At 36.3% G+C, this 72,089-nt stretch overlaps 1 protein-coding gene and 1 pseudogene across 1 annotated transcript; both read right to left on the minus strand.

The window, feature by feature from the left end:
• Positions 1–1,068: 1,068 nt before the first annotated feature.
• On the minus strand, positions 1,069–30,566 carry LOC114102095 (UDP-glucuronosyltransferase 2B31-like; annotated as a pseudogene).
• Positions 30,567–42,784: 12,218 nt separating this feature from the next.
• LOC139706499 (UDP-glucuronosyltransferase 2B31-like) lies at positions 42,785–60,359 on the minus strand. Its single transcript, XM_071614792.1, has 5 exons — positions 59,636–60,359; positions 58,791–58,939; positions 52,180–52,311; positions 51,011–51,098; positions 42,785–42,804 (listed from the first exon to the last, which is right to left on the minus strand). Exons 1-5 carry the CDS (start codon positions 60,357–60,359, stop codon positions 42,785–42,787), a joined length of 1,113 nt encoding a protein of 370 aa, XP_071470893.1.
• Between the last annotated feature and the right edge of the window lie 11,730 nt (positions 60,360–72,089).

Consider the following 72,089-nt stretch of genomic DNA (forward strand, 5'->3'; position numbering starts at 1 on the left):
AGCCTCTCAATCCTGTTGGTCCAGAGCTGTTTCACTTCTACAGCACCTCCTCCCCTTCCTCCTGCCAGCCAGCCAGGTCCTGTTCACCGGAGGCGGTTCTCCAAGGATTTGGTTACACTTTCAGCCCCTCTGAGTGCTCTATTTCCCTAACGACTGAGCACTCTCTCTGTCATTCATCTAAGCCCCAGTGCTGTGGAGCTGTGTTCTGGGAGTCAATAGTTTAATTTTTCCGGACCCCTTTGGTGGGCACACCTTCGGAATCTGGCGGCTAAGACCATTGGTGTCGCCACTGGTGGTAATGGGAGGTGGGGGTCGAGGATCCCCTCTGCTTCCCTCAGCCCCTACAATCACGACCACTCTGCTGGCAGTAGGAGGAGTTGGGGGTCTGGAGTGTCCTCTGTTTCCCTCCGCCCCTACCGTCACGCCCTCTCAGTTGGCGGTTGGGGGAGTTGGGGGTGGGGAGTCTTCTCTGCTTCCCTCCGCCCCTACAGTCACGCCCACGTCACTGGCAGTATTGGGAGTTGGGGGTTGAGAGTCCTTTGGCCCTTATGGTCACACCCAAGGAGAGATTTTGAAGTTTCCCGGTTGTTTGTATCTGATGCGGGTGGGAGTCACACACCTGCTAAAGTAGATTCCGCTGGGAAGGAATCTCTTTGGTCGAACTTTGGTGACTTCCCCTCTCTGCTATGGCGGGCCCCTGCCTCCTTGCTGGAGTGTCCGAAGGGAGGGGTGGAACTGGCTTGTCTCTGGTCTGACACAATCTCTGGTTTTAGTTCCCAGTTCGCTATTTCATAAAGGCTTGGTTAGATTCCCTTCACGTCGTCTCAGGGAGGGAGCCATTTGCCGGGTGGGCGGGGCCGTTCTCAGTGGGGGCGGGGTCGTTAGCAGAGCCGGGAGGGCACGGGCCGTCTGCCGGGCCAGGCAGGGACCCTTCTCGCTGCGCGGGCCGCCGGGAGCCGCCTGCAGAGCCGGGCCTGCGCTGGCCGGGGGCGGGGCCGCCAGCAGAGCCGGGAGGGTGGGGGGCCGTTTGCCGGGTGGGCGGGGCCGTTCTCAGTGGGGGCGGTGTCGTTAGCAGAGCCGGGAGGGCACAGGCCATCTGCTGGGCCAGGCGGGGACCCTTCTCGCTGCGCAGGCCGCCGGGGGCCGCCTGCAGAGCCGGGCCTGCGTTGGCTGGGGGCGGGGCCGCCAGCAGAGCCGGGAAGGCGGGGGGGCCATTTGCCAGGTGGGTGGGGCCGTTAGCAGAGCCAGGAGGGTGCAGGCCATTTGCCAGGCCAGGCAGGGACCCTTCTCGCCGCACTGGCCGCCGGGGGCCGCCTGTAGAACCGGGTAGGCAGCGGCCTCTTGGCTAAGAGCTGGGCGGGCGGGGTGGCCGATCACAGAGCGTGCGGGGCCGCCAGGAGAGCCGGGATGGCGGAGGCCGTCTGCCGGGCCAGGCGGGGACCCTTCTCGCTGCCCCGGGCCGCTGGGGGCCGCTTGCAGAGCCTGTCGGGAGGTGGCTGCGGGATTGGACCTCTGCGCCCACGTGGCCGGCCAAGATTCACTTGTCTAGGGCAAACTGTCACCTCTAATAAACTTACTAATTCCTGGCAGGTCTCCTTTCAGCGGAATTTTGCTAGAAATTCCTCAGTAGGTAGAATGTAGCTGTTTTAATGGGTGTTTCTGATCTGGTTAATGTGGAGATACTGAAAGTGCTGCTTCCTTGCCGGCCGCCATGTTGGAAGACCTCTATTTGTTGATTGATTGTACATCATCTTATGAGAAGTGTCTCTTAAGGTCCTTTGCCCATTTATTGATTATTTGTGATTTGTTTTAATATTTAGCTTTTTGAATTCTTTATATACCCTAGAGATTAGTGCTCTATCTGATGTTTGAGGGGTAAATATTTGTTCCCAAGATGTAGGCTCTCTATTTGTCTCACAGATTGTTTCTTTTGCTGAGAAGAAACTTTAGTTTAAGTCCATCCCATTTATTGATTCTTGATTTTTAATTCTTGCACCAGAGGTGTCTTATTAAGAAAGTTGGTGCCTAATCCCAGATGATGGAGATGATGCCTACTTTTTCTTTTATTAGACACAGGGTCTCTGGTTGTATTCCTAAGTCCTTGATCCATTTTGAGTTAAGTTTTGTGCATGGTGAGAGATAGGGTTTTAATTTTATTATGTTGCATATGGATTTCCAGTTTTCCCAGCACCATTTGTTGAAGAGGCTATCTTTTCTCCAATGCATGTTCTTGAAAACTTTGTCTAATATAAGATAATTGTAGTTTAGTGGGTTAGTCTCTGTGCCCTCTATTCTGTACCATTGGTCTGCCAGTCTGTTTTTGTGCCAATACCATGCTGTTTTTGTTACTATTACTTCATAGTATAGTTTAAGATCTGGTATAGTAATGCCACTTGCTTCACTCTTCCTACTAAAGATTGCTTTAGCTATTCTGGGTCTCTTATTTTCCAGATAAATTTCATGATGACTTTTTTTATTTCCATGAGGAATGTCATTGGAATTTTGATCAGAATTGCATTAAATCTGTATAGTGCTTTTGGAAGTATAGTCATTTTGATAATATTAATTCTGCTTATCCAAGAGCAAGGTAAATCTTTTCATCTTCTAAAGTCTTCTTTGATTTCTTTCTTTAGGGTTCTGTAATTTTCATTATATAGATCTTTCACCTCTTTTGTTGATTCCCAACCATTTTATTTATTTATTTATTTATTTATTTATTTATTTAAGCTATTGAGAATGGGGTAGTTTTCCTCGTTTCCCTTTCTGAGGATGTGTTACTGATATACAGAAATGCCTTTGGTTTATGGGTGTTGATTTTATATTTTGCTACTTTGCTGAATTCATTTACTAGTTCTAGAAATTTTCTTGTGGAACTTTTAGGGTCTTACAGATATTGAATCATATCATTAGCAAATAGTGCCAATTTGAGTTCTTCTTTTCCTATGTGTATCCCTTTAATTTTTTTCATCTGTCTAATTGCTGTGGCCAATGTTTCAAGAACTGTGTTAAATAGAAGTGGTGAAAGAGGGCATCCCTGTCATGTTCCAGTTTTTAGAGGGAATGTGTTCAGTTTTCCCATTTCTTTATTTTCTCTTGCTGTTGATTTTTAGTTTCATTCCATTAAAGTCTGGTGAGATGAGGAAAAAGTTTCAAATTTTTGGACAAGAAAAGGCATTCTTTATGACCTACATTCATTCAGTTTGGGGAAAAGTTTCATTAACTGGTACAAAGAGTGTGTCTTCTACAGCTAATGGATGTAATAATTTATAGCTATCTATAAAGTCCATTTGATCTTTAGTGTGAATTAATTCTAAAGATTTTTATTTTGGGGGGAGTGATTGATCTCATGAAAGTAGGGCTGTGAATCCACCACTACCATTTTAAGGGGCCTCTTTCTCCCTTTATGTCCAGCAGTGTTTGTTTAAAAAAAAATTGTGTGCAACCACATCAGTGTGTCTTGTATGTGTTTCTCTCTCTCTCTCTCTCTCTCTCTCTCTCTCTGTTTGTGTGTATGCCATTGTTAAATGCTTTTGATAAATTGTTCTCTTTATTCAAATGTAGTGACTTCTACCTCTTCTGACTGATTTTGGCTTCAAGTGTCCTTTGTCTCAAATGATTAATCACTAATGCTTACTTTTGGATTCCATTTGATTGGGATAAAATTCCAGATAATTTCACTTTGTGTGTTTCTTTGCCTGTGAGGTTAGTTTCTCCAAGGCACCAAACTGTTGGTTCTTACCTTTTAATCCAGTCAGCTGTTGTATATCTTCTAATTTGAAAAACAGAAACTTTTATGTGAATGGTATTTTTTCAAATATATATACTAACACTTATAATTTTTTTGTTTTTTCTTCTGATTGCTTCAAATAATATCTCTGTTCATTTCTTTCTCTCTTATTCATTTTAGAGAAATGATGTTTACAGAATTAGGAATGATTTATTTATTTATTCTTTCTTTTGTGGTGCTGGTGACTGAACCCAGAGTTTTGTGCATGTGAGGCAAGCCCTTTACCAACTGAGATATATCCAGCCCACTAGTGATTTTTATTTGATTTTATTATTTTTTCTCAAGAATTGTTTTGTTTATTTTTCCACATTCTCTCTTTATTAAATTGCTGTTACATCTGCATTTTTAATTTATTTTTCTTTTTATTGATGCATTATATTTTCACATAACAGTGGGATCTATTATAATATATCCATGTGCACACATAATAAAACAATATAGTTTTAACAATTTCATTCCCAGTATCACTGGTTTCCCTCCCTGCCCCTCCCCCAATCCCCTACTTTTATTCTACTGGTCTCCCTTCTATTTTTTTTTTTTAATTTGTTCTAATTGGTTACACATGACAGTAGAATGCATTTTGATACACTTTACACAAATAGAGCACAGCTTTTCATTCCTCTGGCTGTAGGTGGTGCAGATTACACCACTAGCATAGTAATACATATATATATATATATACATATATATATATATATATATATATATATATATTAATAATGTCTGTCTCATTCTACCATTCTTCCCATCCTAACTGTCCTACTCCTCCCCTCAGTCTTCTCTGCAAAATCCAAAGTTCCTTCATTCCTACCCCAATCCCCATAGATAAGCATTGCTTATCAGAGAAAACATTTGGCCTTTGGTTTTGGGGGATTGGCTTATTTCACTTAGCACGATGTTTGCTAGTTTCATCCATTTACCTGCAAATGCCATAATTTCATTTTTCTGTAAGGCTGAGTAATATTCCATTGTGTGTGTGTGTGTGTGTGTGTGTGTGTATGTGTGTGTATATATATATATATATATATATATATATATATATATATATATCACATTTTTTATTTATTAATCTGTTGAAGGGTATCTAATTTAGTTCCATAGTTTAGCTATTATGAGTTGAACTACTATAAACATTGATGTGGCTGCATCACTGTAGTATGCTGACTTTAATTCCTTTGGCATAAACCAAGGAGTGGATAGGTGGGTCAAATGGTGGTTCCATTCCAAGAAAGCAATGTATTCTGTTTATCTTTAATCCCTCTGCCTGAGTCATTTTCTGTGTATTTCTGTCTCTTTATCTATTATTTATTCTTCTATTCCCTTTGGAACACTAAAGAAGAAGTGAGCTTCCATAATAAATAATCACTTGTTGGAGAGATAAAAATATGCAAAGAAGTTCCAGTTCTTCTAGCACATCAGCAGTTTGATTCTTGATACCAATTCTCAGGTATGTTGAATGAATGACCTTCAAATGATTATAGCTCTTGCCAACATAAGAGCTGAGACTGAATAATAACTGCATTTGAGAATAATTTATTATGCTGCAATAGACAATTGCAATCATATTTTGACATATCTTTGATTATACACACACACAATACTTTTTCTATTAACATGTAGGTATAAAGATGGAAGACTATACATGTTACATTTTGAAAATAACTGTTAATAAGAAAGGGGAATCAGCATAAAATGGTGGTAAATACCCAGATAACATTAATACTACTTCCTACAAAGCAGTATGAGAAGTAGAGTAGTATGAGGTTGGCGGGGTTACTTTTTTTTTTAATTTTTATTTTTAAATTTTTTATTGTTGGTTGTTCAAAACATTACAAATTTCTTGACATATCATATTCCACACTTTGATTCAAGTGGGTTATGAACTCCCACCTTCACCCCATACACAGATTGCAGAATCACATCAGTTACACATCCATGATTTACATATTGCCATACTAGTGTCTGTTGTGCTCTGCTGCCTTTCCCATCCTCCACCATCCCCACTCCCCACCTCTCCCCTCCCCTCCCCTCCTCTCTCTCTACCCCCTCCACTGTATAACCCTGAGGGCCTCCTTCCATTTCCATGCAATTTCCCTTCTCTCTCCCTTTCCCTCCCACCTCTCATCCCTGTTAAATGTTAATCTTCTTCTCCTGCTCTTCGTCCCTACTCTGATCTTAGTTACTCTCCTTATATCAAAGAAGACATTTGGCATTTGTTTTTTAGGGATTGGCTAGCTTCACTTAGCATAATCTGCTCTAATGCCATCCATTTCCCTGCAAATTCTATGATTTTGTCAATTTTTAATGCAGAGTAATACTCCATTGTGTATAAATGCCACATTTTTTTTATCCATTCGTCTATTGAAGGGCATCTAGGTTGGTTCCACAGTCTTGCTATTGTGAATTGTGCTGCTATGAACATCGATGTAGCAGTGTCCCTGTAGCATGCTCTTTTTAGGTCTTTAGGGAATAGACCGAGAAGGGGAATAGCTGGGTCAAATGGTGGCTCCATTCCCAGCTTTCCAAGAAATCTCCATACTGCTTTCCAAATTGGCTGCACCAATCTGCAGTCCCACCAGCAATGTACAAGTGTACCCTTTTCCCCACATCCTCGCCAGCACTTGTTGTTGTTTGACTTCCTAATGGCTGCCAATCTTACTGGAGTGAGATGGTATCTTAGGGTGGTTTTGATTTGCATTTCTCTGACAGCTAGAGATGGTGAGCATTTTTTCATGTACTTGTTGATTGACTGTATGTCCTCCTCTGAGAAGTGTCTGTTCAGGTCCTTGGCCCATTTGTTGATTGGGTTGTTTGTTTTCTTATTGTCTAATTTTTTGAGTTCTTTGTATACTCTGGATATTAGGGCTCTATCTGAAGTGTGAGGAGTAAAGATTTGTTCCCAGGGTGTAGGCTCCCTATTTACCTCTCTTATTGTTTCTTTTGCTGAGAAAAAACTTTTTAGTTTGAGTAAGTCCCATTTGTTGATTCTAGTTATTAACTTTTGTGCTATGGGTGTCCTATTGAGGAATTTGGAGCCCGACCCCACAGTATGTAGATCGTAGCCAACTTTTTCTTCTATCAGATGCCGTGTCTCTGATTTGATATCAAGCTCCTTGATCCAATTTGAATTAACTTTTGTGCATGGCGAGAGAAAGGGATTCAGTTTCATTTTGTTGCATATGGATTTCAGTTTTCCCAGCACCATTTGTTGAAGATGCTATCCATCCTCCATTGCATGCTGTTAGACCCTTTATCAAATATAAGATAGTTGTAGTTTTGTGGATTGGTTTCTGTGTCCTCTATTCTGTACCATTGGTCCACCCGCCTGTTTTGGTACCAGTACCATGCTGTTTTTGTTACTATTGCTCTGTAGTATAGTTTGAAGTCTGGTATCGCTATACCGCCTGATTCACACTTCCTGCTTAGCATTGTTTTTGCTATTCTGGGTCTTTTATTTTTCCATATGAATTTCATGATTGCTTTCTCTATTTCTACAAGAAATGCTGTTGCGATTTTGATTGGCATTGCATTAAACCTATAGAGAACTTTTGGTAATATCGCCATTTTGATGATGTTAGTTCTGCCTATCCATGAACAGGGTATATTTTTCCATATTCTAAGATCTTCTTCTATTTCTCTCTTTAGGGTTCTGTAGTTTTCATTGTATAAGTCTTTCACCTCTTTTGTTAGGTTGATTCCCAAGTATTTTATTTTTTTTGAAGATATTGTGAATGGAGTGGTTGTCCTCATTTCCATTTCAGAGGATTTGTCGCTGATATACAGGAATGCCTTTGATTTATGTGTGTTGATTTTATATCCTGCCACTTTGCTGAATTCATTTATTAGCTCTAATAGTTACTTTGTAGAGCCTTTTGGGTGTGCTAGGTATAGAATCATATCATCTGCAAATAGTGATAATTTAAGTTCTTCTTTTCCTATTTTTATGACTTTAATTTATTTCATCTGTCTAATTGCTCTGGCCAGTGTTTTGAGAACTATGTTGAACAGAAGTGGAGAGAGAGGGCATCCCTGTCTTGTTCCAAATTTTAGAGGGAATGCCTTCAGTTTTTCTCCATTCAGAATGATGCTAGCCTGAGGCTTAGCATAGATTGCTTTTACAACATTGAGGTATGTTCCTGTTATCCCTAGTTTTTGTAGAGTTTTGAACATAAAGGGACGCTGTACTTTGTCGAATGTTTTTTCTGCATCTATTGAGATGATCATATGGTTCTTATTTTTAAGTCTATTGATGTGGTGAATAACATTTATTGATTTCCGTATATTGAACCAGCCTTTCATCCCAGGGATGAATCCTACTTGATCATGGTGCACAATTTTTTTGATATGTTTTTGTATCCGATTCGCCAGAATTTTATTGAGGATTTTTGCATCTAGGTTCATTAGAGATATTGGTCTGTAGTTTTCTTTCTTTGAAGTGTCTTTGTCTGGTTTAGGTATCCGGGTGAGGTTGGCCTCATAGAATGAATTTGGAAGTTCTCCCTCCTTTTCTATTTCCTGAAGTAGCTTGAAAAGTATTGGTATTAGTTCTTCTTTAAAGGTTTTGTAAAATTTGCTGTATACCCATCCGGTCCTGGGCTTTTCTTAGTTGGTAGTCTTTTGATGGTTTCTTCTATTTCCTCAATTGATATTGGTCTGTTTAGGTTTTCTATATCCTCCTGACTCAATCTGGGCAGATCATATGACTTAAGAAATTTATCTATGCCTTCACTATCTGCTAATTTACTGGAGTATAAGGATTCAAAATAGTTTTTGATTATCTTCTGTATTTCTGAAGTGTCTGTTGTGATATTGCCTTTTTCATCCCGTATGCTAGTAATTTGAGTTCTCTCTCTTCTTCTCTTCGCTAGCGTTGCTAAGGGTCTGTCGATTTTGTTTATTTTTTCAAAGAACCAACTTTTAGTTTTGTCAATTTTTTCAATTGTTTCTTTTGTTTTGATTTCATTAATTTCAGCTCTGATTTTAATTATTTCTTGCCTTCTACTTCTTTTGCTGTTGTTTTGCTCTTCTTTTTCAAGGATTTTGAGATGAAGTATGAGATCATTTATTTGTTGGTTTTTTCTTTTTTTAAGGAATGAACTCCAAGCAATGAATTTTCCTCTTAGAACTGCTTTCAATGTGTCCCATAGATTCCGATATGTTGTGTCTGTGTTTTCATTTATCTCTAAGAATTTTTTAATTTCCTCCTTGATGTCTTCTATAACCCATTGATCATTCAGTAACCTATTGTTCATTCTCCAAGTGATGTATGCTTTTTCCTTCCTTCTTTTATCGTTGATTTTCAGTTTTATTCCATTATGATCAGATAAGATGCATGGTATTATCTCTACTCCTTTATATTTTCTAAGAGTTGCCCTGTGACATAATATATGATCTATTTTTGAGAAGGATCCATGTGCTGCTGAGAAAAAAGTGTAACTGCTTGATGTTGGGTGGTATACTCTATATATGTCAATTAGGTCTAGGTTATTAATTGTGTTATTGAGTTCTATAGTTTCCTTATTCAACTTTTGTTTGGAAGATCTGTCCAGTGGCGAGAGAGGTGTTTTGAAGTCTCCCATGATTATGGTATGGTGGTCTATTAGACTCTTGAACTTGAGAAGAGTTTGTTTGACGAACATAGCTGCACCATTGTTTGGGGCATAAATATTTATGATTGTTATGTCTTGTTGGTGTATGGTTCCCTTAAGCAGTATGTAGTGTCCCTCTTTATCCCTTTTGATTAACTTGGGCTTGAAATCTATTTTATTTGATATGAGTATGGACACTCCTGCTTGTTTCCGAAGTCCATATGAGTGATATGATTTTTCCCAACCTTTCACCTTCAGCCTATGTATGTCTTTTCCTATCAAATGCGTCTCCTGTAGGCAGCATATTGTTGGGTCTTGTTTTGTGATCCATTCTACTAGCCTGTGTCTCTTAATTGGTGAGTTTAAGCCATTAACATTTAGGGTTATTATTGAGATATGGGTTGTTCTTCCAGCCATATTTGTTTATTTCTGTTACTAAACATGGTTTGTTTTCCTCTTTGATTATTTCCCCCCCTTTACTGTCCTACCTCCCACTGTTGGTTTTCATTGTTATTTTCCATTTCCTCTTCCTGTAATGTTTTGGTGAGGATGTTTTGAAGAGATGGTTTTCTAGCTGCAAATTCTTTAAACTTTTGTTTATCGTGGAAGGTTTTAGTTTCATCTTCCATCCTGAAGCTTAATTTTGCTGGATACACAATTCTTGGTTGGAACCCATTTTCTTTCAGTGTTTGAAATATGTTATTCCAGGATCTTCTAGCTTTCGAGTCTGTGTTGAAAGATCAGCTGTTATCCTGATTGGCTTACCCCTAAATGTAATCTGCTTCCTTTCTCTTGTAGCTTTTAAAATTCTCTCCTTATTCTGTATGTTGGGCATCTTCTTTATAATGTGTCTAGGTGTGGATCTCTTATGATTTTGCACATTCGGCGTCCTGTAGGCTTCTAGGATTTGGGATTCTGTTTCATTCTTCAAGTCTGGGAAGTTTTCTCGTATTATTTCATTGAATAGACTGCTCATTCCTTTGGTTGGTGCTCTGTACCTTCCTGTATCCCAATGACTCTTAAGTTTGGTCTCTTTATGTTATCCCATATTTCTTGGATGTTCTGCTCGTGGTTTCTTAACAGTCTTGCTGAGCTGTCTATGTTCTTTTCCAGTTGAAATACTTTGTCTTCATTGTCTGATGTTCTATCTTCTAAGTGTTCTACTCTGCTGGTAGTATTCTCCATTGAGTTTTTAAGTTGGTTTATTGCTTCCTGCATTTCTAGGATTTCTGTTTGTTTGTTTTTTATAACCTCTATCTATCTGTATAATTGATCCTTTGCTTCCTGGATTTGTTTGCGTAATTCATTGTCGAAGTGATCTTTCATTGTCTGATTTTGCTGTCTAATGTCTTCCTTGATACTCCAGATCATCTGAAGCATGTATATCCTGAATTCTTTATCTGACATTCCATCTGCTGCAGCTGTTACCTCTTCTAAAGTTGCGTTGACCTGCATTGCTTGTGGTCCTTTCTTTCCTTGTCTTTTCATACTGCTTGCGTATCTTTCCTGCAGGTTCGGGCGGCGGCTCTGCTCTCTCCTTATTCCAATTGGGTTGTCGTGACTACCACACTGGCAGGTCGCTGGGCCTGTTCTGGGCGCTGGCGGTGGCTCTGTTCTGCCCCTACTCCAATTGGGGTGACGAGTGTACCACGCCGGCAGGCCACCGGGCCTGATCCGCCGGTCGGTTGCTGGTTTGCCTACCCTGCAGGCACGGGCGGCGGCTCTACTCTGCCCCTACTCCAAATGGGGTGACGTGTCTGTCATACTGGCAGGCCACTGGGCCTGTCCTGTTGGTCGGTCGCAGATCTGCCCACCTTTCGGGCACTGGTGGTGGCTCTGCTCTGCCCCTACTCCAATTGGGGTGTTGTGACTACCCCGCCTGCAGGTCGCTGGGCCTGTTCCTGGCACGGGCGGCGACTCTGCTCTGCCCCTACTCCTATTAGGGTGGTGTGTGTACCACGCCGGCAGGCTCCTGGGCCTGATCCGCCGGTCTGTCGCAGGTCTGCCTACCTTGGAGGCGCGGGCGGCAGATCTGCCCTGCCCCTCCTACCACGCCTGCGGACCCCTGGGCCTGATCTGCAGGTTGGTCACAGGTCTGCTCACCCTGCGGGCACTGGTGGTGGTTCAGCTCCGCCCCCACTCCAATTGGGTTCACGTGACCACCACACCGGCAGGGCCTGATCCGGGCGTGGGCGAAGGATCTGCTCTGCCCCTACTGCAGTTGGGGTGATGTGTGTACCCCACTCGCAGGCCACTGGGCCTGACCCACCAGTCTGTCACAGGTCTGTTTACCTTGCAAGCGCGGGCGGTGGCTCTGCCCTGCCCCTCCTACCACGCCCGTGTACCACTGGGTCGCGGGTCTGCCCACCTTGCGGGCGCGGGTGACGGCTCCGCTCCACCCCCTCTCCAATTGGGGTCAAACGGACACCACGCTGGCGAGCCGCTGGGCCTCCTCCGGGCGCTGGCGGCGGCCCGGCTCCTCCCCTCTGGCTCGACGACAAATCGAGGAGACTCGGGTGTCTGTGCCTCACCCCCCCTACCAGGAGACCAACTATTTCTGTCGCCACTGGTATTGATGAAGTTCTTTCCTCCGCCGCTTTCTGATGACATCAGATCTCTGCCATGTTGGTATCCTATGCAAATGGCAGCATTTCGTTGCCCTTGCCGGGCAACCAAAGCAACGGGTGAGTCCTGACCGGCCCTCAGCAGGACCCGGACCAAGAAGCAGTTTCCGCGGGCTCCTAGCCCTGGGCCAGGGCAGTTCCGGGAGCCGGAACTCGGCCGCTCTGTGCTCGGTGTATGCTCCGATAAGAGTAGGCTCCAAGAAGCAGCCCCCGCGGGTTCAGTTCCGGGAGCCGGAACTCGGCTGCTTAGTGCTTGGTGTATGCTCTGATAGGAGCAGGGTCCAAGAAGCAGCCTCCGCAGGCTCCCCAGCCCTGGGCCAGGGCGGTTCCAGGAGCCGGAACTCGGCCGCTCCGCCCTCGGTGTTCGCTCCGATAAGAGCAGGTTCTAAGAAGCACCCAGGCACTGAGCCCGAGCAATCTGTCTGCAAGCCGCAGGTGAATGGCAGCCTGAAATTACCTGTTCTTTGGCTGAATGAACTGCGGTCAGTCGAAAACAGGGATGGTGACGTCAGCTTTCCAACATGGTGTCTGCTGGCCTCCTCTGTGGTCTGACCGGTGTGGAGAACCGAGATGGACCGCTTCCTTCCCCCATCTCGAACCCAGAGTTCAGCCCTGAGTACGGTGCTTGCACGGCTGGCAGAAACTGCAGCGCTGTATTCCTGCGTCGCTATCTCCTCGTTTCGCAGCGTGCGCTGCAGACTCTAGCCGCGGGGCAATTTGCTGAAAAAGCAGTGTTACCCTCCGTGCGACAAACCTCTCGCGTTTGAGTCCCCGTAGCCGATCCTCGTGAGATGGAAATCCTTCCTCCAGGTTCCGGAGCACCCCACTATTGCTGGAAATTCCTAACAAGATAGCCTTTAGCCGTCCTGACTTGTCATACTCCCACACAGTGAAGCAGCACACGGGGGCAATGCACTCCCCTCGCTGCCATCTTCCTAATCCCCTGGCGGGGTTACTTAACCTACCTGCTTCACTTTTGATAAATTCACTTTTGATAATTATTACTTATGATAAAATGAAAATGAAATTAAATGCCTTAACTAAGTCATAACTTCATTTAAAAGAAATGAATTTATTAACATGGTAAACCTTTAAAAATTAGTTATTTTAATATTAAAATTCAACTGGCTCTATGATAATTATTAAGTGGCTAGAAAAAAATCAATTGGAAATTATTTAATAAGTAAACCTGTTGAGACACATATGACCCACCATTCTTCAAAAACATTCAAATCCTATGAAGTCAACTATAAGCAATGAGACTGAAGTAGCTACAATGTCTCCCCCAAAAAAAAAGAAACCCAGAAATGTACTGATTTGTTGTTAACTTCTTCAGATTTGAAAAAAAAATCATCCTTTATAAAAGAGAAGGAATCCTTCCAAATTCATTCGGTAAATTCAGTATTTCCCTGCTACAAAAAATGTTAGTTTTTTTTCAATACAACCATGCTGAACAGACTGAGAAATAATTCAGAGAAATCATATTCACATGAGTGTCAAAATAAACTAAATTTAGGAAATAACCAAAGAGTTGAAGTCCCTCTGAAGTGGAAATTGTAAAACACTGATGAGAGAAACTGAAGGAGATGTCAGAAGTTAGAAAGACTGCTCACGTTCATTAACTTAGAGAACTAATATTGCTAAAATGGCCATAGAACCATAAGACACCCAAAGATTCAATGAAATCTCCATCAACATACCAATGGTATTCTTCACAGAACTAGAAAAGGCATATGAAAGTCTCTGAGTGGTCAAAGAAATCCTGAGACAAAAGAGCAATGCTGGAAGTATTGCAAAATGTGCTACAGAATCATATTAACAAATATAGCATGGTATTAGCATAAAACCAGATTGTAGACAATGGAATAGAATAGAAAATGCAAAAATAAACCTGCAGGTCTATAGTCAACTGATTCTTGGCAAAGTTTCCAAAAAGGTACATTGGAACAAAGATTAAAAAATGGGAAAACAGGACATATACATGTCAATATTAAATCTAGATTTCCTTGTCTCACCCTGTACAAAGTGATCTCAAAGTGGATCAAAGAATTTAATGTTGGATATAAAAGTTTGGAGCTTACAGGAAAAAATTGGGGAGACATTTTATGATGTAAGAAGAGGCAACAGTTTTCTGAATAGGACTACAAAGCTTGGGAAGTAAATGGAAGAAGTGGCATATTGGATTAGATCAAATTTAAAAGCTTCTAGACAGCAAATGAAGCAACTGGGAGAAAAAGAGGAACCTTCAAATAGGACAAAATTTTTCATATGTATTCATTTGACAGTGAATTAATATTCAGAATATATAAAGAAGTAAAAAAAAAATGTTCGACCAAAGAACAAGCCATAGAAACAACAAATGGGAAAAGGATCTGAATAGACTCTTCTAAAAAGAAGTTCAAATCACCAATGTAGGAAGAAAAGTGCTGAACATCTTTAGCCATAAGGAATATACAAATCAATGTACCTCACCCTGTCAGAGTGGTTGCTATCACAACAACAATAACAACAACAAAATAACATATGCTGGCAAGGATCTGAAGAAGAAAGAACCCTTATGTGGTGTTGGTAGAATGCAACTTCCAACAGCAACTATGGAAAACAGTAGGAGGTTCAAAAAAAAAAAAAACACTAAAATTACAACTATTTTATGACCCACTCCTAGACATACATTCAAAAGAATTGAAGTCAGTATATAAAACAGATTCCTGAATGACTATCTTTATTACAATACTATGCACAATAGCCAAGCTATGGAAACAGTATAGGTTTCTATTCACAGATGAAGAACTAAGGATAAGATAATATATCTATATCTATATGCCTATAGGTATAGATATATATTATATATCATCATATGGTTTTATATATATATATATATATATATATATATATATATATATATATATATATATATATATATATATATGTAGTGATACACACATATATCACACATATATCATATATGTAAGTTGTTATACACACATATAATTAGAATTTTATTTAGCTGTGAAGAAGAATAAAGTCATGTTCTTTGTAGAAAAAATGAATGGAACTAGAGATCATCTTTTTATGGGAAATAAGCCAGAGAGAAGACAAATGTCACATATCTTTTCTCATTATGGGAATTAAAATAAAAACCCTGAACATCAAAGAGGTATTGTTAAGACAGAGGAAAGTGGTTAGAGGAGAGAAGGAGGGGAAATTGTAGGCTGGGAGGATATGATTAAAACATAATACATGTACTCACGGAAATGTCACAAAGAATTTCCTTAATTTATAGAAATAATGATTGAATATTTACATAAAATATATTAAGTGAAAGTAATTCTGTTCATATTCCATATTATCTATATCTGTTTACCTGTTGATAGACACTTGGTTAGATTATAGTCTTGGCTATTGTGAAACATGTTAAAAGCAAAATGGCAGTGTAGATATTTCTTTCACAAGCAGGTTTCTTTCCATTTGTATATATGCCCAGAAAGAAACTGGTTACATCTCGTAGTATTTCTATTTCATTCTTTTTGTAATACTTTAGTACTCTTTTCTGTAATGTATACCCTAACTTACATTCCTACAAACAATGTAAAAGCCTACTCTTTTCTCTATATCTTTGCCAATACTACTTATTTTTTGTCTTTCAATAGTGTTCACTATAACTGGAGTAAGATGATATATCACTGTAGGTTTATTTGTGTTTTTCTAATAATTATTGATGGTGAGCTTTTTTGTTATATATTTGTGGACCACTTTTTATATCTCCTTTTTGAGAAATTTATTTCTATTCCATTGTTTTTTCCTCTTTTTAATTGTTGTTGCTGGTGAGGTAATTGGGACCTTGATATATTGAGGATATCATTCTCTTGTTGGATGAATGGTTTGCAAGTGTTTTATCCAATTCCATATGTTTTCATTTAATTCTTTTGATTGTTTCCTTTGATGTTCTATTTTTCAATTTTTACTTATGTTGCTTGTGCTTTTGGGTTAGAGTCAATAACCCTTTGCTGAGGGTTATGGTCTGAAATGTTTCTTCTGGTAGTTTTACAATTTGCATACTTACATTTATATCTTTAATATGTTTTGAGTTGATTATTTATTTGATAAATAGTAGAAGTACAGTTTTATTCTTCTATATGTGGAAATTAAGTTTTTCTTTCACCACTTGTTGGTCCCTATGTTGAAAGTCAAGTTACTATAAATTGGTGGACTGATCTTTTGGTTCTATATTCTGCTACAATGGTCCACTTATCAGATTTTATGCTAATTCTTTGCTGCTTCACTTTCTATAACTTAATATATTTTGTAATATATTTTGAGGCAAAATATTATAATATTTCTCACTGTTTTTTTCAGAAGTATTAGCTCTCCAAGTGTCTTTCATGGATCCAGATAGTTTTTACTATATTTATATTATATTGGTTATTTCTGTGAAGGAGTTCCTCAGTATTTTGTTAAGTTTTGCTTTCTGACCTTAGATTGCTTTATATTTTGTGGACATTATACCAAATTGAATTCTTCTTATGAAGGTGAACTATCTTTACATTTTTGCATGTGACTCATTCAATTTATTTTATCAGTGTTTCAGAATTAACATTTTATTTTTTTTTACCTTTCATGGTAAATTTATTGCTAGCTAATTATTTTTCCGTAACTATTATAAGTTGAATTTATTTCTTGATTTTTCAGGTAGCTTCTTATTGGTGTTGATCATGAATCCAGTAACATTATCAAGAATGGTTTATCTATTATTTTTCATCCAAAAGGTTTCTGGTGGGTTGAGAAGGGTTTTTTTTTCTATGTAAGATTGTTTGGACTCAAAACAGTAATAATTTGACTTCTTTCTTTCCTATTTGGATGAAATTTCTTTCTTTCTTTGGTTAATTGTTCTGAGTCGGATTTACAATATCATATTGAGTAAGAGTGGTGAAAGTGAACATTCTTCTCTGGCTCCCAAATTTAAAGAAAAAATTTCAACTTTTCCTAATTCAATATCATGTTATTTGTGCATCAGGAATATGTGTCTTTAGTTGTGTTGAGGTATGTCCTTCTACTTGTGACTTGCTGACAGGATTTATTAAAATTTATTGAATACATTCTATTTCCTTTTATAATTAGTCTCATCTTTTACAAGTTATTAGCCACTTTTAATTCTGTGAATTGCTTATCCATCTGCTTCACTTATTTGTATACAAAACTGTTTAAATTTCTGATGATTGTAATATTTTTTCACTATTTGATGAATATTACTCTTTTGTTCATATATAAGTTGCATGAAAACTAAGTCAGTCTTCATGATTTAACAGTATTTTTAACAACTTACTGTATTAGTTCTATTTGTATTTATATATATATATATATATATATATATATATATATATATATATAAATTATTAGATAAGATGTAAAAATAATTCATCCAAACCTTTCCTATAATTTCTCTAATTTTTAAACAAAAGTTTTCTAAGGAGGTGAAAGACCTCTACAATGAAATGTGGACAACATTGATGAAAGAAATTAAAGATCTCAAAAGATGGAAAGACTTCCCCTGTTCATTGATAGGCTGAATTAATATTATTAAAATGCCCTATAATAAAAAGCAATATACAAATACAGTTAATTCACCATGAGAACAACAATGACATTGTCCACAGAACTAGAAAAAAGCAGTGCTCTAATTAATTTAGAAGAATAAATAACCCAGAAAAGCCAGGGCAATTCTAAACCCAGAAAGTAATGTTGGAGGCATCAAAATATTTGACTTCAAATTATACTACAGAGCTATAGTAACAAAAATTGCATGGTACTGTTTTAAAACAGACACACAGGCCAGTGGTACAAAATAGAAGACACAGAGACAAACCCACAAATCTACAGATGTCTGATTCTTGACAAAATTGCCAAAAATACACTGGAGAATAAATTGATTATTTAGGAAATGATGTTGGGATCTGGTTATCCATGTGTAGAAGAATGAAACTAGCCCCCTAACTGTGACCCTACACAAAAATAAACCCCAAATGGATCAAAGACCTAGGAATTAGAAATTATGCAACTCCTAGAAGAAAACAAACGGTCAACACTCCAGTATATAGGCACAGGAAATGACTTTCTCAATAGAACGATAAAGTTCAGAAAATCATGCTAAGAGTTAATAAATGGGAAGGCATCAAATTAAAAAGCTTCTTCACAGCAAAACAATTATAATTTTGAAGAGAAAACATACAGAATGGAAGAAAGTCTTTGCTAGTTACATTTGACTAAGGATTAATATTTAGAATATATAAAGAATTTAAAAAACTTTACACCAAAAAAAACAAACCAAATCAACAAATGGGCAAATGAATAAAAAAGATACTTCTCAAAAGAAGAAATATAAATAACCAAAAAAAATGTGAAAAATATCTTTGATACATTTAATCTTCATGGAAATGCAAAGCAAAAGTATACTTGGATTTTATCTTATACCAGTCAGAAAGGCAGTCATCAATAAAAAAATAAAATGCTGGAAAGAATGTGAAGAAAACACTTTTACAATATTGGAGACATTGTAAACTAGTACTACCACTATGGAAATCAGTATAGAGGTTCCTCAAAAATGAGGCATGGAGCCATTATAAGACCCAGCTATACCACTTCTCAGTATTTATCATGAAGAATTAAAGTCATTTCATTACCCTGATACATGCATATCCATGTTTATATTTTTAGAAGCACAATTTACAATAGCCCAACTATGAAACTAGCTTAGGTGTCTGCCAGTGGATGAATGGATTTTATAAAAATTGTGGTTTTTATACATAATGGAATTTTATTCAGTCATAAAGAAAAATAAAATTATGTTATATGCATGAAAATGGATGGAACTAGAGATCATTATGTTAAACAAAATAAATAAGTCAAACTCAGAAGTCAAGGTTTTTATGTTTTCTCTCAGATGTGGAAGCTAGAGGCAAAAAAGGAAAGATGGAGGTAGATCTCATGAAAATCAGTAGAAGAGCAGAAGCAGAAAGCCTCCAAAGGGTGGAATGTGAGGTAAGAGGGGAAAAGTGTTGGGAAGTGATATTGGCCAAATTATATTGTTATATTGTGTCTTTATTTGTATGTACAAATATGTCACAACAAATCCTATCAGTCTATAAAATTACAATGCACCAATAAAAAGTGGAAAAAGATGCAAAAATGCTTTAATATTTATTTTGAATTAAACTTAAGATGGAGAATATTTCTTGTGAGGCTTGGCTGGTGGTCTTTATAACAAAAAAAATAACTAACTATTATGGTTTGGACTTGAGGTGTCCCCCAAAAGCTCACGGTAGACACAATGGGGGATAGTTCAGAGGGGAAATGATTGGGTTATGAGAGTCTTAAGCCAAACAGTGAATTAATCACCTGATGGGATTAATTGAGTGGTTACTGAAGGAAGGTGGGGTGTGGCTGCAGGAGGCAGGTCATTGGGGTCATGGCTTTGGGGTATATATTTTATATCTGGCAAGTGGAATCTCTCTCTACCTCCTTGCTGGGAGCCATTAGCCAAGTAGGTATGACAATTTCCTTGCCAGCGCACCCCATGTTGCTTAGTGGAAGGACTCGTGGAAATAGGACATTTTGCAGTGACATTGCAGTTAGGTGACCTTGCTCAAGGACCAGGGCAGATCCGGGATTAGGGTGTTCCCGGTTTAGGATAATCGGGTTTAGGGCGTTCCAGGTTTAAGATTATTCCTGCTGGGAATAGGGCGTATCCTGCTGCCTGAGTTCCCCTTGAGTTCTCATGGGATTCAGACAGTATTTTTTGGGAGATAGAAGCCCAGTGGATGTGGATTTGGGCAGAGAACGTGGATTTCCCCAGAACGTGATTGTAGACGGCTGGTGTGAGTTCGGGAATAAAGAGTTGCTGTTTGAATCTACAAGCTGTGTGGTGGCTCGTGATTGTGTGCCCAGCCAGACTGTGGCATTTGTGCCCAGCCAGACTGCGGCATTTGGCGGCTCAAAAGGGGAACGTCTGAAGCTTGGAGGTAAGTGAAATTGCTCGCCCCTGAGGAAGAGCGAAAGAATGGGTGACCAATTCAAAAAACAATGTGTTATTGTTTTGATTTATCTTGTTTTTGTTTCAAGCTGCCTATCCCTAGAAATTTCTCAGGCAAACTGGAAAAAATGGTTGACTAAAGTTTTGAAGTTTGTCGGCCCTGAGGAAGAGAAAATTGATACAACGATTTTTTATTCCGTTTTTGTTTCATTCAGTTTCGGTTTTGTTTTGTGTTATCTTATTGGGTTGCGTTATCTTTATAGTAGATTAGAAATTAGTAAAAAAACAAACCGAAAAGATGTTAAGTAAATTGTTAGAGGTTCAGACCATGGAGAAAGACATTTTAGATCAAGCAAAAGAGAAGGTCTCTCGAGCTAGTCAGACAGAGGAAGAAAATTTAAAGGAAAAGGGGTTGTTAGGAAAAAGGCCACAACAGGAGGCTGTTACTAACTCCGTTTTATCACAAGAGGGCATAATTCAACCAACAGCCCCACCGATGGAGACAGCTGAGTGGCCCTCAAACCCCGTAGTTGATAAATGGGATCCTGAGACAGGACCTCAAAGATTAGCATGCCCTGTACTTGAACAGGCAGGAGGACAGCGAATTCACCATGCTTTAGATTTTAAAACAGTGAAGCAGTTAAAGGAGGCTGTAACAACCTATGGTCCCCAAGCTCCCTTCACGATAAGCATGGTCGAGTTCATTACTAACTTGGACATGAGGCCAGCAGATTGGGCTAGCATGTGTAAATCTGTACTAAATGGAGGACAATATTTGTTATGGAAGGTTGTCAATGAGGAATTTTGCGCGGAGACAGCTAGGCGAAATGCAGCAACCGGTTACCCTCAAAGAAATCTAGATATGTTGTTAGGAAAAGGACCTTATGAGGGTCAACGGCAAAAAATTGAATATGATCCTGCTATATATGCACAAATTGCTGCAGACGCAGTTAGGGCATGGAAGACTTTACAAGGACATGGAGATTTACAAGGTCAGCTATCTAAGGTAATACAGAGAGCTAATGAACCTTATGTTGACTTTGTAGATAGGCTAATTCAAACGGCTGCCAAAATTTTTGGGGATACAGAACAAGCAATGCCATTAATAAAACAACTGGCTTATGACCAAGCAAATCATTTCTGCAGAGAGGTTATTAGACCATGGAGACATGAAGATTTAAACACATATATTAAATTATGTAGAGATATTAATGAACAAGGGCAAGTCTTGGCAGCTGCAGTACAACAGGCTTTAGATGCCAGGCCAAAAACATGCTATGATTGTGAACAAACAGGACATTTTAAAAGGAATTGCCCCATAGGAGGAGGGTTTAACAAAAGTTGGTATCAAAGGAATAGAATACCGGGTATTTGCCCACGATGCTGTAGAGGGAGACATTGGGCTAATGAATGCCGTTCTCAAACCACCATAGAGGGTACTCCCTTATCAAAAAACGGACAAAGACCAGGTATTTATCCATGATATCATGGAGAAAGGCATCAGGCTCCATTGCCAAAAAACGGACAGGGGGGCCCAATGCTCTGGGGCCCACAACCAGAAATCTACGGGGCAGTGGAGGAACCCAGCAACACCATCAGGGTAGTGCCCAGGACACATTGTCCATTAAATCCCTCATCAGACAAACCCGAGGGAGTGCAGGGTTGGACATCTGCGCCTCTGCCAGAGCAGTATTAACTCCAGAGATGGGAGTTCAAATCATTCCCAGAGGAGTAAAAGGACCTCTTCCCCAAGGAACAGTAGGCATATTATTGGGACGTAGTTCATCTACATTAAAAGGACTTATGATAAGTCCTGGGGTAATTGATCCCGATTATGTAGGTGAAATAAAAATTATACCTAGTTCTCCAAGAGGTATATCAGTAATTTCACCTGGAGATAGAATAGCACAGTTGTTAATAATACCCAGCCTACATAATAAATTTCCTAGTCATAGTGTAGAAAGAGGTTCCAGGGGATTAGGCTCCACAGGTGTAGATTGGGCTATGTTGTCTTTAAATTTAGATTCTCGCCCAATGCTAAAACTAAATATTCAAGGTCACGAGTTTAATGGGCTACTGGACACAGGAGCTGACCTTAGCATCATATCTCGTCAAGAATGGCCAAAACATTGGCCATTACAACAAGCCACTCAAACGCTTCGAGGCCTAGGAGTGGCGACTAATCCCCATAGAAGTTCTATGATATTAGATTGGAAGGATCCTGAAGGATATGAAGGAACTATACAGCCATATGTATTGGATCATCTTCCTATAAATTTATGGGGACGAGATGTCCTAGATCAATTAGGTTTGACGTTAACAAATAACATCAATCCTAATGCGCCCACTACTAGGGCTAGACAAGGCTTTAGGAAAGAAAAAAAGATTAGGAAAACAAGGGCAAGGTATAGCAGCACCAATACAAATAGATCAAGGAACAGACAGACATGGGTTGGATTTTCAGAAAGGGCCACTGAGACAATCAAAATTACTTGGAAATCAGAAAGACCAGTGTGGGTTCCTCAGTGGCCCCTGACTAAAGAAAAGATACAAGTAGCCCATGATCTGGTCAAACAACAATTAGCGGAAGGACATATACAAACTTCCGTATCTCCCCATAATACTCCCATTTTTGTCATCAAAAAGAAATCTGGTAAATGGAGATTATTGCAAGATTTAAGAGCCATTAATAATGAGATGGTTATTATGGGACCTGCTCAATCAGGGATTCCTCAATTGTCTGCTTTGCCAAAAACCTGGCATGTTTTAGCTATAGATATTAAAGATTGTTTTTTTTCAATTCCAATTCATCCCGAGGATAGTCCACGTTTTGCATTTACTATCCCTGCATTAAATCGTGAAGGTCCTGATCAGAGGTATGAATGGAAAGTACTCCCTCAAGGGATGGCTAACAGTCCAACTATGTGTCAAATATATGTTAACAAAGCAATCCAGCCACTTAGAAATCAAAATCCTGAACTACAAATATTTCACTATATGGATGATGTATTATTGGCACATAAAGATAAAAACATATTGCTGGAATGTTATGCCACACTTACAAACTTATTAAAAAATTATAATCTAGAGATAGCAATAGATAAAGTACAATTAAATTTTCCAATTAATTATTTAGGAGTTCTATTATCCTCAACCATGGTCCGTCCACCAAAACTTCAAATACGAGTAGATCAACTCAAATCACTTAACGACTTTCAAAAGTTATTGGGAGACATAAATTGGATAAGGCCTTATCTGGGTATACCAACAGGAGAGTTGGGACCTTTATTTGATATTCTAAAAGGTCCATCAGATCCAAATTCACCCCGCATGTTAACTCCTAAAGCAAGAAAGGCATTAAAAATTATTGAAATGTTTCATTTGATAATCATTTACCATCTAATCCTTTGTTGTCTTTTTGGTCTAAGCATCCTGTAGTTTTTCCTAAAATGACAAGAAAAACACCTATCATGAATGCTCCAAATATATTCACTGATGGGTCAAATAATGGTACAGCAGCAGTAGTTACCCCTGATCAAACTTTTACATTTTTAGTACCCAAACAATCAGCTCAAAAGGTAGAGCTTAATGCAGTTTTACAAGCTTTTTTGATGTTTAAAGATTCTGTATTTAATTTATTTTCTGATAGTCAGTATGTAGTTAATGCTATAGTATCTCTTGAAGATGCTGGTAGGATTTCCCCTTCTTCTACTGTTTTCTCTTTGTTTTCCACTATACAAAGTCTAATCTGGGACAGAAAAGATCCATTCTTTATAGGACATATTAGGGCACATACAGGATTGCCTGGAGCCCTTAGTTTAGGCAATGATTTAGCAGATAAAACTACACATGACATACATATTTTCTCTACATTTGAAGAAGCTACAAATTTTCATAAAAGGTTTCATGTTAATGCTAATACTTTACAAAAGAGTTTTAAAATAACTAAGGAACAAGCCAGACATATAATAAAACAATGTCAAAATTGTGTGACATTTTTACCACAAGTTAATCTTGGAGTCAATCCTAGAGGACTGATACCTAACCATATTTGGCAGATGGACGTCACACACTTGCCAGAATTTGGAAAATTAAAATATTTACACGTTACAGTTGATACTTCTTCCGGATTTTTGATGGGCTCCCTTCATGCCGGAGAAAAAACTAAAGATGTTATAGCTCATTGCTTACAAAATTTTGCCACTGTGGGCGTTCCTAAACAGTTAAAAACTGATAATGGTCCTGGCTATACCTCTACCTCTTTTAAACAATTTTGCTCATCATTTGGTATTACTCATATAACAGGAATCCCATACAATCCACAGGGACAAGGCATAGTTGAAAGAGCTCATCAAAGTATTAAAACGTACTTATTAAAGCAAAAAGAGGGAATTGGAAGGGGGTATATATCCCCCAAAGATAAACTTAAAATAATGCTTTTTACTCTAAACTTTTAAAATTTGGATTCATCAGGACTTAGTGCTGCAGAAAGACATATGTATCCAAAAAATGTACATAAGCCTAAGGTACTTTGGAAAGATATTCTAACAGGACAATGGAAAGGTCCTGACCCAGTGATTGTCTGGAGTCGGGGGTCTGTTTGTGTTTTTCCCCAGGGAGAACAGCAGCTGATTTGGATTCCAGAGAGATTAACTAAAACAATTTCTACAGATCGAAAAGAAGATGATTTGACTCAAATCCATAACAGCTGATATCCAGAACTCCAGCTTGGCCATTCTTACATCTGCGACAGTGATTAACCAGGATGCTTTTTTCAATAGCTATTTTATTATTGCATTTTTCCACATCATAAGGTTCTATTTTTATTTTTTGAGCTCATACAAACCTAGGTTAATGTTTTTCTGATCAGTTTTATTTTTTGACTGTGGAGTTTTTAAACATTGCAATGGAGATTTCACCCAGGTAATGCTACAAGGCCTTTACTATTTTCTTATGTGTTGTATGTCTGTGTACACTCTTGTGTTTTGTGTTGTATGTCTGTATGTGCGTATGTCCATATTTCTTATATGAGGAGTGCTCATGAAAAAATGGATCTGAATTATTATTATTATTTTTTTTATTCATGTGATTTAAATGGTTTAATTTAAATTAGGTAAACAGCTGTTAAGGATTGTTTTTAAAGTAGGTTAACAGATCTGTTTGTTTACTTTCACCTTTCCTTTTCATTATATTCAATAATTCTTTTCAGGATAATGTCTTTTTAGCATCATTGCCAGAATTCCTATCTTCATCCCAGTGCCGGGTAAGACAAAGATAAAACCAAACTACAGCTTCTATGATAGCTATCACAGTAAACTGTATAAACTGATGCATCAATGAATATAACTCAACAAGTAATGCTCAATCAAGGAGTCAACTTACTTTGGGAGGAAACGGATTTTGGGAGGAAATGGACATATTGATAGATTCCTCCGCTTTGAACTGCTTGCAGAACTTGCCTGGACTATGTAACTATCGTTTGGTGCAGCGAATTGCAGTAATGCTGGCATATCTTTGCTGATGGTGTCACCAGTGATGCAATTTTATTTCCTTGCCAGCGCACCCCATGTTAATTGTGGTAGTGCTGGCATATCTTTGCTGATGGTGTCACCAGTGATGCAATTTTTTCCCAAGGAGCCGTCAATTGGCTTGGTGTCGTGGCATTTCTGTATCCTCCTCCCTTCTGCTAGTGATGGTCTAAAATTTAGGGGCCAATGGCTTATGCTGGACCGGTAGTCAGTGACGGGTATGATCCAATTGCAGTGGTATCAACCTAAGACAGGAGGCTGACGCCTAAAGGTCAGTTTTCCGATGACGGGTAAGAACCATATGTTGAATTGGACAACCTACCAGGCACGGTCCATAAGCCACATTAACTTCACTCCCCCACTGGCACCAAGGCCAAATTTGGGGGCCAACAGAGGTGAGGCAAAGAACCTCACCCCCCCACTGGTGCATAGACCTATCCACAAGTATGGCTGTATGCTGGACCGGTAGTCAGTGACGGGTATGATTCAATTGCAGTGGTATCAACCTAAGACAGGAGGCTGACGCCTAAAGGTCAGTTTTCTGATGACGGGTAAGAACCATATGTTGAATTGGACAACCTACCAGGCACGGTCCTTAAGCCACATTGCTTGTTGTTTAATTAATCAGAAGGGGGGAGATGCTGGGAGCCATTAGCCAAGTAAGTATGACAATTTCCTTGCCAGCGTACCCCATGTTGCTTAGTGGAAGGACTCGTGGAAATAGGACATTTTGCAGTGACATTGCAGTTAGGTGACCTTGCTCAAGGACCAGGGCGGATCCGGGATTAGGGTGTTCCGGGATTAGGGTGTTCCCGGTTTAGGATAATCGGGCGTTCCAGGTTTAAGATTATTCCTGCTGGGAATAGGGCGTATCCTGCTGCCTGAGTTCCCCTTGAGTTCTCACGGGATTCAGACAGTATTTTTTGGGAGATAGAAGCCCAGTGGATGTGGATTTGGGCAGAGAACTTGGATTTCCCCAGAACGTGATTGTAGACGGCTGGTGTGAGTTCGGGAATAAAGAGTTGCTGTTTGAATCTACAAGCTGTGTGGTGGCTCGTGATTGTGTGCCCACCCAGACTGCGGAATTTGTGCCCAGCCAGACTGCGGCACCTCCTGATTATTATTCCACCATACAATACCCCCATGATATTCTGCCTCACCTCCAGACTCAAGAAATGGAGGCAACCTTCTATGGAATAAAACATGAGCCCTCAAATAAACTTTTCCTCTTCTACAATAATTCTTGTAGTCGTTTAGTCATAGTAGCAAACATGCTGACTAAACCACTAACTATTCCTGAATTTGGGACATTTTGATCATAAAAAGGTTTAGTGATGTTTTCCTTAAAGGACAGCATTTGGATTACTTGTGATTTTGTTTACCTATTTTCCAACCAACTTATGTAATTTTTATATTGTTTTCAATGTTACCGAGTGTTATAATAGATAACATGCTGAGTTTTGCAGGAAAAGTATGAATATTTTATTTTCAGTCATTCCAAATGATGTAGATCCTTTACTACTGTTATAGGTGATATGAGACAATAAGCTACTGAGGAAAAAGAAAAAAATTAGACATGCTCTTCATTATTACAGATTATAGAATTTAAATATAACTGCAAACTGTCTACAGAAACTCATTACATTTCACATCATAACAGTAACAAATATAGGTAACCTTGTGTCATATTTGAGTAAAAAATAAGAATTTAGAAAGTTTCTTTCCTGTTCCTGTTCTGTATTACCACAACCTAAAATTGAGACCTAATGTCTATTTCCAAAGCATGATTATGAGAGTGGCCAAACAGTTCAATTTATTTGATGGATTAAGAGTAAATAACTATAATGAGGTAATGAAACCAAATATTTTCTTCAATGACTCAATTGTGCTGTAGAAAGTACATAGGAATCATTATGCTTCTAATTCTATAAAACATTTTATGGGGAAATGACTTAGCTGGAAAAAAGGCAAGTGTCTTTCTTCAGGAAAGTTAAATGTACAAAATTCTGTGCCTAAATGAAATTAAGCAGGCTGGGAATTTGAGAAACCATACTGATAATGAGTGAATCCTTACTGTTTTTGTCTCAATGCATAATTGTAATTAAGTTTATTAAGTTTTTTTGGTATGACTAATAAATTATAATATTAAATTTCTACATAGGTTCATATAGTCATATAGTTTAACCTTCTGCAGTGTTTGATTCCCCCCCCCCCCCGCCCCCAGGATGTTTATTTCCCTTAACTAGGAATTAAGTTTCTGGAAAAGAAACTTTGAGTTGATTAGGTAGATTGTAAACATTTGTTTTTCCACAGACAGAAAGGATTCTAGCATTGTAACATCTTATTGCTGGGGTAAACTGGAAGAGGCCCATCTGTCAGTACTCCAGGTTCAGGATTAATAAACTATTCCTTTTTTTTCTTCTTTCCTGTTTTAGCAAACTTCCAACAACAAAATAGACAGCATTTGGTGATGATGAACATCCCAGTTGCCACACAGGCCAGCTGGAACCCAAGCACATCCAAAGAGTAGTACTGGAACCAGGAGAGGTCATGGGCAGCCACCCGGAGGTGTTTAGCTCCTTTGTGGTGCATGACAAACTCGATCCAGAAGACAGCTTGGTCCAGAGGCTTCACTGGATGTTCATGGTGAATTCTTGATAATCTCATAACATTCTCTTTATATCTATAGAACAATCAAAGATACCAATATTTTAAAAAAGTTAATTGGCCTAAATTTTTAAGTCCCTGAAAGGTTCTTTGAAAGTTTCACAAAACTGGGTCAAATAAGTGTCATAGAACAGCCATAGAAGTATTTTATTTTTTTTAATTCTGTTGTCTTGAGAAATTCAGTTTCTAAGATGGTGATTTATTTATTTACTTCCATTTCAAAGTTCAAATGTAATTAAAATGGTGATTGTATAGAATGGGTTTGAAGTCATTCAAGCTCCTTAAGTTGGAGATTTGTGTTGGACAAATATTTTCCAAAGTGAAAATGGAAGGTCAGGTGGGAAAGGTAATATTACCTAGTGGACCAACTGGAAGTACGCAATTTTCGGTGTGGTAAGTGATATGGTTAAACACTATTTAAAAATGATCATCTTGATGTTTTTGAAGAAGTATTGTGTCATGTTGGGTGAAATGACTTCAATCAATTCTATTTTGCTCTTCTATTCTACCTGTGGCTGTGTATTTTCACTCAATACCCAGAAAGATCCTTTTTGATTAAACACATGTCAGCTTCTAATACTGATGTGACCAAAATTTTCATATGGCTCCCCATGTATTTAGATTAATATCCAGTTCAATATTTATATACTTGTTTTCTCACTTAATTACTGCATGTTTGAACAATATATTATTTACTATTTTGTTTTTTAAAAATGTAGTGAGTAGGTTTTATGGCATAAATATACATTCATCACTTAAGCTACATTTATCAAGTTCTACAAATTTTATATGCACTTGTATTAATTAATATTTATTAATTTTAAAAATAATTTCTGAGTTATTACAAAGTATTCAAAATCATTTATTATTACACATTCTGTGTGTACTTTCTTTTTTAAATTTAGACTTGTTTACTCTTATTTAGTAGATGCATAAAATTTAGAATGGTATTGTTTGGAATGGCTTATGAAATAATATTTGAATAATTATTAGTATTTATTTTTAGAGGTTATTTTGGACTATTTTGGTAATAGTAGTAGAAGTAAAATAGCTTACATTGATATGGCTTCATTGGGACTTGTCTTACATTTTCACTCATGTTTTTATTGTATACTTAAATTTATTATGTCTTATAAACAAGGTTTAGTTAGTTAAGTTAGTTTTAAAAATATGGTCTTTGATAATAATTCTGGTTTTTATAATTAAGGTAAGCATTAATACCTTCACAGTTGAACTAACTATTTAATTTTAGATTCATTTTCTGTTTTTCTGACCTGTGTTTCATTCCCATTCTATTTACTTCTTGATGCTTTAAAAGCACTATTCCATTGAATCTTATTACTATTTTGTTTTTGTTCACGCATTATTAAAGTGTTCCTTTAGGTGATGTTTTCTTTATACAGTAATATTACTGATCATTGTGATGAATGTTGAATTGATTGTAGATATGCTAGGCACTTTGTACTTTACATTGCATTTCCATTTGAATTGGGGAAATTTTGAAAATTAAAGAATTATTTAACTAAAATTAAACATTTTCATGCTTCAAAGTGCACTATGAAGAAATTGATGGATCCCTCTATAGTAGATGGATTTTCCACTTTGAAATGGAAGAACATGTTTGCAAATCACCCAGTATCTCACTGTAAAACTGATTCCATCTCTTCTCATTAAATAATTTGAACCAAGAATCAAAATAAAGAATGTAGAGCATATATTTTACCCGCTCAACAAATGTCATTTGATTGCTTAATCCTGAAAATATAACAGGCATATAGGAAGGAGAAAAAAGTAGTACCCTACTATACTTTTTAATTTTGTAACCAGGTGATAAGCAGAGACTCTAAACAAATGTTTTTTGAAGAATTTCTGCCAGCAGCTCACCACAGGGACAAATGGCATCTGAAAGAATGACATCAAACCTTGATTCTTGTAGTTTTGCCGTAAGTTTCTTGTTCAAAACTGCATCTCTACATATAGTCTCTACTTAATCAGATAACTGACCCATAATTTTTTGAAATCTTGAATATTTCCAAAATGGATTTTTCACTGTTTCATAAATAATTATACCAAGTGATTGAGTATAAAAATTCTCTATATATTCTCTTGAAAATGATGAAGCATAGTTCTCAAACTTAATGGCAGATGATTTGTCATCACCCACAAAAATGGAACCTGAAGGTCTCAAAACAGTCACCTCATGCCCCCTCTGTATGAGCTCCTCCAGTATTGTCTTCATATTGATCTAATGGTTGTATTCCATTGCCCACACCAGCACCTTTCCACAACTTCCAGAACCAATAAGAGCTGTAACAGGCACAGAACTACAGTCATTTTCATAGACATCCTGGTGAAATGCAAGGCTTCCTTTCACAGTGAATTCCCTCTGCTCTTGCAAATATCCCAGAAGAAATAATTATTTGGTTAAAAAGTAACTTGTACGCATAAAAGTAAATACATAAGTGAACATTTAGTATACCTGGATGCCAAGTAGAAAAATCAAAGGTGACTTTGAAAAATCATTAGGTGACTTCCTGCTTGTGTATGTGTAATGACTCTTTCATGATTATACGTGCTTTCCTGCAGTTCAGAATGGATTATCCTGCATGTGCAATACACCTATCTTATGTTAAAAGTTTTAGAATAGTGTGAGGAATGGTTGCAAGTGAGATGACTTGTTCCTATAGATTCCTTGGCTGGAACTAAAGTAAATACATAGTTGAATCAATATTTCTTATAGATCATTGTTTAACAGATTGTTTTTTAAAGTAAAATCATTGTTTGCCTATAATTCACATAGGATGAAACTCACTATTTTTAAGTATACACTTCAATTGTTTAATTTCAGAGTAGAATCTCAGAATTGTAAACCTCAGTTAACATTCACTGTTGAGGCATTTAACAATCCAAACTTTCCCAGTACCTCTAACCATTCCACATCCCTCATTCCTAGGTAACCTGTAATCAATTTCCTCTCTCTATAAATAAGCTTATTCTGGTGGCATTTCAAATAATTGTTATATAATATATGGATTATGATTGATTTCAACATTTTCAAATAATTGTCATGGGTTTTGGTGATTTATATCAATACTTAAAATTATGTCACTTATCGATATTCCAACATGTGTCAAGACTTCATTCCTTTTCATGCTGTCACAGGGCATGAGCTATGCCACTGAACTGAGGCAACCATGGAAATCCTTTATCTCCTGATTTTTATGGTCATGCTGGAAATATTTTATACATGTTGCTCAGAGTAGCACACATACATTTATTGAAGGGACAGTAAAAAGGAAATAGGGATGCTAAGGCAATTCTAGGTGACTTTGAACTATGCTGACCTGTTGTGGTTGCAGCCTGCTCCTAAAAAGATTTTAAGGTTACAGGTAATTATCCTTACCTCCTTAAGTTTTGTAACCAGGTCTTTGTAAAGCTCATAAAATTCCACCTCTCCCTTCCCACAAGGTACCTTGTATTCTTATTGGCATTTTGGACCTGCATTTCTCTTGCAGATAACAGCTTCTTTGCTGAGGAATATAGCATAATCTATTAAGTTAAAACCACCAGTTAAATTTTTTTTGTGTGTGTGTAAAAAAGAAAGTATGTGGGAATCAGCTCAATGGTCCTACTTTATAGAATTATTACCTTAAACTCTTGTGCCCACTGTTTATGTTTGTGTGCTTCCTATCAAAGCCAAATAACAACTCATAGTGTAAAATAGATCACATTTGTTTTTCATTCCTAAATTTCTGCACACTAATTTTTTTTCCCAACCTTTGGCTATTATGAATGATCTTATTTATTAATACTTATTTAATAGTTTTATTTGCACATGTTTTCATTTCTATTTGGTATATAGGTTAAATTCAAATTCTTGGGTCTTTTGAAAACTCTGTTTATCCTTTGAGGGCCAGAATGACTCCTTCCTCTAACCAGCATTGAATGAGTGTTTTAATTTCCATTCTAACCAGCATTGAATGAGTGTTTTAGTATTTCACATTATCGCTAACACTTTATTATTAATATTATTATAACTATGTTATGAGTAATATAGTCAGATATCTCAATATGGTTCTTTGTGAATTTCCTTTTAATACTGGTAATAATATTTTTCCAGGTGTTTGCATATGTTTTCATTGACATTTTGAAAATTTTTCTTGAAGATATGTCTATTCAGAGTTTTTGGTCATTTTTAAATTTTGTGATATACTTATTATTGAGTTGCTAACTTTCTTTATATATTCTTGATGCAAATCCATTACCAGATGTATGATTTGGAAATAATAGTCATTTTTTCATTTATTTTATTGATTGTGCTCTTTCAGGTAGAAAAATTTTAAGTTTCATGAAGTCTAATTTTTCCATTGAAGTTTATTTGTGTATTTGTACCACATATTACCATCTTCAGAGTCATAAATATTTAAATATTTATTTATTTATTTATTTCTAATCAGCCCCAATATGTGGTTCTTTTATTGCATACTTTTGAAACTAGTCTTAAAAATTAGAATAAAGTCCTTGTTCCCTGGTGTTCAAGATTAAAAACCCGAGAAATGCTGAGGCAAGAAAACAAGTTTTATTTAAATGATAGTACAGACACACACACACACACAGAAAGGGAGGAAGGGAGGGAGGGAGGGAAGGAAGGAGGGAGAGAGAGAGAGAGAGAGAGAGAGAGAGAGAGAGAGAGAGAGAGAGCCAGAGAGACTTCCCACTTCCCAATGAGGGGGCGTCTGGAGCTGGTGCCCAAGGGAGTAGAGGTGTTCTGCTCATATCTAGATTTTGGATTTCCATTTATCTCACACACCCTCCTTCTCAAATCTTGCCTATAGGTTGACCAAAATGTGGAAATGACAGAGGCAGAAAAGGAACTACACAGGGGATATTCTTGTACAACTCCTTTCAATGAGGAACAATTCCTTTGAGACCAGGTAGTCTTGGAAATAGGCTGAGAAGAGGGGAAAGTATTTTGGAAATTAGCATTTTATTTCCTTTTGAATTAGCTCCCATCTGCCTGACATAATAATTTATCTCCTACACTGTCGGGGGGTTTTTAACTCCCCACCCCCACTCCCCATTTCCTCCTGACCTGTGGGAAAGATAGGGAGGGCAGGCCCCAACCAGGAGGAGCCAAGTAAGGAGAGGGCCGACTGACCACCCGCACCCAGGGCTCCCTGACTGGAGGACAATCACACACATCAGGGAAACCAATCAAGGCAGGAGCTTGTTTATTGAGGAAGCACACACAGCTAATGTAATGCACAGGAGCCAATCAGGATAAAGGTCAGAGGGGCAGAGAGAGTCCACATGTACACGCATTCCATGGTTTGTAAGGGAAGGCATGAGGTGTCCACGAGGGCAGAAGAACACTGGACCTATCCTGGAGGGGGTCTGATTTTTTATCACAACCCATAGCACTGCCTCTTAGCTGATTGCCAGGCGCCATCTTAACTACATGTGGCCCCAGGACTGAGAAGCAGATAGCAGCCAGCAAGTAAGGCTTTCTCTTTCCTGATGCAACATGTTCCACATGTTGCAGCATGCCCCTACATTACACTATCTCTGTATGCCCTGTTTTCATTTTCCCCATCCCTCTGATTAAGGGAACCCTTACTGCTATAAGGGGAAATGGATGATGACTACCCTGACTGTTTCAGGCTGAGAGTTGGCGACATGGGGCAAGCAGTTCAGGTTTCCCTTTAATGAATGATTTGGGTTGTTTGAGGGGTCTATGGTAAAATTCTGGTTTAAAAAGAACAGGTTGTAAAGTCATCTGGATGTATGTGTTTCTATGAGAGAAATAAGACTTGAGTGCTGAAATGAGATTAATACAAAATAAATATTGCAGCATCTGGAACATGTCAATGAATATCACGATGATGAAAGAAACCAGTAATTTTACACCAGGAGGGGTAAAACTAATTTTTTTCCCCATGACTAGGCCGATGAAGTCATGGCCTCTATTTGAGAATTTCAGTGTTCAAGGATATTTGTTATATTGCCAGAGTAATCCAGACTATGAACACAACACTTAGTTTTTATAATGTCACAGAGGTCCCCATAAGAGGTACAAGTATCCTTGGAAGAACCCAAAGAGAGAGAGGAGTCAGATAAACAAAGGAGAAGTTAAATTCTGAAGAGAAATCCTGGAATCTTGGAAGTTGCAATGGGAAAACTACAACCCTATAGGAGCAGAAAGGCATTTCAGAAAAATGAATGAAACAATCTGTAATAACAACCCAACCTCCCAGGGCAGGGCAGGCAAAACTGACATGCAAGCACCAGTTAAACTGGGAGAGAGCAGGAAACCCAAAATGATAGCCACAAACTAGTAATAAAAAATGTAGAGGAAACCCAGAGTTCTTAAAATGTTTATATTCAATACAAGGGTTTCATTTGAAAATGCCTCCTCCTGCATAAAAAGAATTTTATATGACCCTCACCATCTCTTAGTGTGTTATAACCAGGAGCCATCTTTAGAAGGGCCCCATTGTTAAGAAGTAACTACTCTATGAATCAGAAAAACAAGGAACACTACTAATTCTGGGTCCCTGTGTGTGGTGAGCCGCTTCTGCTGTTTCTGCAGACTATGGTCGCCATTACAAGATGGCGCTGGCTCCGCTGTGGTCTGTGACAAACAACTCCTTATTTGGGAGAGTTGGCACATGATTTTTCACCACCCTATGAGAAAGCTCCAAGTGGCAGCTTTGCATTGGGGCTTGAGATGCTTTATTAAGGCTGGGAGGGGCATCCGAGAGGAAGAAGAAGAAATATCAAGGACCTGAATAAACTGCTGAAAGAAGATTCCTGAGTTGCGTCTTCCTTGCGGGCAAGGGGTCGCGACACCTGTGGACACCCTGCTGCAATGACAGATTCAGAGAGAGTTACAAGGAACCGTCTTGGTAAAGGGGAGGGTGTTTCAAAACTGTTCTAAGAATTTAACAAATGGGGACATGGTCTGTGTAAGCTTGGTGACCCTATCTCTCTCTGTTGATTAATGAATACCTCATTTTTGGGGACCAGGTCTTAAAGGACCGAGACTGGTATTGGCATATTACTTGGCACCTGTAGATGTTTTCCCTTGAGTGCAGAATTCATTAGTCTCCCAGCTTTTCCTACAATGCAGGGCCATGCCAGAGTTAGGGAAGTTGCAATACCCACAAGTGCATTGCTTGAAGGTCTGCTTAGCACACATAATGCTGAAGTTCATAAGGACTAATAGTAGTTCTAGATATGCATTCAAATCCATGGGAATCAACTGAGTTCCACAGCAGACAAGACACCAATGAGTAGCCTGGAAGAGAACATGTGGCCAGGCTCAGGTTATGTAAACAACAATGTGTTTGATGGGAGCCCAGCAGTGGCCTAGTACCCTACCTCATGACCCATGCCTGGTTAAGTTCAAATATCAGAGGGCCTAGAAAGGAGCTTCTTGAATTCAAGCACCTCAAGGGGAATACTTTCCTTGATTTCCTTTTTTTTCCATTTTCTTTTCCTACACACATTTTATTGTTTATTATGTTAATTTTTCATAGTTGTACCAGATGTTTATTAAACTTCAGTGAGGTATTTTTACTACTGTCTATTGTCTTTTACTCTTTCATTTCCCCATCTTCTTTCTTTCTTAATTTTAATTTTCTTATTTTTTAACATTCAGCTTTTTCTACAATGTTTCTGCTCCTTCACTTCTGAACTTTGTTTTTTCATTCTGAATGCATTACTAATTGTTTTCTATATATGGTTTGTTTTTATTTTGTGATTATAGTTTATAATTATTTTATCTTTCTTGTTAAATTCATTCCTTGATAATAATATTTTAAAACTATTGTAAATTGGATTGATTTCTTGATTTTTCAGGTAGTTTCTTATTGATGTTTAGAAATACTAGCCACTCTTGTATATTCATCTTTTATCCACTAACATTATCAAGAGTACTTCATCTGATCTTTTGCATTCAAAAGATTTCTGGTGGAGTGAGTAGGTTTTTCTCTACATAAGATCATGTGGAATCAAAATGGTGACAGTTTGACTTCTTCTTTTCCAATTTCAATGAAATTTCTTTCTTTGATTAATCATTCTGGGTTGAATTTCCAATACTATATTGGGTAAGAGTGATGAAAGGTCACATCCGTTTTTCACTCCCAAACTTAGAGGAAAAAAATTGACTTTTTCCTATTCAATATCATGTTATCTGTGTGTTTTGAATATATGGCTTTAATTGTGTTGAGGTATGTTCCATGTACTTATAATGTACTTACAGGATTTATTGAAATTTACTGAATTTTATTGAGTACCTTCAATTTCCATTTGTGACAGTTGTCATTTTTACATGTTAGTAGCCATTTTCACTTGTGTGAATTTCCTATCCATCTCTTTCATCTATTTGCATACATGACTGTTCATATTTTTGTTTGGTGATTTATAATATTTATAACTATTTGATGAATACTAATCTTGGCCATATAACCAAAAGCAATATACAGATTCAGTGAAATCCCTATAAAAGTACCAATGGCATTCTTCACAGAACTAGAAAAAAAAGAGTCCTAAAATTTATTTGGCATTATCAAAGACCTAGGATACCCAAAGTAATTCTGATCCCAGAAAGCAATACTAAAAGCAACACAATGTCTGACTTCAAATTATACTACAGAGCTATAGTAACAAAAATTGCACAGAATTAACATAAAACACATACACCATTAGTACAGAGATGAAGATACAGAGAAAACCACACATATGTACAGTCATCTAATCCTTGACAAAGGTTGCAAAACTATACATTGGAGAAAAGATTGCCTTTTCTACAAATTATTTTGGGAAAATGACTTATCCATGTGTAGAATAATGAAAATATACCCATTTGTCCCACCCTACACAAAAATTAACCACAAGTGGATCAGAGGCCTAGGAATTAGACCAGAAACTATGGAACTCCTTGAAGAAAATGAAGGATCAACACTTCACCGTATAGGCATAGGGAACAACTTTCTCAATAGAAGCCCTAAAGCTCAGGAAATAATACCAAGAGTTAATAAATTTGAAGGTATCAAATTAGGTAGCTTCTGCACACAACAAAGGAACCATTAGAATTGTGCAAAGAGAACCTAGAGAATGGGAAAAAATCTTTGCTAGCTCTCTTCTGACAAAGGATTAATATCTAAATATAGAAATTACTCAACAAAATGTACACCAAATAACCAAATTATTAAATCAGCAAATGAATTAAACATATACTTCTTAAAAGAAGACATGTAAATGACCAACAACAATATGGAAAAAGAATGTTTGACATTTTTAACCTTCATGGAAATGCAAATCAAAACTTCACTGAGATTACATTTCAAACAAGTCAGAATGGTAGTCATCAATAATAAAAAGAATAATAAATGCTGAATAAAATGTGGAAAAAAGAAACAACTTTTCACTGTTGTTGAGATTGTCAACTAGTACAACCATATGGATGTCAGGATGGAAGTTTCTCAAAGGCTAGGCATGAAACTATCATATTACCCAGCTATACAACTTCTTAATACTTACCCAAAGAATTAAAGTCATCTTATTACAGAGATACCTTCATACTCATATTTTAAGCAGCACAATTCATAATATCCATATTATAGAATCAACTTAGGTGCCTGCCAATGAATGAATAGATAAAGAAAATGTGGTATATATACATAATGAAGTGTTATTCAACCATAAAGAAAACATAAAATTATGTCATTTGCATGAAAATGGATGGAACTGGAGATAATTGTGTTAGACAAAATAAGTCAAACTCAGAAAATCAAGGGTTTTATGTTTTCTCTCATATGTGGAAGCTAGAGAGGAAAAGGAAAGACTGGTGTGAATCTCATGAAAATCAGTGGGAGATCAGGAGAGGGAAGGAACCAAAGGATCAGAGGAGAAAAGGGTGGGAGAAAGTGCTGGGAAGTGATATTGGCCAACTTATATTGTCATATTGTGTCTTTGTGTACATGTACAAATATGTCATATCAAATGCTACCAGCTTGTATACTATAATGCATGAATAAAGAAGTGACAAAAGATATAAAAATAGGTTTTAATATTTATTTTAATTAATAACTTAGAACAAAGATTGTTTCTTGTGAGGCTTGGATGATGGTCTTCATATCAAAAGAGAGAATTAACTGTTGTAGTTTGGGTGTGAGAGGTTCTCCAAAAGCTCACTTGAGAGACAATGTGAGATGGTTCAGAGGGGAAATGATTGGGCTGTGAGATCCTTAAGCCAATCAGTGAAATAATCACCTGATGGGATTCATTGAGAAGCAATTGAAGGCAGGTGGTGTGTAGTTGTAGGTAGCCTGTCTTTGGGGTATATATTTTGTATGTAGCAAGTGGAGTCAGTCTCTCTCTCTCTCTCTCTCTCTCTCTCTCTCTCTCTCTCTCTCTCTCTCTCTCTCTGTATTCTGGTCATGATGTGAGCTGCTTCCCTCCAGCACACTCTCCCAACAGGATGTTCTGCCTCACCTGGAGCACAGAAGAAATGAGCCAGTGAAAAGCTGACTTAAAAAAATAACTATTCCTCAGTTTTGGTCCACTTTGATCATAAAAATGCTCTGTGATGTTTTCTTTAAAGGACAGCCTTTGGACTACTAGTGGTTTTAATTATCTATTTTCCACATGATTTATATAATTTTTATATTGCTTTCAGTGTTAGTAATTATTATAATAGATAACAAGCTGAGGTTTGAAGGAAAAGTATGAAGATTTTATTTTCAGTCATTCCAAATTATTTAGATCCCTTATTAGAGGTATGGGTGGGATGAGGCAATTAGCTACTGAGAAAAGAGAAAAATTAGAAAGCTCTTCATGATTACAAATTATAGAACAGTAAACATAATTGCAAACTGTCTACAAAATTTAGTACATTTCACAATATAACTGTAACAAATGTAGGTAGCATTGTGTCTTATTTGAGGTGAGAGCAAGTTTCTTTCCTGTTCCTGTTCTGTATTAACACAACCTATAATTGAGACCTAGTATCTATGTCCAAAGTATGATTATGAGAGTGGGCAACCAGTTGAATTTATGTGAAAGATTAAGAATAAATAACAATGAGCTAACAAAACCAAATATTTTCTTCAATAGCTCAACCATAGAAAGCAGATAAAAATCATTATGTTTCTAATTCCATACACATTCTATTGAGAAGTGACTTAGCTGAAACTTGGCAAACATACTTCCAGATGCTCAGGAGAGAAGTTATGCTGAGGCTGGGTTTATAGTAAAATACAGCAGAAATACTGGTTTCTGAAATCCAATCGAAGGATTTAGTCTTTTTACACAATTGAAATTATTGAGTGTTTTCTTTAAGAAAGTTAAATGTACAAAGTTCTTTACTAAAATTAAGTTAGAGTAGGCCAAGAATTTGAGAAACCATATTGATACTCTGAGTAAATCCTTTCTAGTCTTATCACAAAGAATAATTATAATTAAGGTCAATAGGTTTATTGGTATGAAGAATAAATTACACTATTAAATTTCTACATAGGTTCATATAGTTTATTCTTCTCCAATGTTTGATTTTTCTTTGACCTGAAACATTTATACTCCTTAACCAGGAATCAAAATTCTGGAAAAGAAACTTTGAGTTAATTATTGTAGGTTGTGAAAATTTCTCACAACAGTAGGGAGTCTAGCATTGTAACAGCTTTTTGCTGGAATACACTAGAAGAAGTCCATCTGTTAGGACTCCCAGGTTCAGGCTGAATAAACTTCTCCTTTTTTTTGCTTCTTTCCTGGTTTAGCAAACTTTTGGCAACAAAACAGACAGCATTTAGTGATGATGAACATCACATTTGCCACACGGGCCAGCAGAAACACAACCACATCTAAAGAGTAGTACTGAAACCAGGAGAGGTCATGAGCAACAACCAAAGGTGTTTAGTTTCTTTGTGGCACATGACAAACTTGATCCAGATGATAGCTCAACTGGATGCTTACGATGAATTATTGATAATCTAACAGCATTCTCTTTCTCTAAAGGAAAATCATAAGACACCAATTTTTAAAGCCAGTTAATTGGTCGAACTTTTCAAGTCTCTAAAATGTTCTTTGAGTTTACAAAAGTGGGTCAAATAAGTGCCATAGAACAGCCTTAAAAGTATTGTATTTTGAACTGTTGTCTTGGACAACTTGGCTTCTAAGTTGGAGGTTTATTTATTTCTTTACTTCCATTTCAAGTTCAAATGTAATTAAAACACAAATTGTGCTTGAAAAGAGTGAATTCAAAGTTTTACAATCTCTTTAAGTTGGAGATTTCTGGTGCATAAATATTTCCAAAGTTAAAATGGAATGTCAAGTGGGAAGCTTAATCTTTTCTAGAGACCAAGTCGTAGTAAACCATTCTAAGAATGGTAAGTGAAATGGTTAAATGCTATTTGAAAATATCATCTTGACCTTTTTGAAGAGGCATTTTATCAGGGTGGGTGAAATGACTTTTAACAATTATATTTCTTCTCTTCTATTCTACCTTTTGCCAGAAAGATCATTTTTGATTAAACACATGTCAGCTTTGGATACTAGTGTGACTAAAGTTTCCACATGGATCCTCACGTATTTAGATTAATATCCAGATGTGGTTATTTTAGTTAAATATTTTTTATTTGTTTCCTCAATTAAATCCTGTGTATCTGCACAATACATTATTTATGATTTCTACCTTTTCAAATCTACTAAGTTTTCTTGTCATAAATATACATTCATCACTTAGGTTACATTCATTACATTCTATCAGTCTAATGTGCACTTATATTTATTAATTTTTTATACTATTTATTTATTTATTTTTATGTGATGCTGAGGATCGAACCCAGGGTCTCATGCATGCGAGGCATACCACTGAGCTATAATCCTAGCCCATATTTATTAATTTTAAAATAATTTATATCTTATTGTAAAGGTATTCAATATCATTTTATTATGTCAATAGATTCTGTGTATTCTTTTTTTGTTGTTCATTTAGACTTATTTAATTTGAAGTTTTTTAGTAGGTGCATAAAATTGAGAATGGTATGCTTTAAAATGACTTCAAATAATATTGTAAAAATATTAATATTTGATTTTATTTGTTATTTTGGAAAACAATGGTAATATTATTGGAGGTAAAATTGCTTATTTTGGTTATGGGTTCAGTAGGACTTTTCTTACTTTTTCACTCACAGCCTTCTTGTATACTTAAATTCAGCATGTCTTATAAACAGGGTAGATAGTTAATTTTAAAAAATATGGTCTTACATTCTTTGTCTGATAGTAATTCCAGTTTTTATAATTAATGTAAACTGTAATATCTTCACAGTTGAATTCACCTTTTTATTTTATATTCACTTACTGTTTTTCTCACCTGAATTATATTTCCATTCTATTGTTTTCTTGAATTTTAAAGTACTTTTCCACTGAAATTTATTACTATTTTTTGTTCATGCATTGTTAAAGTGTTCCTTTAGGAGATGACCTTCTTATACAGTAAGATTAGTGTAATAGTTGTAATGAATGTTGACTTGAATATAGATACACATGGCACAATGTACTTAACATTGTCACTTCCATTAGAATAAGGGAAATCTTGGTAATTAAAGAACTATTTAACTAAAATTAGATATTTACATGATTCAAAGTGCACTATGAAGAAATAAATCTGTGTATTCATAGTAGGTGAGTCTTTCATTCTGCAATGGAAAAATATTTGCAAATCAAGTATCTCACAATGGACTTGTATCCTGTGTCTTGTTTTGGAAAAACATTGGGAAGAAATGAAAAAGCAGTAAGTATTTTTACTAATTCTACTACCAGTTCTAAATTATCATAACTTATAATTGATATCTTACATCTCTTTCCAAAGACTGAATATGAGAATCAGTGTAACCAGATCATTACTTTTACGTGGTTAAAAGACAACAGAATAAATGTGTAGGTAGGAAACAGTATATTTCGTATTTGACATACCTTTTTTGGAAATGACTTCAGCAAGAAGAAGATAAAAGTCTTCTCAGGTCCTGAAGAGAAATAATGCTAAGGCTGGATGTACAAGCCAGCACTACCAGTCTCCCAAAACAAAAGAGAAGGGTGAATCTTGACACACAATTTTAAGTATTGAATACCTTATTCCGAAAAAGTTAACACTACAAAACTCTACACCCAAGTGAAATTAAATCATGATAAGTTTTAAAAGTGATTTTATAAGCAGAAGAGGAGGCTGATTCACAATCTTTTCTTGTGAAGTTGAACTAGAGGAGGTCCATCTGACAGGACTCCCAGCTTTGGGTCTAGATGCAACTATGCCCTTTTCTTCTTCTTTCCTGTTTTAGTAAACTTCTGGCAACAAAACAGACAGCATTTGATGATGATAAATATCACAGCTGCCACACAGGCCAGCAGGAACCCAATCACATCCAAAGAGTAGTACTGGAACCAGGAGAGGTCATGGGCAGCAACCCGGAGGTGTTTAGCTCCTTTGTGGCGCATGACAAACTCAATCCAGAAGACAGCTCGATCCAGAGGCTTCACTGGCTGTTCATGGTGAATTCTTGATAGCCTCATAGCATTCTCTTTATATCTAAAGGACAAACCATAAGACACCAACATTTAAAGCAACTTAATTTGCATAAGTATATTAAGTCTATGTAAGGCTTTTAGAAATGTTCATAAAACTGAATCTAAACAAGTGCCTTAGGTAGCCACAGAAGAGCCAGGTTGGTGACACAGGCCTGTATCCCAGCTCTTTGGGAGGCTGAAGCAGAATAGTAAGTTCAAGGCTAAGTCTGGGCAACTTAGCAAGACATTGTCTCAAAATTCAACAAAGTGGGCTGATGATGTAGCTCAGTGGTAGAACATTTGCCTATCATGAACAATGCACCTGAGTTCAATTCTCAGTACTACACACAAATGCAAAGAATATCCATAGACTTTTGTTTTTGTTGCTGTTAAAGATGTTAGATCATCATAGAAAGTTTAACTTTTATTTTGGGATTTTCTTATGGGCAAATATTTTCCAAAAGAAAATGGAAGGTTGATTGCTTCAGATAAAATGATAATAAGCCATTCATTCTAAGCACTATAAGATAGTTAATTGTAGTTGAAATGATCATCTTGAAGTCTTTGAAGAGAAATTGTCATAGTGGGTGAAATGACTTTTAATCAGTCTCTCTGTTTTTAATCTTTTTTATTGCTCTCTACTGTCTAATTTCTACCTAGTATCCATTTCAGATTATAACACTTGCTCAAAGATTTTCACTCATAATCATATTTAGAATAACATCCAGATATACTCTTTGGAACTCTGTTAGACCAGGACACAAGAAAAGACCACTGACTCCAATTAAAATCAAATTAAAGTAAGCTTATTATTTCGACTGGCCGGGCTGCCTCTACCACCAAAACCATGGGAACAAGACAGCCCCACAGCTTTCTTGCAGCCCAGACTTATAGCCCAGAAAGTTACAGAAGGGAGGTTACAGATAACAAAACTCTGAGGAGCATAACACAAAGGCTAGTTTACATTTTTGCTGGCCCCGACGTCAGAATTTATGATGGTCATTAGAGCCTCAGAGAGGGTCCTTATCTGGCCAGGGAAGGCCAAGATTTGTGAGGCGTCACTGAAGTTTCAGAGAGGGCTACTATCTGGTCAGAGAGAACCAGGCATGGGTGAGGTCAAGGCAGGCATTCCAAGCTAGTTCAGAATTTGCAGTAATTTATAGTAAAGCCGAATTTATCTTTTCATGGCTTTGTGGTGAGATGGCTCCCAATTTTAAGAGAAAATCAGGCTGGGTCTATCACTACTAGACCACAGAAGCTCATATACTAGAAATGTTCTCTCCTATCATTTTTCCTGTGCATATTAAGTTACAGACACAATTTTTTGTTTTCAGTTTTTCTCCTGAAGCCCTCAATGTCTATCTCAGTCCACCAACTTTTCTGCACCCATTCTTTCTGTCCCCTCTCCTTTGCCCCATCTCAAATTCTTGCACTCATCCCATGCCCCATCCATTTTGCATTAGCAATCATTATCAGAGAAAACATTCAGGCCCTGTTTTTTTGGAATTTGTTTATTTTGCTTATCATGATTTCTCAAACTCCATCCATTTACCTGCAAATCCCAAAATTTCAATCTTTTTTAATGCTAAGTAATATTCCATTGTGTATAATATTCCACAGTTTTGTTATCCATCCATCTATTGAAGGGCATCTAGGTTGTTTCCATAGTTTGGTTATTGTGAATTTTGCTGGTATAAACATTGAAGTGGCTTCATCACTGTAGTATGCTGTTTTTAAGTCCTTTGGGTATAGACCAAGGAGGGGGATAGCTGAGTCAAATGGTGGCTCCACTTCAAATTTTCCAAGGAATCTCCATACTGCTTCCCAGATTGTTTGCACAAATTTGCAATCCCACCAGCAAAGTATGAGTGTGCCTTTTCCCTTACATCCTTGCCAATACTTACTGTTGCTTGTATTCTTAATAACTGCCTTTCTGACTGGCATGAGATTAAGTCTTAGAATAGTTTTGATTTGCATTCCTCTAATTCCTAGATATGTTGAACATTTTTTATGTATTTGTTGATCAATCGTATATCTTCTTCTGAGAAGTCTCTGTTCAGCTCCCTAGCCCATTTATTGATTGGGTTGTTTGTTTGTTTGTTGGTGTTAAGCTTTTTGAGCTCTTTATATATCCTGGATATTGGTGCTCTATCCGTCTTGAGTGTGGCAAAAATTTGCTCCAAAATATAGGCTCTCTCTTCACTCATTAATGGTTTCTTTTCACAGAGAAGAAGTTTTTCCGTTTGAATCCATACTATTTATTGGTTCTTCATTTTATTTCTTGCACTTTAGGAGATTTGTTAAAGATGTCAGGGCCTAATCTGACATTATGATTTGGGCCTACATTTTCTTCTATTAGATATAGGGTCTCTGGTCTAATTCTGAGATACTTGATCCACTTTGAGTTGAGTTTTGTGCATGGTGAGAGGGGTTTAGTTTTAGTTTACTGCATATATATTTCCAGTTTTCCTAGCACCATTTGTTGGAGAGGCTATCTATTTTCCTGTTTGTTTTTGGCACCTTTGTCTAGAGTGAGATAACTGTGTTTATGTGGGTTTGTCTCTGTGTCTTCTATCTGTACCATTCGTCTACATGTCTATTCTGGTGCCAATATCATGCCTTTTTGTTACTATAGCTTTGTAGTATAGTTTAAGGTGTGGTATTGGGATTCCTCCTGCTTCACTCTTCTTACTAAAGATTGCTTTGGCTATTCTGGACCTTTCATTTTTCCAAATAAATTTCATGATTGCTTTTTATATTTCTATGAAGAATGTCATTGGGATTTTAATTGGAATTGCATTAAATCTGTATAATGCTTTCGGTAGTATGGCCATTTTGACAATATTAATTAATATACAGAGTATTTTAAATATTCATATAGTTCTATTGCTTATATGCCTGGGAGTGGTATTGGTGATATAAAAATGCAAGTATAATTGTGATTTCTTTATGGAATCTAAATTACTTAGACGTATATTACTTAGTTTTCAAAACCTAGAGGGTTTTTAGTTAATTTTTTATTTATTTTTTTTAGTTAATTTTTTCTCTAATTTTTTTTTTCTGATTTAATTCCAATATGACTGGAAAATGTATTCTTTAGATTCAAATCATTTCTGGGCAGTTTTATGGCATACCCAAATATATCAGGTTCTTCAAATATGAATATTATTTTCCATCATTTTCTGTTATCGATAAAAGTTTTTAAAAACTTCATATTATGACTATAGACCTGTGCACTTACATTTTATATTTTTATGTAAAATTTCATTAATAGGTCTATTTTATATTGAATGACTTCTAAATGAAGAAATATTCTTTTCATATTTAGTTTTGTCTACTCTCTCTGACAGTAATATAGCTACAATAGCTTATTTATTTATTTTGTGTTAGTAATGATTGAACTCAGGGGCCATCCACTACTCTAATCCTTCTTATATTTTACTTTGAGATAGGGTCTTTTTAAGTTGCTGAGGCTTGCCTTGAGCTCACAATCATGTTTCTGCTTCAGAAATTACTGAGTTACAGGCTTGCACTACCATGCCCAGCTGCAACACCTTGATTGACACTTAAAATCTTTTATCTCTTTACTCATAGAATTACTATGTAATTAAGTTAAACATATCTCAGAAAAAGAGTATATGACGGGTTTTTAAAATCCAGTTTGATTATCTTTTAATGATATAGTTAATATTACGATAGATATTGATATATTACTATATAATTCTACCAACTTATTCCATATTTTCTTTACCATTTTCCTTGCATTATGTTTTTTTATTCCTTCTCATCTATTTTTAAAGTATTTTAGCATTCAAAATTGTAACAATTTTTTTTTTTTGGTAATCTTTTGTCAAAGTATTCCGATAGGTCATACCTTCCGTAAATAATGAGTATTGGTAGTCATGCTCAATGCTGACTGATGGTAGAAATCTAAGCACTACACATTTTATAGAACAATTTTTGTTGTATTAAGAGAAAATTTGATTATAAAAGATATTTTATAGAAATTGAAATTATTTGCTTTCCAAAGTACACCATTATAAAAATGATGAACTCATCCATTCAGAATAGAATAAAATACATACAAATCAAATATCTCAATATAAATGTGTCTCCATAATAAAAACTACTGACAGTTCAATTTTAAGATAAGTACCTAATTAACAAAGGATTTAAAGACTTGGATAATTATTTGTACAGAGAATAAACATGATTATCTAGTATGCATGTGAACAACAATTCATCATTTTAAACAACCTGTGGAGTGCAAATCAAGGTCACAATTAGTTGCCACTTCATAACCACTAGGATTGGCATTATAAAAAGAAGACAGAAGATAGCAACTTTTAGCAGTGATGTGGAAAAGTTAGAACTCTCCTATACTACTTCTAGGAATGTAAAATCTTGCCAATTATTTGGCAAACAGAATGGAATTTAATTACTAACATGAAGTTCTCATGTGAGGGAGTAATGCCACTCTTTGGCACTACATAAAAGAAATGAAAAATAAAAAACTTTTTCCACACAAAACAAACCATGTTCAAATATTCGAAATTTAAAAACAGCCCAAATGTCCATGATGTAATAAATGGTTAAATAAAATGTGTTATATACATCCACACCAAAGAATACTATTCAGTAATAAGTAGAAATCACATAGCTCTACTTGTTTAAACGTGGACAAAATTAAAAAAAAAACAATATAGTAAGTGAAACAACACAGTTGGAGCTGTCTACCATTGTATGTCTGGTTGTATTTGTATGAAATGTGCATCTAAGGCTAGTTTTTAGAGACTGAATGTATAATTAGTTGTGGCGAAGAGCTGGAGGTTAAGAGAGATTTATTTGAAAGATATATGAGATTTCTTTTTGGCACAACAAAAATGTTATAAAATTATCTCTTGAAGAAGAATTCTGAACTATGTGAACATAACCCAAATTATTTGACTTTTACAGCTCAAACAAGAAATTTATGGTATATAAGTTATATATAATAGAATCTGTTAAAGTAAAAATCAATTTTGGAGAAAAATTTATATTTTCAGTAGAGGGGAAACACTTGAAGAAATCAGTATTGTCAATGACTTTTTTTTTTTTTTTTAGCTGAGACTCCAATGCACACGCAACAAAAGGAAAAAGGACAATTAGGATTATGTTAAATTGAGAAGCTTTTGCACTGCAAAGTTAACACCAAGAGAGTAAACAGAAAACATGCACAATTGGGAGGTAATACTTGTAAGAAAAGATGAATATCTAGAATATGTGAGGAATTCTAAAAACTCAGCAGCAAAATTCCAAATTATTGCTGTAAAAAGCAGAAAATGATCAGAATAGACCTTTTGATTTCAAAAGAAGATATTGTATATGACAAAGTGCTCAACTTTACTAATCATGCAATGAGATGTAAATCAAACAACAATCAATCCACAATGTTGATTTCAGAACTCTTTTGTAGTTTTCTACTCAAACTTTGAAAAACACCCATCTTCAGCATGCCAAAAAGAGCAGCAGCAGCAGCAACAACAACAAAAATGAGAGATAATCTCATTGAATTGAATGGTCATAATCTAAAAGTGAAAAAATAACAAACGCTGTTGAGGTAGAAGAGGACGGGGACCTCTTATAGTCCACTGAGAAGAATGCAAATTTGTATGGCCACTATGGAAAAAAAGAACATGGAGTCTCCTTAAATAATGCAAATAGAACTACCATAGGATTCAGCTTTCGTATTACTGTATACTAACACAATGAAAACGAAATCAGTTTATCAAAGAGGTCCTGAACTTCCATGTTTACCTGCATCACTATTCACAATAGTCAAGCTATAAATCTACTGAGTTGTTCATTGTTAGATGATGGCTAAAGCAAACATGGAAATACACACACTCGCGCATGCACACACACACACACACACACACACACACCTGGCTTTTATTCAGCCATGAAAAAGAATGAAATATTGTCATTTCTACTTACAAGGATTGAAGTGGAAGTAATTATGCTAAATCCTATATACTGGCACCAAAAGAAAAATACTGCATTTTCTCATTCTCATGTGGAATCTAAAAAGCTGACTTAATTGAAGTACATTATTGAAAAGGAGTAATTAGAGGCTGGGAATTGTAGGAGCAAGGGGGTCTAAAGAGAAGTTGAAAAACACAGAACACGCTACAGTTAGATAGAAGGAATAAGTGCTACTGGTATGTAGCACAATAGGTGTACTATTGTTTATAATTTCTTATATATATTATAAAGAATTAGAGGAGAAGAGTTTGACAGTTCCTAGCAGAAAACATTATGAATATTTAAGAATATGGAAATAAAAATTTTCCTGATTAGGTCATTGCATATTATATACATGTATCAAATTATTCTGCCATACCAAATAAGTGTATGTAATTTTTTAAAAAATGTTGGCAGTTTTGGAAATTTTAGGTATCAAATGGAAATATATTATTTCTTCAACTGCATTGTCCTTCTGTTCTCTTGTCATATTAGTAAAACCTGTGTTCTTTATATTTAGCTTTATAGTAAAAAAATTTTAGTATCACTTTACTAATAACTATTATTGCTAATTAAGTACATTTGTAAGGCTAATTTGCAATGTAAAAATGATTGGTTGAGAATAAAAGCACATTTCAAAGAGTTCAATAATTTTAGTTATTAACATTAGACTCAAAGAGGAATAAATCTTTTCTCATTTTCAAGGGTACCTAAATATAAATATTACTTTACTGAAAAATTTGTTATACTTACGAAGGTTCATTAATGACTGTATTCAACGCACTGAGTAAATCCATACTTGACATTGTAATAAAATTCAGTCTAAGAGCTGCTCCTTTGGCTTTCATGTGCATGACATTATCAGGTTGATCCGCAAACAAGGGAATGCCCACCAGAGGGATCCCATGATAGATGGCCTCATAGATGCCATTGGTTCCACCATGAGTTATAAAAGCTTTGGTTTTTGGATGACCTAGGATTGAAACAAATGAAGGGAAATTATTCATGTCAGAAATAAATTGTCAAATATGTAATGTAAAGCAATGAAAATAAATTGTTTTCTAGGTAATAGATTCGAATAATGATGAATTCATATCACAATACTTTCAATTATTGGGGCAAGAGGCACCTGTGTCCACTGGCGAGGTAAGTGAAGATTACATGGAAGAGTAGGTATGTTACCTGAGATCTGAAAAATGAAAACAAGGTTGCTATCTAGACAAATGGAAGGAGGACATACTGGGTAGAACAACCAACCTGTGCAAACATAAGAGGGGACCTGGATTTATGTGTTCAATTAAAACAACAATGATGTCCCTGAGCATGCTATGAAGGGTGTCCAATGCAGCAGGGAGTGGGTTGTTGGTGGTTATGAAATCAGAGGTAGGATTTGCTGTACTTCATTAGGAAGTACAACTTCAGGATTAAGATCTTAAACTTGATTGAGAAGTGTTTTTCAGTAGAGAAAGAGGATGATCAGAATGTTGTGCCAGAAACTACCTCTGAAGGCTGTACCTTCCAAGTTCAGGACAGCACTCCTGGGACTTTTAACTTATATGCTACACAGCTGAAGCATAAAGTTTATTGTGTAGTATGTTTGGAATAAATTTGTCTTACTGTTTTTCTGCTAAAACTCTTTGTAAATGTGGTTTGTCATTATAGCACTTTTTACAACAAAACTGTACTAGAACAGTTCCAAACTGTATATATGTATAAAGATTGTCTTCTAAATGGGTTTCCTATTACTAAGTAAAATTTCATATTTTAAAGTGTCCTGTAAATAAGGATTAAATTCTATCCTTTTCCTAAAAAATTTTTTTAAGGATAATGGATTTTTTTTTTTTTAGGATATGGAACATGCAGAGTCAGTTGTAATAACAGAGAGGGCTGTTTTTTATCGGCATTTCAGAGAGCACTACTTTATGTCAAAGGGTAGGTGTAAAGTTGTAGAAATAGGAGATAAGGGACAATCCAGGAAGTGACCAAAAAATTCTTTGTGAGAGGTAATTACCCCTAAAATAAGGATACTTGAACACAAACAATATGACTTTGTATAATAAAATGCCCACAGTTGTTCTTTATTCACTTTCTCCCTAGGACTAAAAAGAGAACTTTAAAAATCAGATTATTTTGAAATTTTCTTAATAAATTTTCAAAACATTTTTAAATTTTTATTTTTCTAACTGGATATTAATCATATTTTTGAGATTTATTCTGAGTCTTACCAAGAAGGTCATTCTGAGGAATCCATTTGTAAAGTCGAGTATTGGGTCCTAAGGTAGCTGGTTTCTTGCCATCATATCTCCATATGACCTGTTAGGGTAAAGCAAGCCTCTTATTAGTTGAGTTAAATTTCAAATTATAGGATATTAAAATTTGAAAGTGATTAAGAAAGAAATCACATACTTAAATACCTATCCTATGCAAGATAAAGAAATGAGATCAAGAAACAATAAATAATAATAACTATTGAAATGGTATATAAATAGAGACATAATTTTCCTGCATTCATTTTTATATTTAATCAAGGTCATATAAATAGTAGCTTCATATAAGTAGTAGCTTAGACAAATGAGTTTATCAATATCAAATACAAATATTTAAGAAATTGATAATTATAGATCTATAGCATAATGTGTAAAAAATTAATATTTATATTCATTTTGTTTTAGAAATTTGTATTTTATACTAGTTCTTATCTACTAAATTTAATATTAACCTTTGTCCTGATATGCGAAGATTAGTATAACCACTTTCTCCATGGGTTACTAGTGTTTTGTCCTTGTAGGTTCACAGTTTCTAATTCACAGGATTCCATCTCCACCTTTTCTCTTATACCTTCCTTCTTGAGAAATCTATAATAGGGCCATGTCCACCATGACAAACTAAGTCTCCTTGTTTTGATGGATATCTGCACTCAGGGTTGGTGAGCCTGGCCTTCCTTTCTCTAACTAGCAGCACAAAAAATCATCATAACTAGGCCCCTTCTTACATTTAGGGGGAGTATCAAGGCCAGGATTATATAGGATGATGATGCTGTATGATGCTATTCAGATATTTTTATTGCCTGCTATTGCTATTGCACTGATGCAATAAATGACTAATATTTAACTCCATGCTTCTGATATCTGTAGTGTGCACAGTGTCCTCTGGAGTTCTGCAAGCAAAACAAGGAAATGAAAGAGCAGAATTTGGAGATTACTGTGTATCTGCATATAATACTTTTTAAATACCAAGTTCATACTGCACCTGAATAATGTATTTCATCCTGAGCACAATGTTAATGTCAAAGTATTATTAATCAAAAATATCCTTTGTGCTATTTCAGAATTTGCTGTATATATTTTTGTTTATATATTTAGTAGTTATCTACCATTAGGGCACTTTATCTAACCTTTTGTGGAATCTGGGCAAGGGCTGATGCAATCACATTGGCCCTTTCTTGGGTCATGTTATTGACCATTGACCCCAGAGAAAACACCACAACACCATTCTCTCCAGAGCTCTGGACAAAGTCTTCCATTTCCTGTAAAGGAAAGAATTTGTTCCATCACAAAAGAGAAAATACAGAACACGGAGTATTGTAAGGTTTGTAGAAACATTTAAGGAAATAAATAAGAATTTAAGGAAATTATGTTGGGCTGTATTAAAAATTAAGTTATAATATATACAATATAATATATAGTTATAACAATTTCTAAAGGTATAAAATTCTGTATTACACATGCATATATTTCACATTTTTTTATGCGAACAACATCCAGAACATTTTTATTTTTACACAGGAAATCTATATAAGTTAAGCAAGAACTCCTGGTTTCCTCCTCCCCTGGTTCATTGTCTACCTTACTTCTACTTTCTGCTTCTCTGAAATTGGCTACTCAGGTATTCATGTAAGTGGATTCATAGTGATTTCTTTCTTTTTTTTGGACAGACTTATATTACTTAGTTTAATGTTTTCTTAATATTGTAGCATCTATCCCAATTCCCTAATTTTTTTAAGATTTAGTGATATTTATGTACATTTTATCAAAAATTCATTAACATATACCTAGGTAATTTGCATCTCTTCATTTCCAGGAATGGAGTTTTGTGATTGACCTTGGGCCAAAACCTTGTGAAGATCCTTCAATCAATTCTTCTACAATCTAGCCAGAAGTGGAACTGGTAAAACCATTCAGTATTGTCGTGTGTGTGTGTGTGTGTGTGTGTGTGTGTGTATCTGTGTGTGTTGCCAGAAGTTGAATCTAGGGCCTTATACATGCCAATCTAGTGCTTTACCAGTGAGCTACATCCCCAGCCCATGTTATCCTTCTTTTTAAAAAACTTAATCACTTAGTTTAGTTGGAGATTTCTTATATGAAATACATTCCCTTTATTATGCATATATGCATGTGTATGCATCTCTCTGTCTCTCTCTGTGTGTACACGTGTGTGTATGTATATGTGTGTGTGTGTGTGTTCTAGCAAGAAATGAAATAATCACTATAGACTAGTGAGAATTTTTTTTTTTCTCCTTGACCAAATGCTTGTTGTCCTATCTAAAATTGCATCTCCTATAAAAGCTGGCTTTTGTTTTTCCTCTTTGCATTTAGTATTTGGGTATTCTTCTTTGCATTGTCCTGAATCCTCTAAATTTGAGTCTTGTTAAATTAGCTTAACTAGAATCTGCCAACACTTATATCTAATATTTTATATCTGATTTAAGATATTTTCAGGTCTCTCAAACTCCTCCTTTCCCAGATATCCCACTGACCTGCCTTCAGCAACTATCTTGTTAGATTAGTTTGGCCAGAATCCCTGCAGCCCCTTATGTTTTCTCTTAATAACTTTCTATCCACTGACCCTCACCTTAAACCTTTTCTCTAAATCTATCTTTTTCCTTGTGTTCATAACTGAACTTAATTTATCTCCCTTTTCTACAAAATTCAATTGCAGTGGTGTCTACACTTACTGTGTAGATGCAAAATGCAGTTCGCCTTACTGTGTTTAATGTTTGTCATTAAATTTTTATTTTCTTTAACCCCCAGAGAAGGTCATATTCATTTCTAAACTGCTTAATCTTTCATTCAGGATTGTAAATGTGCATCTTTAAAGCCTGTGCCTTCACTCCTCACTGGTTGATTGGCTACCTATTGGGGAGTAAATCTCCTGAAACTTTGTCCTGAGGAAACATCTGCTGACATTGGTAAGGGCAGATCATGTTTTTCAAGAACATCACTATTCTGTTTAAGCTGATCTAAAGTCCAAGAAATTGGAGGCTACGCTAGTCTCCTAGGAGTCTCAGTTTTAAGGGGCAAGATTAGAGTTCTAGGCAAGCAAAAGCTGTTTACAGTGACAGGCATCTTTGATGGAAAGATAGCTGGGTACCTTACTGGCTGTCTCTCTGGAGTGGAGATAATTCCCTGACATCTGGGCTCTAAAATTCCTTTTTGCTTAGCTAGTCCTGAGGCCTATTTATTAATTTTCCCATGGAACACATCAATCAAATGAAAGCTCTTTTCAAGCCCCTGCCAACTTTGTGTTCTGACAACTGTCTCTGCTTTCTTGTTGGTATACTTTCAGAACAGATATTTTGGATATTTAAGGTTACTTAGGGAAACTTTAATATCCCCAATCATGCTCCTTGGTGGACTCTCCCTTTCCATCTCCTGTTTCTTCTTCCTTTAACATGTCATTGTTCTCCTCAGGTCCCTTGCACCCTTTGCTATGTCTCCTTCTAGGTCCTACGTCCTCCCTCTGCCTGTGCACAGAGCTGCACTTTTCACTTCCCTCTTTAGCACCTCTGTTCCTGCATTGACAGTCACTTGTTCCTCTGTCTCAAGCAAGGGCTCTCAAGGAACTCGGGATCCTCCAAAAGCAACTATTTGAGGTTTAAAGGGAAAAGGCTAATTAGACATAAACTGAATATGTTGTCCACTTAGATGGGCTTCAAAGACATTTAGAGGGACACAAGATGTCTTGTCTCCCTCACCTAAAATGAAGACTCCCTTAAAAGCCTTCTTCACATATATTTTAATTCCAAGAATCTTTACTCCATATTGAATATATAATCTCACCTTGTTACATTTTATCAGAAACACAATTTAGATGAAATATTATATGGAGATAATAGCAGTAAGTTTTGTATTACAGTGTTGACCGATTTATGCCTAAAATTTTAGAATGGAAGCTGGAGATCTGTGTGTCTGCATGTATGCCTGTATGTGTGTATGTGTTACATGTTACATATATTTGATATTTTCTCAGCTCTAGATGATATGCGTAATGGAATATATAAAATCTCTGAATGGCTTTCTATTCCTACCCACTGTGATATAAATGAGCACTTACATAAATTAAACATACCTACAATTGCCAGAAATGTAGAAAAAATCAAATACTTTCAATATTCACATGGCTTAGTAAGTCTTTGGAAAATATGACTAGTTTGATGTTATTGGTTTACTAAAAACAGATGTGTGACTCAGTTATCATCATAAGTATAAAATGAGCTTATATTTTTATTCCACCTGGGTATACCAGTCACCTATGGTTGCAATTAGTTATCAAAGAAATAATTTGAGATGAGTTCTAGTATTTTTGCTGTTAAGTGTGAAAAGTATGTTTTCCTAAAACCAGTTTCCAAAATCTTTTTGTTAATTTGATACCTTAGTTATATACTAAGTTAAGTTAAGGGATATTTGTTTATTAGATGTGTAGCCCATTTCTAAATAAGACTAAAACACTTAAGTATGCATTCATTTAATTTTTACATGTGGCTTTTAAGCATAATTATATTTGTGTCTGTTAAGAAAGATAAGGAATTATTGAATGATATAACAGTCCTATAAGAAAACGTGTCACTAAAACATTTGCTTGTCAAATGGACTTTCATCACATCTTTAATTACTGCAGTTTGATGAACCTGCCTAAAGTAGACATGGAAATGAATGATCTGATAAAGAAGGATAATAATATTTTTGACATTAAGTTTGAGATTTTGCTGGAATTTGATGTTTTGTTTTCATGATTCAAGGCACCGTTTTTTCTTTTCCTGTACAGAATTTTTCCAACTAACAAATTTGTAATTTACATTTTTTTATAGAAATTAATCATTTATTGGCTTCCCTTTTTCTAATCTCTACAGAATTTGGAAACAACATACTAGATGCTCTTGCCGTTAGAAGTTTAACTCTATTTCCTAACTTGGCTTCCCAGGTTTCCCAGCCTCAGGAGGCTTTTAGAAGTCTATCTGAGATTTCTTTTGGAAAGATCTGGAAAAGGAAACCTCAAAAGCATTATGATCAATTTCCATTCTTGCTTCTTTGGTGAAAATAATCCACGCAATACAATGAAATTAAACATATTTGGCCAGGAAGAATTACGTTACTTTACCTATCATTTTTCAGAAATGGAGTTGAGTGGTTGTAGGTAAATTTCATGTCACAGAGGAATACCATGACACACTATTTTGTGTTATTTTAACCTGTAAATTGGACAGTGTCATGTTGTGTCCCTCCTCACTAAATTTTCAATTCTAGGTTCCTCATCAAACTAAAGTATTCATTGTTTCTGCTATCTTCCTGGTGTAGGCTACCAGGAACAAAACTGTGACTTTTTTTTGTGTGTGTGACTCTCTAAAGATTTCCCACAAGTTGAAGCTGGGTGGTTTCATGCTTTGCTCTAAGAAATCAACTCAACTGTGACCTTGATATCTGTGCCATCACTAAAAGCACTTAAATTGCACATCAGGAAATTTGTCAGTTGTGATATCTGAGTACTATGTTCTGTCTTCAGCAAGAATTATTGTTTTGGCTAAAATTTCCTTGACTTCTGATGTTTGTTCTTAGTAATCTTTCATCCACTGACCGTCACCCTGCACTTAGGCTGAACTTCATCTTTCTCATTCTTTTTCTGGATATCCTCTCTTTCCTTCTGTATTGACACTGTCATTTCCATTTAACACAAATGGAGAAATCTTTTTAAAATAGGATTGAACTACCCAGAACTTCCATTACTCTTAGGTGTGCTTTTGGAATTGAATTGCAACATGTACCCTCAAAGTTTGGCTTTAAGTACCTATATTTGGATTTTAAATATCAATGAGATCACATACAATGGTACTGCTAATAAAAGAGTAGACAAAAAGAATCTCTTAAGTGATCACTTAATAGTGAAATAAATGATTGCTGTTTAATGTAACAGCTCTGTGTTTGGGATTGTATAGGGATTCTGGCCCTGAAAATGTAAAGAGCAGCATTCCCATGGTGAGAAAGCACAAGGGGGAAGTGGGATAGCAGGCACTCTGTTTCCCACCCTTAGAATGCCCAATAATTTTTCTGAGGATTTAATAATATAGCTAATTTGTATGCTATGTCCAGCTTGTATGGCAATGCCCTGAGACCTCTGTGTTAGACCCTCATCAAGCCTCAACCTTGATTGCAGGCACATACTCCTGGGAATAGAAAAACTTGTTTGATAGATAACTACAATGTTTCATCAAGCTTCTGTGCCCTTGGAGCTGCCCGCCTAACATTCAGACAGTGGCTTTTCTTGAGAACTGCACAAAGCTCCTAACACTTCTTATTGTAATTGTGAAATGTAACTGCAGAATAAGCAACCTTACTGATACTCTAAACAATAATGTGGTTATGGTACTAATGACCTAATGTAACCTATTGGTATAAATAAATGTGGCCACTTGGACAAAGAGCCACTCTTCTACCTTCCCTGCTTCTGCACTTTGACTCTGTCTCCTCTTTATTATTATTCCTTACAGGATTGGGTCTCTGATGGCTTCATGACTTTGGCATGCTTGGTGGCTAGGAAGTTTCTGTGCAAAGACATAGAATGCCTAGCTGCTGTATCAATGACCTGCATGAGGAGTCTCTGTGGTAGAGTCTTATGATTCTCAATTTTCATCTTAGGCACATAGCTCATGGGAATAAAGAAATTATCTTGTTAAACAACCACAATGTTTCACCAAACTCTGCTGCCTGAACCTGCCCACATAATAGTAACTTTAAACAATGGATTTTCTTGAGAGCTATACAAAGCTGCTAATATTGTACACTGCAACTATAGTGTGTAACTGAGAAAAAAGCTGCATAATGTTGCTAACTCTGTATCCTGCCTAATGACACAATGAACAATAATGTATTACTGATGCCAGTGATCTAATGTAACCTATTGATTTAAATAAAGTGGGCAACTTGGCCATTCTGCCTCTGCGTCTTGTCTCTGTGTCTCTTTTTATTATCCTTACAGTTTATTGGAATGATAAAAGTGCAGTATTTGTTAAAAACACATCAGATTCTTATGGTTTTTCATAAGCAGTATTATTCTAAATACTTACAGAATTATTTTATAATTAAAAGCTAAGAGCATCCTACAGATACAAGTAGTACAAGTTAATATTTATTCTTCAAATATGCAAAATTTATGGTCATTGATAACTCTGCAGTATATCTCTCTCTTTTATTTTAAGACAACTAAAGTGTGGTGACCCCCTTTGCCACAGGGAGTTTTCCTGAGGTTCCCCAATAGCCTTGGGTAGACAGGAAATGCCTGTGGTCCTTCTCTATTATAATATTTCTCACAAAATTTCTCTTTCATGTTCACAGTCTGTCTTTCAATGTAGAATGTAAGGTATTTGGGAGAAGAGACTGTGTTTCTTTGTTTCTCTGCATATAAAGAATTTTCCTATGGTACATGCTAGGCATTTCTTTGAATTAATGACTGATATTGTCTTGTATGTTGAGAAATAAAGACCTTAATTTAACTGGAGCTTTGTGTAGCTCTCAAAAGTCCCCAGGTTTTACTTTTCTACTGTTAAAAAAATAAAATTCACATAGTTATGTGAATATGCATAGACATGTAAGAATTTCTATCTACAGATCTCTTTGTCCCATTTCCCATAACTTTTTTTTTTCACAGTGAATGAGACATTCTGAGTGAGAACAGAGAATCATTCTTGGTGAAAATGCAAGGACAACAGAACCAACTAAATGGGAATAGGTTTACCTTAGGCAGAGGTTTGGCAGGTCTGCAGTGGAGTCCTCCAACGAAATCAACATTTGGTAGGGTTGGGCGAGGAAATTCCAAATCCCAATAGGTTCTAATGAGCCAGATATCTGCTTTTGACATTGTCTCTAATAATGTAGTGGGTCGTCCTGAACAGGAAAAGGAATACAAAAGCTATAGGACATTAGAAAGTTATCATATGGAAATGAATATGTCTGGTAAATATCTGAAAAAAACTTTTAATAATGAAGCCAAACATGTTTAAGAGTTTCTGTGATTTAATAAAGCTAATGTGTGTGTGTATATGTGCATATATAAAAAACATATATGTCGCTCATATTTATGTGGACATACGTGAAAGGCACAATGTGAGAGATGAATTAAGTGACAAAATATTTGAATTTATAAATGTGGAAACTAATCTACAGATACAGAGCTGATTTACTCAAAGCTACATAGATAATTGTTCTAGAAATATTTGTAGGAGTCATCCAACTACATTCTAGACTCATGAAGACATTGAGTAACATTAAAAATTATTGTTTTGAAGATGAAATAAAATGGATACTAAAAGGGTAATAAATGTGTGTGACTTCCTAGGGAAGTCCCCAGTGGCTTATTTTGTGTGTGTGACTTCCTGCTGTATCCAAACATTTCAAACTAACTTTACAACTGAAGCTTTTCCATAGTGTTTTGAGTTTGATGTATTATTGTGGTAAAATGTTTTTTATTTTATCACCATACATTTAAAAGATTAACTTCTCTGACTTCATACTCCCGCAGGCTCACCCTCAGAGACATGACTAATTTTGAAATTTTTATTGCCATTAGATAATAGGACTTACCTAAAATTTCACTGTAAAACTGATTCCACTTCTTCTCATCAAATGTTTGGAACCAAAAATCAAAATACACCACGTACAGCATATTTTTTATCCGCTCCATGAATGTCATTTGATCACTTAATTCTGACATAAGAATAGGCACATAGGAAGGAGGGAATGGAAGTCCTGCACTATATTTTTCATACGTGTAGCCATACAAAAAGCGAAGAGTATACACAAGTGGTATTTCAAATAGCTCAGCTAGCAGCTCACCACAGGGACGAAATGCATCTGCAAGAATGACATCAAACTTGGATTCACGTAGTTTTGTCATAAGATTCTTGTTAAAAACTACCTCTTTACAGAGTGTCAAAAAGTTTTCAAAACCTTCCCATAGCAGTTCTTGCAACAGTGAAAAGTATGTCCAATTTGATTGTTTTGGCAGCTCATAAATCAGCTTTCTGATTGCTTCAATGTAAAAATCTTCCATGTCAGTTTTAGACATTGCTGAAGGGTAAGTCTCAAATTTAATATCAGATCCTTCTTCAACATAAAAAGAAACGGAAGCTGAGGATATCAGAACAGTCACTTCGTGACCTTTCTGAACTAGTTCATCCAATATTGTCTTTATATTGATCCAATGGCTGTATTCCATTGGCCACACAAGCACCTTCCCACAACCTCCAGAACTAAAGTGACTACTCAGCTGTAACAGGAGTAGAGCTGCAGTCATTTTTGTAGACATCCTGGTGAGATGCAAGGCTTCCTTTCACACTGGATTCCCTCTGCTCTTGCTGATATCCAAGCAGAAATCATTAGTTAAAATATAACTTGTACACACCTAAGTAAATACATACACTAATGGACAGAGTGTCTGACTGCCAAGTGGGAAAAGCAAATGGTAGATGACCTCATGTCCATATGAAAATGTGCCATAATTCCTTTCTGTGTTCTTTCCTGTAGTTAAGAGTTGATGACCTTACATGTATATGTCTCTTATGTTATACTTGATGCTTTTGAATAATGTCAAGAACAGTGGCATGTGACATATTACTTTTGTTTGCAGCTTCTTTGTACAGAAGCAGAAATGTAGTCATAATCCTGGTGAATCAACATTTAAGGATAACTTCCTTCAATGATTTTTTTTTTTTGGGGAAGTGTCAACTTTGTTTTCATGTAAATCACATATCATACAATGCAGCAATAAACATAAAGCTCAGTGGTACATAGTACAATCTCAGAATTGTAAAATTATCACTGCAATCAAGTTTAGGGCATTTAACTACCTGGAAATAAGCCCTATCCCTCTACTTATTCTCTTTGCTACACTCCTAAGGATGTCTAATATACTTTGTCTCTTTATATCACTTTGTAGGGACTAGTACAAAAGCTACTAGGTACAGAATATGAACCATTTGCCTCTGTTATACTGACTCCATTTTCTGTGTAATATTTACTTTCAAAGTGTTACATTTTTAGTCTCTCCTTTATATACCTCTGTATTAACTGAAAGAGTATTACATTAGTAAAATTAAAAGTATGTCAATTTAATGTTCCAGTTATCTATCACTGTTTAACCAATTGCTCTCAAATGTAGAGGACTAGAACAGCAACATTTGTTTTGGTATCTTCTTTCATAATTTGGTGTGTTGAGTGCACTCAGCAAGGTGGTTTTTACACAGGCTTTCTTAGATGGATATGGTCCTGTGTTGGCAGGGATATAATCATGGAAGGTCATTCATCCACTTCTCTAGTCAATGTCAAAAAAAGTCAAACTGACTTTTTGGGTTGGAACAAGTGGGACAATTCTCTCTCTCCACTAAAATTTTATCTTGGAGGCTTCTGTACTGATTCAGATTCATAAGAGAGAAAGGAAGAGATAGAAAAAGGACACAGGGATGAGAGAGAGAGAGAGAGAGAGAGAGAGAGAGAGAGAGAGAGAGAGAGAGAGAGAGAGAGAGAGAATGTGTTGTCTTTTCTAATAGTTTTTGAAAATAAACTATGTCACTTCTACTGTATTGTCTTTGTTGAGGGAGCTATAAGCCTTGCTGAAATTCAGCCAGAAAGGACACCCAGAGGGAACATAGCTTGTTAAGATTGTCAGAGTATTTGGAATCATATGTCAATCACCACAATTTTTTGAAGTCATTAACAAAGGTCACTAACTTACTATAAAATGCATTAAATATTAATATTAAATGCTAAGTAATTTTACAAAAATGTGTGACATTAGTTTTTACTATATAGAAATTTAAAAATATATTTATTCATACTTTTTGTATTTTTTATTTGTTTTTTTATAGATATACATAATGATAGAATGTATTTTGACATACATGGAGTATAACTTATTCTAATTAAGATCCCATTATTGTGGTTGCACATGATGTGGAGTTTCATTGGTCAGGTATTCCTATATGAACATAGGAAAGTTGTCTCTAATTCATTCTATTGTCTTTCCTATTCCCACCTCTCCTCCCTCCCCTTCATTCCAATGAACTTCTTTTCTTTCCTCCCCCAGCTTGTTTCGTGTTAACATTGTATATTATAACATTTAGCCTTTGGTGTGTGGGGATTGGTTTATTTCACTTAGGATGATAGTCTGCAGTTCCCTCCATTTAATGGCAAATGCCATAATTCCATTTTTCTTTATGGCTGAGTAATATTTCATTGTGTATATATGCTACATTTTCTTTATCCACTCATCTGTTGAAGGGCAATTAGGTTGGTTCCGTAGATTTCTATTGTTAGTCGAGCTGCTATAAACATTAATGTGGCTGCATCACTGCAGTATGCTAATTTTAAGTCCTTTGGGTTTATAATAAAGAGTGATATAGGCAGGTCAAATGGTGGTTTTATTCCATGTTTTTTTTATTGGTTGTTCAAAACATTACAAAGCTCTTGACATATCATATTTCATACATTAGATTCAAGTGGGTTATGAACTCCCATTTTTACCCCAAATACAGATTGCAGAATCACATCGGTTACACATCCACATTTTTACATAATGCCATATTAGTGACTGTTGTATTCTGCTACCTTTTCTATCCCCTACTATCCCCCTTCCCCTCCCCTCCCATCTTCTCTCTCTACCCCATCTATTGTAATTCATTTCTCTCCTTGTTTATTTTCCCATTCCCCTCACAACCTCTTATATGTAATTTTGTATAACAGTGAGGGTCTCCTTCCATTTCCATGCAATATCCCTTTTCTCTCCCTTTCCCTCCCACCTCATGTCTCTGTTTAATGTTAATCTTTTCCTCCTGCTCTTCCTCCCTGCTCTGTTCTTAGTTGCTCTCATTATATCAAAGAAGACATTTGGCATTTGTTTTTTAGGGATTGGCTAGCTTCACTTAGCATAATCTGCTCTAGTGCCATCCATTCCAAGTTTTCTGAGTAATATTTATAGTGCTTTCTGGAGTGGTCGCACCAATTTGCAGTCCCACCAGCAATGTATGAGTGAACCTTTTCTCCCACATCCTTGCCAACATTGTTACTTGCATTCTTGATAATTACTATTCTGACTGGAGCGAGATGGAATCTCAATATAGTTTTAATTTGCATGTCTTCAATTTCTAGAGATGTTCAACATTTTTCATGTGTTTGTTGTCCAAATGTATTTTTTTTTCCTTTAAAGTGTGTGTTCAGTTCCTTTGCCCATTTATTCATTGGGTTGTTTGGTTTTTTGTATATCCTGGAGATTGATGCTCTATCTGACACAGCGACAAACCCACATAAATACAGTTATCTCATACTAGACAAAGGCACTGTAAACATGCATTGTGGAAAAGATAGCCTCTTCTCAAGTGGTACTGGTAAAACTGGAAATCCATATGCAGCAGAATGAAATTGAACCATATCTCTCACCTTACACAAAACTCAACTCCTAGTGGATCAAGACCATAGGCATTACACCAGAGACACTGTGCCTAGTTGAAGAAAATTTAGGTCCAACCCTCCATCATGTCAGCTTAGAACCTGAATTCTTCCACAAGTCTCCTAAAGCATAAGAAGAAAAATCCAGATTCAATAAATGGGTGGTATCAAAGTAAAAAGTGTCCTCATAGCAAAAAAAAAAAAAAAAAAAAAAAAAAAAACAAGAATGTGAATAGACGGACTACAGAATGGAAGAAAATCTTTGCCACCTGCACCATAGAGATTTTAAATATGAAACAAGTGTCATACTTCCTGGCCCAGGAAGTATTCTGAATGAGTCTAACAAACTGTTAATTTGATATCAAATCTTATAGCTAGCTATGTTGAATCAATGTTTGTTTTACAAATTAGTTTTAAGCCACATGGTTAATTGCAGTTTATTATTGTGGAAAGTCAAATATCACAGAAGTACAGAGATTTAACATTAACATTATTTACCTTGAAATTCTATGTATTTTTGCAAATTATTTACACAGTGTTTGTACAAGTTCACATATATTTTAATTCATTCCAAAGTGCTTTTCAAATTTCTGAACTTTAAGAAAGTCAATTTGACAAGAACAGCATGGTTTAGTACTTTATAAAATTAATTGTAAGAGTGTTTTCACTGACTGTTAGCCATGGAGTTCCAAAGAAAATATCCCATAAACAAATTTGATGATGTGTGGGTTATTTCTGCTTGTGATTCCTAAATATAAAATTTCAATAGCAAGATGGCTTTTCAATTTGATTTAAAAATGTTACCCCACATTGTGTTTTCTTAGAAATAGTTGACTCCTAGTATTATAGGTTATGAGTCTTTTCTGAAAAAAAGTCTTGATTTCATTTCTGTTTCCTACATATCATTAGTTTTTTTGAAGCATGTAAAGTTTAAAAAATTAATTGACACATAATAATTGTGCATATTTATGGGGTAAATTATGATATTTCAATTCATATATAATATTTAATTGTCAGATCAGAGTAACAACAGATCCATCACCTGAAACATTAGTCATTTCTTGTTGAAACATTCAAAATCTTATCTACTAGCTATTAAAATATGCAATTAACTGTTGTCAATGTTACTTATTCTACTATGTAAAAGAACATTAGAATTATGACTCAAGTATAGCCCAACCTCTCTCTTTTTACCATTATTCTTTCCCCTTCTTCCTACCTTTTTCTACTTCTGTGAGATTAATCTTTTGTGCTTCTACAAATGAGAACATATGGTATTTGTTTTTTTGTGTTTGCTTTATTTCACTTAATATAATGTGCTCCAGTTCTGTTTATGTTGGTGCAAAAGGCAGGACATCACAATTTCTTGTGGACAAGTAATATTTGATTGTGTTTACAAAACACATTTCCTATACTTATTTATCCATTGATGGGAACTTAGTTTTATTTCATATTTTGGCTATTGTGAATATTGATGTGAGAAATTTGGGAGTATAGATTTTTTTTTTTTTGACATACGAATTTCCTTTCATTTGAATATATACCAGTAGTGAAATTGCTGGATCAAGTTATATTACTGTTTCTGGATTTTTCTTTCCTTTTTTGGGAATTTCCATAATGTTTTCCAATACTATACCAATTTCCATTCTTGGAAATGGAGTATAAGCATTCCTTTTCTCTGCATTCTTGCCAGCAATTTTTTTGTGGTCTTTTGATAAAGCACAGTCTTACTGAGGTGAGATGATTGATATCTAATTTTGGTATAATTTGCAGTTTCCCGATAATTTTCAATGCTGAGTGTTACTTATTGGCCATTTGTATATATTCTTTTGAGAAATATCTAATCAGGTCTTTCCCCTCAATTGTAATTGTGGTTGAGATTTATCTATCTATCTATCTCTCATCTATATATCCAACTATCTATGTATTTATCATATATCTATCATTTATCCATCTATACTGGAGATTGAATACAGGGCCTTGTGCATGCCAAGCAGTGCCCTTCCACTGATCTACATTCCCAACTCTTTTTACTTTTTGTTTTTGCTAAACTGCCAAAGTTGGCATTGAACTTGCAATTCTCCTCCCTCAGATTTTCTAGCAACTGGGATTAGAGAAATGCCAAATATTTTACAGACTAATGAAATATTTTCATATAGTTCACTTTTGTGTAATTAAGCATGTATGGATAATTATATTTTAAACTCCACACACAGTCTACTGGGAAATGACTTTAGGTGAAAGAAAGTAAGCATTTCTCATGTCCTAAAGAAGAGAAGTGATGCTGATGTTGAATGTATAAGCAGCACTACCAGTCTCCCAGAACCAAATACAAAGACAAACCTTGACACACAGTTCTAATATTGAATACCTTATTAAGAAAAAAATTAAAAATAAAAAGTTTTGCATCCAAATGAAATTAAAGCATGCTGAATATGTGAAAAACTATGTTGATACTTTGAGTCAACTTGTAAAAGTTGTGTATCCATGAATAACTTGTGAATCACAGTCTAGCTCAGTAAATTATTAAGGTATAACTTGTTAATTCCAGAAGTAATCCTAACCATAAATTAGGGCTTGGGGTTGGCCTACCCAAGAGAGATGATACTTTAAGGAAAGACCTAATACTTACCAATGATTTTTTTATTTAAAGAATAGGGGGTAAATGTTAAAATATTGTTTTTAAAAGCCTAGAAATTAACACACTGACAGAATATTTTATCATTACACAACTATCCTTACAGGTATACGTCTTTATCTTTTCCTTACTAAGTTCCTCTATGACTTAAGAAAGTTTATAAGTTTGTAGCAATCATACAATATGATTAGATCATAATGATTTTTCCCATTCAATTTACCCTTTACATTTTGCTACTTTAAAATCTCATCAAAAAGAAAAAGCTAGTTTCACTGTCCTAATAGATACCGATCCCTTATTCACCTATCCTCTTTGCTGTTGTATTTTGTGTTATTATTTGCTTGTATTGCCTACCTAGGAACTATAATGACAAAACATAGCTTATAGCAGTTTTATAAAACTCATTTATTCTATTTTTCCATTTCCTGTGTTCTTCTATTTTTTTTTTTTAAATTTTTATTGTGGGTTGTTCAAAACATTACAAATTTCTTGACATATCATTTTCCACACTTTGATTCAAGTGGGTTATGAACTCCCACCTTCACCCCATACACAGATTGCAGAATCACATCAGTTACACATCCATTGATTTACAAATTGCGATACTAGTGTCTGTTGTGCTCCGCTGCCTTTCCCATCCTCCACCCTCCCCCCTCCCCACCTCTCCCCTCCCCTCCCCTCCTCTCTCTCTACCTCCTCCACTGTATAACCCTGAGGGTCTCCTTCCATTACCATGCAATTTCCCTTCTCTCTCCCTTTCCCTCCCACCTCTCATCCCTGTTAAATGTTAATCTTCTTCTCCTGTTCTTCGTCCCTACACTGTTCTTAGTTACTCTCCTTATATCAAAGAAGACATTTGGCATTTGTTTTTTAGGGATTGGCTAGCTTCACTTAGCATAATCTGCTCTAATGCCATCCATTTCCCTGTAAATTCTATGATTTTGTCATTTTTTAATGCAGAGTAATACTCCATTGTGTATAAATGCCACATTTTTTTTATCCATTCGTCTATTGAAGGGCATCTAGGTTGGTTCCACAGTCTTGCTATTGTGAACTGTGCTGCTATGAACATCGATTTAGCAGTGTCCCTGTAGCATGCTCTTTTTAGGTCTTTAGGGAATAGACCAAGAAGGGGAATAGCTGGGTCAAATGGTGGCTCCATTCCCAGCTTTCCAAGAAATCTCCATACTGCTTTCCAAATTGGCTGCACCAATCTGCAGTCCCACCAGCAATGTACAAGTGTACCCTTTTCCCCACATCCTCGCCAGCACTTGTTGTTGTTTGACTTCCTAATGGCTGCCAATCTTACTGGAGTGAGATGGTATCTTAGGGTGGTTTTGATTTGCATTTCTCTGACAGCTAGAGATGGTGAGCATTTTTTCATGTACTTGTTGATTGACTGTATGTCCTCCTCTGAGAAGTGTCTGTTCAGGTCCTTGGCCCATTTGTTGATTGGGTTGTTTGTTTTCTTATTGTCTAATTTTTTGAGTTCTTTGTATACTCTGGATATTAGGGCTCTATCTGAAGTGTGAGGAGTAAAGATTTGTTCCCAGGGTGTAGGCTCCCTATTTACCTCTCTTATTGTTTCTTTTGCTGAGAAAAAACTTTTTAGTTTGAGTAAGTCCCATTTGTTGATTCTAGTTATTAACTTTTGTGCTATGGGTGTCCTATTGAGGAATTTGGAGCCCGACCCCACCGACTGTAGATCGTAGCCAACTTTTTCTTCTATCAGACGCCGTGTCTCTGATTTGATATCAAGCTCCTTGATCCATTTTGAATTCACTTTTGTGCATGGCGAGAGAAAGGGATTCAGTTTCATTTTGTTGCATATGGATTTCCAGTTTTCCCAGCACCATTTGTTGAAGATGCTATCCTTCCTCCATTGCATGCTTTTAGCCCCTTTATCAAATATAAGATAGTTGTAGTTTTGTGGATTGGTTTCTGTGTCCTCTATTCTGTACCATTGGTCCACCCGCCTGTTTTGGTACCAGTACCATGCTGTTTTTGTTACTATTGCTCTGTAGTATAGTTTGAAGTCTGGTATGGCTATACCGCCTGATTCACACTTCCTGCTTAGCATTGTTTTTGCTATTCTGGGTCTTTTATTTTTCCATATGAATTTCATGATTGCTTTCTCTATTTCTACAAGAAATGCCGTTGGGATTTTGATTGGCATTGCATTAAACCTATAGAGAACTTTTGGTAATATCGCCATTTTGATGATGTTAGTTCTGCCTATCCATGAACAGGGTATATTTTTCCATCTTCTAAGATCTTCTTCTATTTCTCTCTTTAGGGTTCTGTAGTTTTCATTGTATAAGTCTTTCACCTCTTTTGTTAGGTTGATTCCCAAGTATTTTATTTTTTTTGAAGATATTTTGAATGGAGTGGTTGTCCTCATTTCCATTTCAGAGGATTTGTCGCTGATATACAGGAATGCCTTTGATTTATGCGTGTTGATTTTATATCCTGCCACTTTGCTGAATTCATTTATTAGCTCTAATAGTTTCTTTGTAGAGCCTTTTGGGTCTGCTAGGTATAGAATCATATCATCTGCAAATAGTGATAATTTAAGTTCTTCTTTTCCTATTTTGATGCCTTTAATTTCTTTCGTCTGTCTAATTGCTCTGGCCAGTGTTTCGAGAACTATGTTGAACAGAAGTGGAGAGAGAGGGCATCCCTGTCTTGTTCCAGATTTTAGAGGGAATGCCTTCAGTTTTTCTCCATTCAGAATGATGCTAGCCTGAGGCTTAGCATAGATTGCTTTTACAATATTGAGGTATGTTCCTGTTATCCCTAGTTTTTCTAGAGTTTTGAACATAAAGGGATGCTGTACTTTGTCAAATGCTTTTTCCGCATCTATTGAGATGATCATATGGTTCTTATTTTTAAGTCTATTGATGTGGTGAATAACATTTATTGATTTCCGTATATTGAACCAGCCTTGCATCCCTGGGATGAAACCTACTTGATCATGGTGTACAATTTTTTTGATATGTTTTTGTATCCGATTCGCCAGAATTTTATTGAGGATTTTTGCATCTAGGTTCATTAGAGATATTGGTCTGTAGTTTTCTTTCTTTGAAGTGTCTTTGTCTGGTTTAGGTATCAGGGTGATGTTGGCCTCATAGAATGAATTTGGAAGTTCTCCTTCCTTTTCTATTTCCTGAAGTAGCTTGAAAAGTATTGGTATTAGTTCTTCTTTAAAGGTTTTGTAAAATTCTGCTGTATACCCATCTGGACCTGGGCTTTTCTTAGTTGGAAGTCTTTTTATGGTTTCTTCTATTTCCTCAATTGATATTGGTCTGTTTAGGTTTTCTATATCCTCCTGACTCAATCTGGGCAGATCATATGACTTAAGAAATTTATCTATGCCTTCACTATCTTCTAATTTGTTGGAGTATAAGGATTCAAAATAGTTTTTGATTATCTTCTGTATTTCTGAAGTGTCTGTTGTGATATTGCCTTTTTCATCCTGTATGCTAGTAATTTGAGTTCTCTCTCTTCTTCTCTTCGCTAGCATCGCTAAGGGTCTGTCGATTTTGTTTATTTTTTCAAAGAACCAACTTTTAGTTTTGTCAATTTTTTCAATTGTTTCTTTTGTTTCGATTTCATTAATTTCAGCTCTGATTTTAATTATTTCTTGCCTTCTACTTCTTTTGCTGTTGTTTTGCTCTTCTTTTTCTAGGATTTTGAGATGAAGTATGAGATCATTTATTTGTTGGTTTTTTCTTTTTTTAAGGAATGAACTCCAAGCAATGAATTTTCCTCTTAGAACTGCTTTCAATGTGTCCCATAGATTCCGATATGTTGTGTCTGTGTTTTCATTTATCTCTAAGAATTTTTTAATTTCCTTCTTGATGTCTTCTGTAACCCATTGATCATTCAGTAACCTATTGTTCATTCTCCAAGTGATGTATGCTTTTTCCTTCCTTCTTTTATCGTTGATTTTCAGTTTCATTCCATTATGATCAGATAAGATGCATGGTATTATCTCTACTCCTTTATATTGTCTAAGAGTTGCCCTGTGACATAATATATGATCTATTTTTGAGAAGGATCCATGTGCTGCTGAGAAAAAAGTGTAACTGCTTGATGTTGGGTGGTATATTCTATATATGTCAATTAGGTCTAGGTTATTAATAGTGTTATTGAGTTCTATAGTTTCCTTATTCAACTTTTGTTTGGAAGATCTGTCCAGTGGCGAGAGAGGTGTGTTGAAGTCTCCCATGATTATGGTATGGTGATCTATTAGACTCTTGAACTTGAGAAGAGTTTGTTTGACGAACATAGCTGCACCATTGTTTGGGGCATAAATATTTATGATTGTTATGTCTTGTTGGTGTATGGTTCCCTTAAGCAGTATGTAGTGTCCCTCTTTATCTCTTTTGATTAACTTTGGCTTGAAATCTATTTTATTTGATATGAGTATGGACACTCCTGCTTGTTTCCGAAGTCCATATGAGTGATATGATTTTTCCCAACCTTTCACCTTCAGCCTATGTATGTCTTTTCCTATCAAATGCGTCTCCTGTAGGCAGCATATTGTTGGGTCTTGTTTTGTGATCCATTCTACTAGCCTGTGTCTCTTAATTGGTGAGTTTAAGCCATTAACATTTAGGGTTATTATTGAGATATGGGTTGTTCTTCCAGCCATATTTGTTTATTTCTGTTACTAAACATGGTTTGTTTTCCTCTTTGATTATTCCCCCCCCCTTTACTGTCCTACCTCCCACTGTTGGTTTTCATTGTTATTTTCCATTTCCTCTTCCTGTAATGCTTTGGCGAGGATGTTTTGAAGAGATGGTTTTCTAGCTGCAAATTCTTTAAACTTTTGTTTATCGTGGAAGGTTTTAATTTCATCTTCAATCCTGAAGCTTAATTTCGCTGGATACACAATTCTTGGTTGGAACCCATTTTCTTTAAGTGTTTGAAATATGTTATTCCAGGATCTTCTAGCTTTCAGAGTCTGTGTTGAAAGATCAGCTGTTATCCTGATTGGCTTACCCCTAAATGTAATCTGCTTCCTTTCTCTTGTAGCTTTTAAAATTCTCTCCTTATTCTGTATGTTGGGCATCTTCATTATGATGTGTCTAGGTGTGGATCTCTTATGATTTTGCACATTCGGCGTCCTGTAGGCTTCTAGGATTTGGGGTTCTGTCTCATTCTTCAAGTCTGGGAAGTTTTCTTGTATTATTTCATTGAATAGACTTCTCATTCCTTTGGTTTGGAGCTCTGTACCTTCCTGTATCCCAATGACTCTTAAGTTTGGTCTCTTAATGTTATCCCATATTTCTTGGATGTTCTGCTCATGGTTTCTTAACAGTCTTGCTGAGCTGTCTATGTTCTTTTCCAGTTGAAATACTTTGTCTTCATTGTCTGATGTTCTATCTTCTAAGTGTTCTACTCTGCTGGTAGTATTCTCCATTGAGTTTTTAAGTTGGTTTATTGCTTCCTGCATTTCTAGGATTTCTGTTTGTTTGTTTTTTATAACCTCTATCTCCCTGTATAGTTGATCCTTTGCTTCCTGGATTTGTTTGCGTAATTCGTTGTCGAAGTGATCTTTCATTGTCTGATTTTGCTGTTTAATGTCTTCCTTGATACTCCAGATCATCTGAAGCATGTATATCCTGAATTCTTTATCTGACATTCCATCTGCTGCAGCTGTTACCTCTTCTAAAGTTGTGTTGACCTGCATTGCTTGTGGTCCTTTCTTTCCTTGTCTTTTCATACTGCTTGCGTATCTTTCCTGCAGGTGCGGGCGGCGGCTCTGCTCTCTCCTTATTCCAATTGGGGTGTCGTGGCTACCACGCCGGCAGGTCACTGGGCCTGTTCTGGGAGCTGGCGGCGGCTCTGTTCTGCCCCTACTCCAATTGGGGTGACGAGTGTACGACGCCGGCAGGCCACCGGGCCTGATCCGCTGGTCGTTTGCAGGTTTGCCTACCCTGCAGGTGCGGG

Source organism: Marmota flaviventris, chromosome 7 (assembly GCF_047511675.1).
Source record: "Marmota flaviventris isolate mMarFla1 chromosome 7, mMarFla1.hap1, whole genome shotgun sequence".
Lineage (NCBI taxonomy): Eukaryota > Metazoa > Chordata > Mammalia > Rodentia > Sciuridae > Marmota > Marmota flaviventris.

Bases quoted from the DNA above. Each gene is read 5' to 3' on its own strand.
- LOC139706499 (XM_071614792.1), bottom strand. From the start codon at position 60,359: ATGTCTACAAAAATGACTGCAGCTCTACTCCTGTTACAGCTGAGTAGT. The intron at 58,940-59,635 runs GTAAGTCCTATT...TTTCCTGTTCAG, and splicing joins GTTTTACAGTGAAATTTTAG to GACGACCCACTACATTATTA. The intron at 52,312-58,790 runs GTAAACCTATTC...TTTCCTTTACAG, and splicing joins CTGCCAAACCTCTGCCTAAG to GAAATGGAAGACTTTGTCCA.